Source organism: Eucalyptus grandis, chromosome 1, assembly GCF_016545825.1.
Source record: "Eucalyptus grandis isolate ANBG69807.140 chromosome 1, ASM1654582v1, whole genome shotgun sequence".
Lineage (NCBI taxonomy): Eukaryota > Viridiplantae > Streptophyta > Magnoliopsida > Myrtales > Myrtaceae > Eucalyptus > Eucalyptus grandis.
In genome coordinates this window covers 30,573,571-30,645,659 of record NC_052612.1, presented here as the reverse complement: position 1 = coordinate 30,645,659, position 72,089 = coordinate 30,573,571, and the positions used below count along the sequence as shown (strand labels likewise).

At 37.4% G+C, this 72,089-nt stretch overlaps 2 protein-coding genes, 1 non-coding gene and 1 pseudogene across 3 annotated transcripts; 2 read left to right on the top strand and 2 right to left on the bottom strand.

Moving 5' to 3' along the window:
- Nucleotides 1–26,832: 26,832 nt before the first annotated feature.
- Nucleotides 26,833–34,689, bottom strand: LOC104438487 (delta(14)-sterol reductase). The gene is made up of 13 exons (XM_010051649.3): nucleotides 34,560–34,689; nucleotides 34,362–34,479; nucleotides 34,162–34,232; nucleotides 33,791–33,847; nucleotides 31,821–31,912; nucleotides 31,166–31,213; nucleotides 30,691–30,811; nucleotides 30,558–30,604; nucleotides 29,018–29,099; nucleotides 28,330–28,406; nucleotides 28,120–28,239; nucleotides 27,419–27,493; nucleotides 26,833–27,325 (listed from the first exon to the last, which is right to left on the bottom strand). Exons 1-13 carry the CDS (start codon nucleotides 34,605–34,607, stop codon nucleotides 27,172–27,174), a joined length of 1,110 nt encoding a protein of 369 aa, XP_010049951.2. The 5' UTR covers nucleotides 34,608–34,689; the 3' UTR covers nucleotides 26,833–27,171.
- Nucleotides 34,690–44,058: 9,369 nt separating this feature from the next.
- Nucleotides 44,059–50,114, bottom strand: LOC104455991 (annotated as a pseudogene).
- A 15,294-nt stretch (nucleotides 50,115–65,408) lies between these two features.
- Nucleotides 65,409–69,616, top strand: LOC104438504 (histone deacetylase HDT1). The gene is made up of 10 exons (XM_010051671.3): nucleotides 65,409–65,550; nucleotides 66,551–66,621; nucleotides 66,717–66,928; nucleotides 67,135–67,154; nucleotides 67,248–67,292; nucleotides 67,422–67,612; nucleotides 68,306–68,392; nucleotides 68,510–68,600; nucleotides 69,013–69,145; nucleotides 69,248–69,616. The coding sequence occupies exons 1-10, from the start codon at nucleotides 65,538–65,540 to the stop codon at nucleotides 69,306–69,308; spliced, it is 924 nt and encodes a 307-aa protein (XP_010049973.2). The 5' UTR covers nucleotides 65,409–65,537; the 3' UTR covers nucleotides 69,309–69,616.
- Nucleotides 69,617–70,205: 589 nt separating this feature from the next.
- TRNAL-UAA lies at nucleotides 70,206–70,288 on the top strand. Its single transcript has one exon. It is a non-coding gene; the product is annotated as a tRNA-Leu (tRNA).
- Nucleotides 70,289–72,089: the final 1,801 nt, after the last annotated feature.

Sequence of the window (72,089 nt, the reverse complement as noted above, 5' to 3'; positions counted from 1 at the left end):
TTTGACAATTTGTTAATTCAGTCAATTCATCCAAATTTAGCAAGAAATCACTAACGTGGATGTCAGTCATCCAACATGATACTATTGGAAATGACATGGGCAGTTTTTGTAATTTTAAAAAATTGAATTTATATTTTTTTTAATTTCTACTTTTCTTTTCCTTTTTTCTTTGTTTTTTATTTCTTTTATTTTTTTTAGTCACAAAGGCCTTACCCAAACTATTGGCAGCACCACAAAGGCCTTGGGCGAGGCTATTGCAACTTTGCTGGCCGTGAGCAAGGGTGTGAAGGACCTCACCATATTTGGGAGAGGGCCTTCGTGGCCCTGCTGACCGCAAGTCAGGTAGTCCTCGCTTGTCGCTGGCGACGCTGTGATGGCCTTGGGCAAGGCCTTTGTAGCCTCGCCGATTGCGAATGGGGCCTTCGTAGCCCTATCAACCATAGAGAAGGTGGTCTTGCCTAGTCTAGGTAAAGTCATCACTACCAACGAGGGCCGCCACTGAATCTTGTTGGGATAGGAAAAAAATAAGGCAAAGAAAAATAAAAAATAATAATAAAATTCAAAAAAATTACAAGAATTGTCCATGTCATTGCCAATAGTGCCACGTAGGACGACTAACTTTCTCGTTAGGGATTTTCAGCTAAAATTGGCTGAATTGACTTAATTTACAAATTGTCAAAAGTTTAGAATTGAATTAGCCAAAGTGTAGTAGGTTTATGAATTTTTTGACAATTATTCCCTCTATGAAACAACTCATCATCTTTAATTATCCCTGTTCCCTTTTTCGGATAACCCAAGATACGAGCATAGAGGCCCAATTATATCAAGTCCTACAAATCCCATAAATTGGTTGAGTGTTGGTTTTTTACTTGTGCTAATGAACCTACTCAAGAGCAATTTACACGTAATTAGTAAAACTTCACCATGCGGGTTCTCCGAATTCCATTTTTCCATATATCCAAACCGTTATTTTATCATCAATAACCAGACCTGTTTAATAAGTTTCTGAAGTAATCGATAGGTTTCAGCGACGGGCTGATTATTTTGCTTGCGTTTTAGTGGAAGCACATGCTTGTTCATGCTCAAGAAAAGCTTTGGCTTTGTTGACTATGGTGGATCTAGACAACCACGTGCAGAAAGATGGGGTTAATATATGACAAATTTCCGGTCAGCAATGGTCCCAACTTGAATGTCGAAGTCATTGTAATGCATTTGGCTGCAAGCAAAAATCACCAAGAGGGAGTTCATGTCCAAGTCTATTAATATATCTAGTTGAATTCACCTCTACTTAAAAGATTAAGCCAATGACTTATGGATCAACTAGGATATATTAATTGTTTAATACTATAATAATTATCCGATATGGGACTTCTCTCCAATACTAACTTATATGTGTATCATAACAGAGAGAGACATAGTTGTAATTGTAGTTTGTGAAAATTGATGAGATCTCATGCAAGTGCATGAATGAAATGAGAATGCATGCAATTAAAGTTGGTTCTCACAAATTTATGATGAAGAGAACCCTTACTGCTCAACCTAAGAGCGGATAGCTAATGCATTCCACTTATTGAACATGATTCTATGGTCGGTCCGCGACCCCTGGATGCCGCCAAATCTCCATTGCAAAGCTATTTTCTGATGTCTAAAGTTATCCAAGTTAAGATTCTCAGGCTTTATGGGACTTCCGAGATGTTACCTCTCGGATGTCCGGGAAGGGACCAATACAATGCTTGGTAGCCTCCCAGTAACGAGAGTTTTGACTTTTGATTCCATAATTGCAAACACACACAATCATCATTACTCATCTCCCCTTATTCGAACCTTCCACGAAATTCAAGAGAAGTTCAGAAAGGAATCCATGACTGGATTACTTATACCACCATTTGGTGGCATTGTTGTATCCCAGAAGCCCGGTTGTCCTAATTTGGAAGCTAAGTAGTGGGGCAAATATTGCTTTAAGGAAAGTGATTACATGTTCCAAGATTATTGATTTTCATTCACCCTTAAATTTTGTTCGTGATTTATAACAGCATTTGAATATTCCTGGGGTACTTTTTCATGTGCCAGATATCGAGGGCTAATTTCCTAAAAAAACCCTCAATTTTAGATCCAGTCCCGATTATGTCTCGAACTTTTTTCATCTCATAAAAAATCTCTCACTTTCACTCTATTTCAAAATCTGTTCGTTCATTCAAAATTTGCCACCAATTTCTTCAATATTAATAGGGAGGTTGCTATTATTCCTTATAAGGTGATGGTGCTGTTAAAAACACACATTCCTAATGATGAATTTCTAAATGATTCTGTTATCGATAATTTTGAGTAAATTAGTGAGTTTTTGGGATGTATGACAAATTTGGGATTAGAGAAGATTTTTATGAGATAAAAAAAAAAAGAGTACGGAACAGAAATGAGATTGGACTTAAAATTGAGAATTTTTTTAGGAAGCTAGCCTGATAAATTAATGAAGCGTTTTAATTCAAGCCTTTGCGTCATCTTTGTAGAAGGGGTTAAGTCACGGCGGAGACAGACGCGAAGGGAATTTGATGTTTTCTGAGCATGTCAAGTGCCGTGGATAAACTGAAATTAACGCTCGATTGGGTTCAAAACAAGTTGATGCGAGGCCAAGGACCATTGACCATTGATTTCCCAAGTGTTCTTCTTGGGTTCATAACAGATAATGTAGTATAAACATTCTGAAATTATTTAATAAAATGTCGTCGTCATAATTGCGTAGATGCGTGAATTTGCGTCGGCTTGTCTTTGTTTTTTGCAGACACGACACGCTTTGAGCCGCACAGGAAATCACAGGTAATTGCGAATTTGTGTGTTCTCTCCTCATCGGAAGGAGACAAATACGTCAATGATGAACGAACAAGAGAGATCAAAAGGATCTTGCGTGATTTAAAGAAGGTGGTAAATATGCCACTAGAGAAGCTAGATTGGCTTGAACCTGTTGAATTATACTTTCATTTCTAAAGCTATCATGTCAAATTATACTTTATATATATATATATATATATATATATATATATATATATATGTATGTATGTATGTATGTATGTATGTATGTATGTATGTATGTATGTATGTATAAGTTATTGTGTTTATGGAGAAATTCCACATATGCATGTTAGATATTTGTGGAAAACCAAGAGCCTGATTATCAGGATCAAATGTAGAAATGTGTAAAATTCTATACTAACCTCTAGGCATTGATGAAGTTGCAAACAGATACAACTATCTAAAATAGGCACATTTAGCCAATTGCCCTATCGCCATTGATGGTGTATTCTCCAATTATTAGATAATCAAAATAATGAGAATAATGAGAGGGTTTGACTTATGGCCTATTTATATGCCCATTCAAAACCTTATAGATAATATCTCCCATCAAGATTGTTATCCTTAAATTAGGCAATGTCAATGAAGCCTAATGTAGCTAGTATTAAACTAAACGTGGGATTATATTAAAATTATTATAACATTCCCCTACTTGATTTCAACATTTCATCCTCAAAATATTAAACCAAATTCACAAAACTTCATGCTGAAAGTAAAACACATGAATCATGGCGATAAGTCATCTTAGAATGAGTATAATCTTCAATGTATCATAATGTGTCTCATTAGCCCATATGTAATAACATAACTTAATGAATAAACTTTATGTTTATTCTAGGTCAAAGCTTATTGTTATTCTAAATAAACAACGTAATCTGTTATATCAAAAATTGAGAACTAAAGAAGAGTTTCAAATTCGTCCATATGGCGAAAATTTACATGAAAGGATTGATTCCCAATATAACTACATGATCCTTATAACTTATTGATTGCACGCCTTTAGATAAAGAATCAACTAACATCAATTCAGTGCTAATGTGTTCAATGACCACTATATTCTCTTTAACACGTTCCCATATGGTTAAATACTTAATGTCGATGTGTTTACTTCTATTACCACCTTTTTGGTTTTTAGTCAAGAAAACCGCATCTGAATTATCACAAAATATCCTTAATGGCTTAGTAATAAAATCCACAACCCTAAGCCCTCATAAGAAACTCTTCAATCACACACCATACGAGATGGCCTCTAAATAAGAAATGAACTCAGTTCACTTTATACAAAACCATATAACTTTTGGTACCTTAAAGGTACTTTAACGACTTCTTTGTAATTTTCAGTGGTCCAAACCCTGGATTCCCAACATTCCCATAGAAAAGATAATGTTAGATCTAGCGCAAACCTAAGCATACATTAAACTTCCAACAACAGAAATATTAAATGTTTTTCATTTGTTCCCTTTTAGATTGTTCTTTAGGCATTGGTGCAAATTGAACTTGTCACCCCTCACAATAGGTGCTACATTTGATGAATAATCTTTAATCTAAAATCTCTCTAAAACTTTATTGATATAGGTTTCTTGAGATAGTCCTAATATGCCTCAAGATCTATCTCTATAGATCTTTATACCAATCACATAAGATGCCTTACTCGTAACTTTCATGTCAAAATTCTTAGGGAGAAATTATTTCACTTTATGTAATAGCCCTTTATCATTAGTTGTAAGTAAAATGTCTTCTATATATAAAATAAGAAAACAAATTTTACTACTACTAACCTTCTAGTATATAGATTTATCCATAATATTCTCTATAAAACCGAATGAAGAGATGACATTATGGAACTTTACATACCATTGGTAGGATATTTCTTCCAAGCCATATAATAGATCTCTTATACTTGCACACCAAATGTTCACTATTACTAGAGGAGAATCCTTTAGGTCGTTTTATGTAAACCTCTTCATGTAGTTTTTCATTGAGGAACATTGTTTTCACATCCACTCGATGTAATTTCTTATCAAAATGGACAATCAATGTCAAAACAATACAAAAGGATCTTGCTTAGATACAAGAGAAAATGTCTTCATATAATCAATTCCCTCCATTTGAGTGAATCATTTAGCAATAAGTCTGGCTTTATATCTCTCAATGTTGCCAAATGAGTTTTTTTTAGTGTTATACCATGGTACTATCCACCTCTATCAGATCTCACGATTTTAAAATGCTTATCACATTATTTTTTTACTTTGGTTTTAAATACCTTAAAGACATATAATGCTCCATATTTATTATGAAGCAAGTATAGATATATAAAACGCGATCTATGACAAAGATGGAGTACATTTGACCATATGAGTCCATATCTGAACTATAAATATCTATATTTATGATTTTTGATGTTTTCATAATCCTCTTGGCACCTTATTTTGTCTTGTTGGTATGCTTTCTTTTTATACAGTTCACACAAGTGTCATTATCAATAAAATCCAAAGTACTAAATACTCCATAGTTTACTAATCGTTTAATTATGGATATATGTCTCAATATTCGGTGCCATAATATAGAGGAATAATCATTCATAACACATCGTTTGACACCATCGTTATCACAAACATGCATTGCATTATAAATGAATGATTTTGTAAATTGATTTGAAAAGGACCATCAAACGAATTACCATTGCCAACTATTTCAGATTAAACGACAAACTAAATATTGAATCTAAAAAGTCAAAGGAATAACTTAAAGGTAGTAGTCTTGAAATTGAAATGAAAGTTCCTAGAGAAACTAGGGGCATAGAAGGTCCTTTTCAAATTCAAAACAAAACCACTATTGGGAATTAATCTACATGTTTTGATAGCTTTCACATGTGAACGCATCTTGTTTCTACAATAAATGCATTGTTCACTTCCTACTGGTTTCCAATGGTTTTAAAAACCCTACAAATAAATCTAAAATTAGATTGTGGATCTATAATCAATCCATTAATATTGTGACTCACATCAACCATATTAAATTTATAACAAACACATGAAATTGGATTACATTTTTTCTTGAGCCAATCCTTGAATTTGACACAATCCATTTTTATATGCCCTTTTTTATATAGAAAAAGTATTTCAATTCTTTCTTAATGTCAATTTGAGGAGGTATTTTACTATTGCCTTTTTGCCTACCTTGCTCCTTTATATTTTCCTTATGTTGACAAATGAACTCTCTCGCCTGATTACATAAGTAGCCCTTCTTCCTTTTGAACACACATGGTCATGAGTTCATTAATTGATCATTTACTCTTATGTATGCTATAAGGGATCTTAAAGGTTACCTATTGTTATGGAAGAGTGTTCAAAATGAAATACATAAGGAAATATTCAGATTTCTCAACCTCAAGGTGATATTGCTAGTATGAGTACCTAGAGGGGGGTGAATAGGTATATAAAGAATTTTTCTCAAGCAATTGCACAATACTAGACAGTTGGATGAAACGATAATCAAAGTAAGACTGAGAGAAGAGAAAATTAAACACGCGGTTTATAGTGGTTCGGCTTATATCAAGCCTACGTCCACTCTTCTTCACTGACAGTCTATTGGCTGGATTCCACTATGAACAAGAGAGAGGTTACAAAGACAGCTTTGCCTTGATTCCACAAAGTGTAGATGTTCTACCACACCTCCTCAAGATTTCTCACAAATATAGACTCTCTCTTTCGTATACAAGTATTCGCTCAAAGGATTTGTCTAAACAAAAAGGAGCTTCAGACTTTTGAATTCTTCTATCGCGCACGCCTTGAACAACTAAGACAAATCTTCCTTATATACTCCTTTATGCCATCATACCCGTTGGCACTTACCAAAGGAATTCCTCCAATCTACCCGTTGGACGGAATCAATTAGGAAGATTGTCCAAGCTATAAATGGAACGTGTTGATAGCCCATCAATCATGTTCGCCCATACAATCAGGATCTCGGTTTCCATAAGCGTAACCTTCCAATAATATTTAGGCAATCACCGGATCTTCAATTATCGAATCAATCTTCGATCAATCAAAGGACTCCGTTTATGTCTTCTCCGCCATGAGATCTTCTCCAGTTGATAAGGTTAAATCATCAACGAAACATACAGTTCTGGATAACCTTTCTTCAACGGATTAGAGACTATCAATGAAGATAGACTTTGAGTCTTGAGTCTGGCTGTCCCAAGGTCTTCAGACTTTAAATAGCAAAGTCTGCAAGCCTTCAGACTAGATTGATTGAAACGATTTGTCAACTTCAAAACACTTCAAGAAGATTTCTCCAACACAAGGTTCCTTAGTTGAGTCACAACGTCCCTCATCTTTATGATGTGCTCACAGACACCTTTGACATTAGTGAGCTTCAACGGTGAAATTTTCATAATTAGGGTCATGACATACACCTTTTCAAAAGTTTCAAATTGCGCATCAATAGCCTCTAACAATGCTTTGGCATTATTATGCCAAGTGACTAAACCACAAATATTAGTAAAAAGTTTAGTCCTTATGAACATTACCTTAAGGCGGTTGGACCATTCCCATTGTTCATAAAGAGCAATTTCAGCCAGAGTGCTAGCATCAGCAGGGCAAGTGGTTCATCTTTCCAATTAATATAATCAATGTCCATGCACCCCAATTGAAGAATGATTAATTCCTTTAAAACCTTATAATTGTCACAATTCCACTTGAGAACGTTGAAATAAGAAAAAATTCATAGGTTGTGAAACTGCATAATATATGAACATGCCTACGTTACAAAATTTGAGACAAAATTTACATATATCATGTTTCACCGATGCAAAACACGTCACAATTATGAATCACATAGCATAAAAACTGCATGTGGGCTAAGTTTGTAATTAAAATAGATTCATAATTAACTTATGAAGAAACTTTCACATTATATTCCTTTTCTTAATACCTATGGATAAATTAAGAGACATAAAAATTCTCGTCGGAAAGAAAATTATTATATTGATATGATTAATTGCAATCAATGTCTTTTTCAATGTGATTCGAAACATCTTAATGTATATAATTTAAGATAATTAGAGATGTTGTGGCTAATCTCTAATTAAGTAAAATTATATACGGATAACTAGACATTTAATTTCCACACAAAATATCCACAAATTGCTTGCAAGGGCAAAATAGGAAATTAACAAGACCAAAGGCAAAACTATGAAAATTAGTGAAGTGGGAGCAAAATCGGGAATTCATGTAGCAACAGGGGGCAAAATTAGCAAAAGCACGTAGGCAAGGGGGTAGAATAGTAAAAATCAGGCAAACAAGGGCAAAATTGTAATTAAAAAAGAGAGGCCCCGCATCGGCGAGTGCCATGCACGCACTTGCCTCTGCGCAGTGTGTCCGGTGTGTGTTGCACACCCACCAAGGTGTAAATTGGTGCGTGCCGTGCATGCGCCATCCACGTGTTTTTAATGTTCCAATCATGGACATGTCTCTCAACTGACAAAACTCTAAACGCAAAGTTTGAAGGTTCAGCAAGAATTGAAGAGATGAAGGTGCTCGTTGGATTGATAATCCCAGCAAAGTAAGAACTTTGAGTTCTTTCGTTCCTCTAAAGAGATTATCAAGAAGTGTCTGAGAAGTATTTGTGCATGTCATTTGCAAAAGCTTTAACTTCGGATGGTTCCATTCACATGAATGGTTAGGCAAATGATCAAAAAGGAGGGAAATCGCATGCCAATCTTGGCCTGTATCTTCTGTTGGCCATTGTTCCATATCAGAATCACAACTAACCAAGAAAGCTTTTTCTTTGGAAGCAACGGAGATGGCTGTAGTCCGCACAATATCATGCATCTTCACACAATCACCTTGATCACTCGTTAGTAACAAACATGAAGATATCGACTTATCCACTAATGCCAAAACCCTACTCCTCGTCTCTATTAGTGTATAAACACCTTTGTAGACCCTTAAGCTTCTTCCATAATTAACCAAATACGTGATCGGTATATCAAAATCTTCCGGAAACACAGCAAAAAGCATGACTTAGCTTCTTCACTTGATAGATACTTGTAATTCAGTTCCATGCGTGAAAAGACAAACTCTTGCATTTCCGTGAATGAGCTGATGGTAGACTTTCTAAGTTGCTTCAGCACGTCCTCCCATATTGGCTTCTCTTTATGTCCTAGAGCCTTTCCTATAGTTGCAATTGCAAAAGGCAAACCCCCACATTCCTCCAGCACTGCTCTTGCTATGTCACGTAGATCTGGAGAGACAACAACATCCCCTGCCATCTTCTGGAAAAGATCCCAGGATTTTGTTTCTGATAAAACCGAGATTATGAAGATCCTCTAACTTCTCATGTTCTTGCACACATCTTCACTTTGTGAAATCATTAGAATCTTGCAAGAAATACCAGAAGGAATACCTATTGCCTCAAGATCAAGCATCCCCTAGACATCATCCAGTACTACTAGTGTACTCTTACTCTCCAGCAGTCTTGCACGTAGCCGACCTGCTCTTCCAATTTCTCCTCTCTTATCCAGATCAAGACCTAGCATACCTGCCATCTCATCTTGTATCATTGTAAAGTTCAGGTTCTAGGACACAACTGCCATCACCACTTCATCGAAAAAGGTTGTCATTCTCCACTGTCTTGATCACTTCCTTCATCATGGTTGTTTTACCAACACCACGCATCCTGTAAACTCCAACTATACGAATTTCTTCTTCCCTGATTGCATCCACTATCTCGTTCATAACTATTGTCCTTAATTCAAGGCCCTGCATGGTGTGTCGGGTGTGTGTCGCGCACCCACCAGGGTGTAAATGGGCGCGTGCCATGCACATGCCGTCCATGTGTTTTTAATGTTCCAATCATGGACATGTCTCTCAACTAACAAAACTCTAAACGCAAAGTTTGAAGGTTCAGCAATAATTGAAGAGATGAAGGTGCTCGTTGGATTGATAATCCTAGCAAAGCAAGAACTTTGAGTTATTTCGTTCCTCTAAAGAGATTATCAGGAAGTGTCTGAGAAGTATTTGTGCATGCCATTTGCAAAAGCTTTAACTTCAGATGGTTCCATTCACATGAATGGTTAGGCAAATGATCAAAAAGGAGAAAAATTGCATGCCAATCTTGGCCTGTATCTTCTGCTGGCCATTGTTCCATATCAGAATCACAACTAACCAGGAAAGCTTTTTCTTTGGAAGCAACGGAGATGGCTGTAGCCCGCATAATATCATGCATCTTCACACAATCACCTTGATCACTCGTCAGTAACAAACATGAAGATATCAATTTATCCACTAACGCCAAGACCCTACTCCTCGTCTCTATTAGTGTATAAACACCTTTGTAGAACCTTAAGCTTCTTCCATAATTAACCAAATACGTGATCAGTATATCAAAATCTTCCAGAAATAGACAACACGGCAAAAAGCATGACTTAGCTTCTTCACTTACTAAATACTTGTAACTCAGTTCCACTCGTGAAAACACAAACTCTTGCATTTCCGTAAATGAGCTGATGGTTGACTTTCTAAGTTGCTTTAGCACGTCCTCCCATATGTGCTTCTCTTTATGTCCTAGAGCCTTTCCTATAGTTGCAATTGCGAAAGGCAAACCCCCACATTCCTCCAGCACTGCTCTTGCTATGTCACGTAAATATGGAGAGACAACTGCATCTCCTGCCATCTTCTGGAAAAGATTCCAGGATTCTGTCTCTGATAAAACCGAGATTAGGAAGATCCTCTAACTTTTCATGTCCTTGCACACATCTTCACTTCGTGAAGTCATTAGAATCTTGCAAGAAATACCATAAGGAATACCTATTGCCTCAAGATCAAGCACCCCCCAGACATCATCCAATACTACTAGTGTACTCTTACTCTCCAGCAGTCTTGCACGTAGCCGACCTGCTCTTCCAATTTCTCCTCTCCTATCCAGGTCAAGACCTAGCATACCTGCCATCTCATCTCGTATCTTTGTAAAGTTCAGGTTCTAGGACACAACTGCCATCACCACTTCATCGAAAAGGTTCTCTTTCTCCACTGTCTTGATCACTTCCTTCATCATGGTTGTTTTACCAACACCACCCATCCCGTAAACTCCAACTATACTAATTTCTTCTTCCCTGATTGCATCCACTATCTCGTTCATAACCATTGTCATTGATTCAAGGCCCTACACAGTGTGTTGGGTGTGTGTTGCGCACCCACCAGGGTGTAAATGGGCGCATGCCGTGCACGTGCCGTCCACGTGTTTTTAATGTTCCAATCATGGACATGTCTCTCAACTGACAAAACTCTAAACGCAAAGTTTGAAGGTTCAGCAATAATTGAAGAGATGAAGGTGCTTGTTGGATTGATAATCCCAGCAAAGTAAGAACTTTGAGTTCTTTCGTTCCTCTAAAGAGATTATCAGGAAGTGTCTGAGAAGTATTTGTGCATGCCATATGCAAAAGCTTTAACTTCGGATGGTTCCCTTCACATGAATGGTTAGGCAAATGATCAAAAAGGAGGGAAATTGCATGCCAATCTTGGCCTGTATCTTCTGCTGGCCATTGTTCCATATCAGAATCACAACTAACCAGGAAAGCTTTTTCTTTGGAAGCAACGGAGATGGCTGTAGCCCGCATAATATCATGCATCTTCACACAATCACCTTGATCACTTGTCAGTAACAAACATGAAGATATCAATTTATCCACTAACGCCAAGACCCTACTCCTCATCTCTATTAGTGTATAAACACCTTTGTAGAACCTTAAGCTTCTTCCATAATTAACCAAATATGTGATCGGTATATCAAAATCTTTTGGAAATGGACAACATGGCAGAAAGTATTACTTAGCTTCTTCACTTGATAAATACTTGTAACTCAATTCCACGCATGAAAACAGAAACTATTGCATTTCCATGAATGAGCCGATGGTAGACTTTCTAAGTTGCTTTAGCATGTCCTCCCATATGTGCTTCTCTTTATATCCTAGAGCCTTTCCTATAGTTGCAATTGCGAAAGGCAAAACCCCACATTCCTCCAGCATTGCTCTTGCTATGTCATGTATATTTGAAGAGACAATAGCATCCCTTGCCATCTTCTGGAAAAGATCCCAAGATTTGTCTCTGATAAAACCGAGATTAGGAAGATCTTCTGACTTCTCATGTTCTTGCATAGTTGTGTAATTTTGTTTGACAAACTCAAAAGAGCCAGAAGTTACTTTTAGGCCATTACCAGTAATATTGTCCATGCTTCATAGGGGTTTATTATCCTTTAAATATTACATATTTATAGGAAAAAAAAAGAAACAAACATTTATTTGATAATTATTTAGATAGAACATCGATAGGAAAGTGCCAAGTAAGGTTTAGAAATTAATTTATCGTCTTTAGAATGGAAAGCAAATAATTTCCAAAAGTGCTTGGTTTTATTTGCTAAATTACAAAGAGAACACTCAATTCGGATTAAAGTAGAGAAGACGACAAAAATATAAAGAGAAAACCCAACCCCCTCCCCCCCCCAACACACACACACACACACACACACACACATGTAAACAGATTTCAAGATAAGGGATCGATAATAATAATAAGGTAGATTGAAAATGCCATTCATATGAACGAAACTCACCTTTGGTCCACTGTGGATATATTCGATGCTCAAGCACCAAAGGATAACGCTAAGAAAATAATAAAGTGCACCCAATCGACACTTGTTAATAACTCATAAGTATGATATGTAACATTTTCCCGACGTATGATAGATTAATCCAAGAGAAGGGGAATTTAGAATGAACAACTTCTATTATCACTTCGTTAGCTTTTTTTGCATGACAAACCAAAGATTTCAATGATGTTTATCAATAGCTTATTATTCCGAAAGGGCATGCTTGAGTTTGATGCGTGTAGAGAGAGCTAATGATGGCTTAATTAGTGTATGCTCTCTAATATGAAGCTTAAAATAGGTAGTCATTCTCCTCACGAACCAACTCCTCATCTTTAATTATCTTCATTCTATTCTTTTTCCCATGGCACAAGCGGACATGCTCAACTATCTGAAGGCTCAAGAAGTATCCTACAAATCCCATAAACTGGTCGAGCATTGACTTTTGGTTTGTGCTGACGACGCTACTCAAGAGTATTACACGCAGTTGGTGAAGTTTCAACAAATGAGTTCCACTTCCTAAGTTGAAAACCCCCTAACACCCTAATTAGTGACACCAATTAGTTCTATGACATGCGAAAGCTACAAATCACCAAAGAAATCAGATGAGGAACAATAAAAAAAATATGAGCGATTTACGCGGTTCAAATGAAGCGTCGATACCTACTTTGCACATCGAGACAGGCGTAAATAATTCACTAACCAATTGGAAAATTAAAGAATTGTTTTTTCATATATCCTAACCTCTCGTACGTAACGCTGGAGTAATCGATAGGTCAATTTCAATAATTAATTGCAGCGACAGGCTCTGATTTGTGTAGGGTTTCGCTTCCCTGGATTATGGCGGGGCAAGACTTAGACGTGCTTATAAAATTCTCGGGTTAATGTGACGACGGACACATTTTTTCGTGATTCTCAACTGCAGTTGAATATTCCTAGGCTACTCTGTAATATGCGGCATAAATTGATGAAGGCTTTCAACTCCAGCCATTACGTCTTAAAAGGGCGGTTGAAGTCAAGATAGGAAATTTCCTTGGACATATTAATTATTGTGGCTCCTTCAAGATGTTTCCAATGCAAGATGTGTACTAGGTACGAAATCCGCAATAGTTAAACAGCTCAATCCCCGTCAGTATCCCATCCGCATCACCTAATGCATCCATGACATCGACCACTCTAAAGAAACGGACTTTCGTCCCGACGTCTTTTGTCGGCACTAAATTGGGGTTGTCAGAAGGGAGGAAAAAAGAAGGATAAAACCACGGGCGCGAACTAAAATTGATGTCTTTTGATTACGCTGGCTGACATGCATAAATTGAAATTAACGCTTGATTGGGTTCGAAACATGTTGATGTGAGACCAACGACCACTTAACATTGATTTGTACCTCATGTACATTGTAAAAGCGGTGGCTCTAGTGTTAAAAGTATGAAATGGCTTGGAGTGCGACGGGTGCATTTCATGTCGTTCGGAGCTTGTGACGCTGCAAGCGTGATAAGGTGTTTTGGTAATCTTTACCTAACTTCTTTAGAAAACAAATTAAAGTTGAATAAGCGCTCTCGCAAATGTCGTGAAGAGCCAAAGCACTAAATCATTTAGTGTGCACGAAAATGTTCTTGGATCCACAGTAAGTACATATATTCTGAAATTATTTGATGGCAAGAACGAAAAGAGAAGAGAAAAATAAAAGAAAAAAATAAAATAATAAAAAAGTTGAAAATTATTAAAAATTATAAATAAAAAATGTCAATATAAGTGCTAGTCATGCCATGTAAGTCAGTCGATATTCATGTTAGCGATTTTTCCATCAAAATTGGCCAAATTGACTTAATTAGCACAAACGCAAAAGAGCTAAATTGATCTAATTGAAAATTTTAGTACTTAATTGATATCAATACAATATGTTCAAGACTTTTTTATACTTTTCCCCCAAAGATCTCAATGATGTTTATCTATAGCTCGTTAGTTATTCCGAAAGGGCATGCTTGAGCATGATGCGTGTAGAGAGATGGCTTAATTAGCGTGTGCTCTGTATTATGAACCTTAAAATAGGTTGGTCATTCTCCTAAAAATGAACTCCTCATCTTTAATTATCCCTATTCTATGTTTTTTTATTAACCATGGCACGAGCATAGAAGCCCAACTATTCAAAGGCTCATGAAGTATCCTACGGATCCCATGTACTGATTTAGCGTTGATCTTTAGCGTTGGTTCTAGGTATCCTTGTAAAATAAAATCCCAAAGTTATCACACTTTGCAATGAAAACTCAACACAAGAGAATAAAATCATCAGAGAGATATACAAGGAATAATAAAGAACATGATAGATTTACGCGATTCCGTCGGAGTGTCACTACTTACTCTACACAAAGAGATGGTTGTAAATAATTTACTAATCAATCGGAGAATTAAAGAATTGATTTTTCGTATATCCTTACCTCCCGTACTTTATCACCACTCATTGGATCTGTTTAGTTCCGAAGTAATCGATGCGACCCGCACAGATTTTTATGCCTGGGTTTAGGTGGAAGAATATATTCAATACAGAATAGCCAAATGAATAGGGTTTCGCTTTCTTGGAATATGGCGGATGAAGATGAGACAACTAACCACGTATTAAAAAAAAAAATATCTGGGGTAATGTGCCGACGACGGACACATCTCTAGTGATTCTCTCTACTCCACTTGAATATTGCTAGCGACTGGTCAAAATGCCTATGGAAATTTCCTGAGACATGTTTATTATTGGCTTCTTCATTAGGTGCACTCACGCAAGATCTGGACAGACGTACGAGATTCACCAAAAGTCAAAGCAGTTCGAAACCCTGAAGACACTTTTTTAAGACTGCATCCGATGAGCATCACCTAATGCATCCAAAGAGTTCCACCCCCACACAAAGAAAACGACTTTCGTACCGATGTCTTTTCGTCGCCCCTAAATGGGGTTTTACCAAGAGGTGGAAAAGAGAAGGATAAAAGCCACGGGCACCAACTAAAGTTGATGTTCTTCTGACTATGCCCAAGGCTGGTCTCCACCAGCCTTGAGCTTTCAGCATTTTCGGAATGCTGAAGGCTTCAATTAATGAAAAAATTAAAGTTGTCGATTTTGCCCTAAAAAATTTGTTGAAAACCCACTTTTGTCCATTTTGAAAACAGAAAAAAAAAAAAAAAAAAAAAAAAAAACCCTAGCTCATCCGCACTCCTCTCCTCCCCTTCCCGTCGCTTCGCTCTCTCTCTCGTCGCTCGCTCTCCTCCCCTTCTCCCTTCCGTCACTCTCTCCTCCCTCGTGATACCGCTTCTTGCTCGAGCGACAGAGAGTCCAAGGGAAAGCGGCAACCTAGAGCGCAGCTTGAGTCGACACCTCGCCCGCGTGCCAACTCCACCCGACGACTCCTTCCGACTCTCTCCTCCCCTTCTCCCCTTCCGTCGCTCTCTCCTCCCTCGTGATACCGCTTGCTCGAGCGACGAGAGTCCAAGGGAAAGCGGCGACCTAGAGCGGCGAGCTTGAGTCGACACCTCGCCCGCGCGCCGCTCCACCGACGACTCCTTCCGACTCTCTCCTCCCCTTCTCCCCTTCCGTCGCTCTCCCTCCCTCGTGATACCAGTTCTTGCTCGAGCGACGAGAGTCCAAGGGAAAGCGGCGACCTAGAGCGGCAGAGCTTGAGTCGACACCTCGCCCGCGCGCTAGCTCCACCGACGACTCCTTCCAATCGGCACCATCGAGCCGGCCGAACCGGCTAAGCTCTATGTTTTCTTATAGACATTTAGTTAGCACTCTATTAATACTGCTAGCTCATGGCAGGATTCTTGGCTGTTTGTGGTGTTTTGATACACGGTCACGCTGCTTTCATGTCATATGACATGACCGTAGTCTTAAAAATGCTGAAAAGTCCTTTTGGCTTCAAGAAGCTATTCCTTTATGCAATTAACTCTGTAAAATCCTGTCTCACGTTCCCTCAAGCTAACCTCTCTGGGCGTCCTACATTGCTGATTTATAAGTTTTGGTGGCTTTTGGGACTGATATGACTCTGGTGGGACTAATTGGGTCATTTAAAAGGTCCAAACTTTCAATGCCATATGGAAGAAATAGTGAGTACAGGGAAAAGGAGAAACCAGATTTTTGTACATTGTTAGGGATTCTCAAGGAAAAAGAACAAAGACAGATTTTTCTATCCATGACTTGGACCAAGCACCGGGCACCAAGTATATATGTTTTCCTGATTGGATATTTAAAACATGTGATGTTCATGAGAAAAAAAAGTAGTTCTTATTTCGTTTCTGTGGTATGTATTTCTATGTCTTATTAGTTCTAATATCATTTTTTGCCTTGGCAGTCTATGCTTGTTTTCTTCCATCCAATCAAATTTGGTATCACATTCACTTTGGCACCGCTGCTTGCTCTTGGGAGGTTTGTAATTTGACTAAATACTGCCTTTTGTTTTCTTACCTAGATAACTTAATTCTGCTTTTGGTTCTTAGTCATTTGCTGTGCATGCTTTGTACATTTCTGCAATTTGATCCCCATTGGTTGTGTCAGTATCTTATAATTGTTTGATTTCCTAGAAGTTAATGATGATGTTTTCACAATTGAGTTTGCTGCTCTTCTGATCTTCCTTATCACCTTTATTGCTTTTCTTCTTTTGGTTATTTATATTCTTCTTCCCATGGATCCTTATCATCTTTATTACTTTTATGTAGTTATTGCTAGCCCGAATACTTGTAATTTGAACTCAATTGCTTACTTTTCAAAAAAAAAAGATACACCGCTCAAGAGGTGGAAATAAGCTCATCCAGGATTCGACCAGCAATCTCTTCTTCTAGAGCCAAAAAGGTTAGTCCCAATTCTATCTTTTCTTCTAGAGTTTCAAAAACATATATATGCTGTGTATTCATGTTCCTTGATGTTTGGTGTCGGTTTTACTTGCTGTTTGGTGATTGAAAGCTATCTTAAATGGTGAACTAAGTATGAAGTCCACACCACATGTCTCACCTGCATTTGTTTATATTGCATTTATTAGTAGATGGCAAGTTCATCAAAAGAAAAGGCATTTTGGAGCCCTGAAGATGTTGAAACATTTTGTAAGTTATGCGTTGAACAAATTGACAATGGCAATCGTCCTGCAAACAACAAAAGGGATGGATGGACGGTTATAATTAAGAAGTTTGAGGACCTAAGGGGCAAAAAGTATGATAAAAGGTCAAATGAAAAGTAAGTGGGATAATCTGAAGGAAGATTGGAAAAGATGGAGGACATTGGTTCATATGAAACTGGATTAGGATGGGATCCAAGAAAGAATACCATTGATGCAAGTGATGAATGGTGGGAGATGAAAATTCAGGTTTTTTCCATTCTTTTATTAAATTTTTTAAGTTCATTTTTTTACTATAAAACTCATGAAAATGTTTATTACAACAGGAAAATCCTAAGGTTAGACTTTTTAGGATGAAAGGCATACATCCAGATCTTCAAGCTTTATTGGATAGAATGTTTGGAGATACTGTTGTTGCTGGAGCATCACATGGAATCCTGCACAAGGCTTACATATTGATGAGGATGTTGTCGCCACACAATTTGACATTGGTGGTTCAGCAGGAGTAGGATTTACTGATGATAATATAGAGGACGATATAGGTGGAAAGAGCAGTGACCAACATCGAAGTGATAAAAGAACGTCGCAGAGTTCGGTGAGACAATCTCAAGGAAAGAAACAAAAGAAAAGTACGGCTGATAAGCTAGCATCGCAAATGGAGAGGATTTGTTCAGCTATTGAAAGTAGAAGTTATGCCAAAGAGGTTGATCCTTACAAGGAACTCATGGAGACGTTGAAAGCTATACCTGAGATAAAGCAAAATCAAGAGTTATATTTTTTTGCACTAGATTATCTTTCAGAAAGGAAAGATAATAGGCAAATCTTTATGAACTTAGATGATGATCAAGAAAAAGTCATGTGGCTCAAGTATAAGTTCGCACAACGTAGGGCTCACTAGGATATTTGCTATTTATATTTTTCACGTGTAATGTTATTGTAATTTAATATATATTTGCACTACTTATTTGTATTAGTTGGTGAGACATATTTATGCTACGTTATCAGACTTGTTTTTAATTGGTGTTTTTTTATCGAATGGAGTTTGCATACATATATATGATGAGTGTTTTGTGTTGATGAATGATTTAAATAATTCATTATATATCTTATTCTAATTCTATTTTGTTACTTTGATCAGTTATGGATGACTCTTCTGAAAGGGAAAACCATAAAAAAGAGGAAGAAGAATATTGGCAACTTTGTGTAGCTGCACATACTTGCGGTGTTAATGTTTATCAGGCAATATATGGTGAAAAAATACCGTGCATGACCTCATCATATACTGGAAATGTATGGTTGAGAGAGTTGATGGATGTAGATGTTAATCCATAAAGGTTTTATCAAATGTTTAGAATTGATAGAATTGTGTTTAATAATTTAATGAATGATTTAGTGACACAATATGGTTTGAAAGGAACTAGAAATATTGATATTGTAGAAATGTTAGGATTATTTCTTCATATTTTAGGACATAATATAGGTAATAGATTAGCACAAGAGCGCTTTCAGCATTCTGGGGAAACCATATCCAGGCTATTTAGCTTAGTTTTGGATAAAGTATGTGAAATGGGAGCAAATTTGATCCAACCATCCGATCGACAATTCAAGGAAGTTCCAAAGAAGATCAGGAATAATACAAGATTTTTTCCACAATTTAAGGTAAGTTATGATTATACAATACAAAATATGAATTAAATATAAATCAAATAATATTCTTCTTCTTGTTTTAGGATTGTATTGGAGCTATAGATGGTACTTATATTCCAGCGGTGGTACCTACGAGTGAGCAGCTTCGTTTTTATTGGTCGAAAAGGAACACCGACGCAAATGTGATGGTCGTGTGTAATTTTAACATGGAATTTACTTACGTGTGGGCCGGTTGGGAGGGAACAGCTCATGACACTCGTATCTTTTATGAAGCCATCAGGAGACATGATTTACAATTTCCTCATCCTCCAAAAGGTTAGTTAATTAATAATTTTTATGCATTAATATACGTATGTGTTATATGTTGATTAAATTTACAAATTTTTTTGTGTAGGTAAATATTATTTGGTTGATGCTGGATATCCAAATCCCACAGGTTATTTGGGGCCATATAAAGAAGTTAGATATCATTTACCTGAGTTTCAACAAGGTCCTCAACCGACAGGTTATAAAGAAGTGTTCAATCGTGCTCACTCCTCATTACGATCAGAAATTGAGCGAGCTTTTGGCATATTGAAGAAGAAGTGGAAAATTTTAAAGGGCATGCCAAGTTATCCATATACAAAGCAAGTGAAAATTGTGATAGCAACGATGGCTTTGCACAATTATATACGAAGAAATGCCCTGAATGATACACATTTTGTTAGAGTAGATTTGGATTCCAATTTATATACAATTGATCCTGATAATGTTAATGGGGAGGGTAATGCTTCAAATGATGATGTAGCATCTGATATGGCATGTTTACGTGATCAAATAGCTATGCATTTATGAAGTAATTAAGGATATTTGTAATTTTTAAGGATAATAAACTCTTTCCTCAAAGCATATGTTATCATGTTTTTATTGTAATTAAAGTATTTTTATTTTAATTGAGAAAGAGCGCACGTAAATTTTTCTATTTGATGTCTACGTGATCAAATAGCTATGCATTTATGAAGTAATTAAGGATATTTGTAATTTTTAAGGATAATGAACTCTTTCCTCAAAGCATATATTATCATGTTTTTATTGTAATTAAAGTATTTTTATTTTAATTGAGAAAGAGCGCACGTAAATTTTTTTCTATTTGATGTCTACGTGATCAAATAGCTATGCATTTATGAAATAATTAAGGATATTTGTAATTTTTAAGGATAATGAACTCTTTCCTCAAAGCATATGTTATCATGTTTTTATTGTAATTAAAGTATTTTTATTTTAATTGAGAAAGAGCGCACGTAAATTTTTTCTATTTGATGTCTTTTACTAAAAAAAAATGAATTTTAATTTTAATAAAATTGTTTACACAACATCTTTAAAATTGTTATAAAATATCAATTAAAAAGGTTACAAACATTATTTTCTTAATTTTAAACAAATCAAAATAAAAATATTTACATTAATCACCAAATGGGCTTTCTAAATGTGTTTTTTTACTAAACAGCATTTATCTCAAAGTTGCTTTTCAAAGTAGAATTTACCAAACAGTCTTTGCATTCCCTCCAAAGCCCTTTAGGCTTAACTGCTTTGCATTTTTCCAATGGGCTTTCCAAATGCCGAACCAAACGCACCCTATGCCTATCGACATGCACAAACTGGAATTAACGCTCGAGTGGATTCCAAAAATGTCGATGCGACGCCAGTGACCAACGATCATCGGACATTGATTTTTTACCTTATAGAACATTACGAAAGCTTGAGACGCATATATATTCCAAACTCCGACTCGAACAATGAGTAGAATTTCTTAATAGAGAATGCCAAATCCAATTCAAACAATGAGTAGGGTTTCTTAATAGAGAATTCCAAATACAATTCAATTTAAAAACAGGGAATCTAGTACACGGATGGCCTGAACCCGTCATCATGTTATTCCTTTCTCTCTTTTTTTTTTTTTTTTAATAAAACCGTCGTGTTTTTGGAGGAATCCCACATTACATAATAGATATCTAAACCATCACATCACCACCAGCATTAGCCAGTCCAGTCTTCCCCAAAGAAGCCAACTGATCAAAGGAGTTCAAAATGGTTAATACAATGAAAACCTCAAAATAATATGCTTGTAATAAATTTATTATCTAATTTTCATTAAATTTTACCAAGTGTATCAATTTAGAATTTTACTCTCCATTTGTCATAAGTGTATCAAATTTATATTCATAATATAAATTCAATTTAACAAAACTAACGGAAGATAAATTTGTTACTAATGAAATAAATTTGCAACATTAGTTTATAATAAATTTATCACAAATGTATTAGTTTTTGAGTTTTTTAGGTCAAAAAATTAATTTTTGGTGAACTTATTATAAACATATCGGTTTGGAGTTTTTCAAATTTTACTTGAGAAGAAAAGGAAATCTCTTAGTTGCCTTCAAGAACTTGACCAGGATATTCTTTGGATCAGATGGTTGGGTTTGAGTTTGACAGTATCTGCCAATCATGTCTTTTAAATCATATCGAACGCTATCTGAAAGTTCGTTGCATGATTGGACCCGAAATCCTCTCCATAACTCGAAATTTGATTGTGACGAGCTGATTAGGAACCTAATTAATCTCGACCTGTTACCATTTGGTAAGTTATCCGTTAGCAATGGTCACAAACATGTGATATTATCTCGGTGAAAAGGGACATATGTTGGATTGAAAATGCCGAAAAAGAGCCAGCCTTGCGCAACTTAGATGGTGACAATTCTAGGACAAGATCTAAATGTGATAATCTTCAAGGCAGAAGTACAGTGCAACAAAACTTAACAGAAGAAACTTAAATGCTAAAAGTTACAAAATATATAAATAAGTGCCACTTTTTTTGTAAATTGGAACATTTTAGTGCTAACTTTGGTGAAGAGTTCCAGAAATCTTATGTGACATTCTTTTAATAATTTAATTGGCCTATGTGGCTCTTTGAAAGCTGACTTAACAAAGAATAGTGAAAATAAGGTCATTTTGCCTCTTATTTAAATTTTAATATAAGTATTAATTAATTTAAATTTAAAACTAAATTTAAAAAGAAGAAGAACATGAAAAAGAAAAAGAAGATTGCAGACCAGCTCTCGCCACCGTCGCCTCCCCTCCGTCGCTGGGAAGGGCCAGCGATGATAGGGGGAGGGTTGGCCGGGTCCCCAGTGATGGTTGGGAGGTGGTGGCAAGGGCTTGCACATCCCTCGCCGAACAAGCCTTTTGCAATCTTCTTCTTCTTCTTTCATTTATTTATTTATTTAGCTTTTAATTTAATTTAATTAATATTTATATTAAAACTCAAATTGGAGATAAAATGACGTCGTTTTCAACTTATCTAACCACGTCGCATGTAGAACGATTTAGCTACATTAGTGTGCAAAACAATTGTCATTTTACACTTTTCTCACCAAAAAACACCGCATTAATATTTTCACTAAAATTTCTCGCCGTTGGCACTTAACTAATTCATTTTGCTCCGATTTTGACACTTAAATATACCTTTCCAAACTTTTAGTATTTAAATGTCATACCATGCCAAGTTTTAACACTCAGATATTTGCATCTCAATCTTCGGTGCTTACTTAATAAGGACCTCAAATCTCAGCATTTTATTTATTTATTTATTATTGTTGATAAAATTTGAATTTTTTAACTTTGAGTCCGGGAAAAAAGAAAATTTGAATTAATTAAATAATTCAAATTCAAATAGAATTTATAGTTTCACTTCCGAACAAGTAAGAAATTAATGAAATACTTTATATATTGAAGTTGGATTCCTAGTTTGAATAGATTTAATAATTTTAATCAGCAAGTCAAATAAGAACATATACAAAGGAAATTCCACTTGTTTGTTTGTCCGCTAGAGCAAGCAAGAGGATTTTTTAGGGCTTTTTCTTTATAAATTTTCTGAGCGAATTCTTTATGAGAGATCGTGTTAAAAGAACCTGTAAGTTTTGCTTTGGGTGTAATTTAGTGTTAGGAAGCACTTTAACAATTGAGCAATTGTGAATGTTATATTCTTCAAATTCATAGTGGATTTATATGCTACTAGCTCTCTCCATAAAATAGGTACCAAACTCAAACTAAACCACATAAGTTCTTAGTGCTTTGATGATTCTTCCTTGATTTCTTTAGTAATTTTCTCTTCTCACGCAAGACGCGAATTGTAAGATCACTTCTGTGTTATTTCATGACAATCAATATCAGAACTGGGGTTAAGGTTTCTAGAGTTAACTTGGGACTTTTGTTTGTCTAAAAACAGTTTGGAAATTATGTTGTTGCAAACATGTCCGAAGCTAAAGTTGAAATTGAGAAATTCAATAGGAGGAACAACTTTCTATTGTGCAATATAAAGATTTGTGTCCTATTAACAATTCAGGTTTTGACGAAAGCATTGGATGGCAAAGATATATTACCATAAACACTAAAAGAGGCTCATAGGGTGAAGTTGATGGAGAAGGCAAAAAGCATAATTCTCTTAGATCTATCGGATGAGTGGTTGATTGAAGTGGTCAAAAAGATGCAGCATTGAGAAGCTAAACTCCTATAAATATTATGATATGGGTAGCTAGCGAAGAGTAAACTTCATAAAGGCAATTCAGTAGACCTTAGAGATCGCAGGCCGCATACACTCAGATATATAAGGACCTCTCAAGTTCTCGCCAAGGTTGGTGCCTGGTATGTGTTGTTCATTGTTGATCACATTTCGAGGGAAGTCTGGACCTATCTTCTTAAACATAAGAGGGATGGACTTGGTTGGTTCAAATTGTCGAAGGCGATGATCGAAAGCATATCAGAAGAAAGGTCATGTATCTGAAAACTGACAAAAGGTTAGGATTATGTTATGGTGAGCTTGGACAGATTCGAATGGAGGTGTCCATTTGTCTGCTTTCAGGATTTATGTGTCATTTTCAAAACATGAACGTAGGCTCCCGACAAAAGCATCGAGTTGAGGCTTTTTATGACGGTCGAGAGTTTTAAGAAAAAAGTAGCAATAGAAGGGAACCGAAGACAAGCTTAATAAGCAGAGACAATTAATAATGGCATCCATAGATTTACGAAAGTAGAACGAACCCTTGGCAGTGGTCGATAAAATGTTCACGATTATAGATATAGGTAATCCCAATGCTAAAGTTGATAATTCGTCGATATGATCGAGAAAAATAAAGCTCACACATTCTCGTACACTATATGCTCAATTCTTGTTTGATTTTGGTCTCACATTATTCATGATTGGCAACTTCGTTTACTCTAAGCCTGGCGGTATTGAGAGATTTCTCTCAAACACAATGTCGATAGGTCTGAAAGTGTATAAAACTCATTATCTGATCCTAGCTTTGCACTTTGGAGTACTAGTTAATAGGGGTGAGCATCGGTGCTGATCGACCCTGGACTAACCCTCGACCGGCCCAACCTTGCCGGACCTGGTCCCGTTCCCAGGGAGACTGGGTCGGTCTTTGATCCTAATATTCCTAGACCAGCACTGTGCGGGTCGATTCTCGATCCTGAGAATTTCGGATTGGTTTAACTCTGACATATATATATATTATTTATAATATATATAATTTTTTTATATAGATAAAACATTAAAATAAACAACGCCAACAACATTAAACAATTCTTTAGAGAGGAGTTCAAGCAATTTTATGTTGTTCTTTAATAACTTAGGTTTTTAATGTCTTTTACAGTGTCAATAGTCATAATTTACGAATGAGGAAAATGTTTTTGTGAGAAATCCTCACGGCGTCCAAAAAGGCACCTTATGGCATTATCCTCTAATATCCGTTCTCTTATGTCTTATTTGTCCTTTTAGTCTTCAATTTGCTAAAATAAAATAAAAAAATAAAAATAAAAATAAAATACAACTTCTCCGCTCGTCACTCGACACTCGCCTCACTCGCTTTGGGTCACTCATGCCGTTCACCGCTCCATGCTCACTTGGCTTATTGGTCCTCGCTTGACATTCGATGCTCATTCTGTTCGACACTCATCCCACTCGACCCTCATTACTTGCCTTTTTTTAGCCGACCTTGCTCATTATCGAACCTATTGGGTAAGTACGGTCCTCTGTTGCCCTTTCAAAGAGTACAAAAATGAAATAAAAATTATTGGTTAGTCCTGGGTTGACTTTGAAACACGATCGAACTCATTAGGTCAGTCCAGTTCTCAATTGTTTTTTTAAGGAGTACAAAAAATGAAATAAAAAATTAATTCTTACCCTTTACAAAAAAAAAAAATGAAATAAAAATTATCGTTGGTCTTAGGTTGACTTGGTCGGTCCGTCATCGTCGGTCCCAAGCTCAATAGAGTCGGGCCCTCGGTCCCAAAAATCAAAGACCAACACCGCGGCTGATCCCAGGGTTGGTGGGGTGGACCGGCCCAACCCGGACCATGCTCACCCCTACTAGTTAATGCCCATAAATCCCCCCAAAAAAAAAAAAATAATGCCCCTTTGACATGCTTAAATCCAATATTTGATGGGTCGGTCCCTGGAAAAACCAAAGGAAGGCTAAATTCTTAAAGTGGTAGTCGTTACAATTTGAACGGAGATTTGCTTCCCCAAAATCAAGCACTCGACCTCTTAGCTAACCCTTCGATGATGTCATAAGCGTGAACTTGTAAAATATCGATCGCACATTAATGAATGAGCACTAATGAGTGGGAGACGTGATTATTTACTGAAGGAGGCCTGGACTAATTGCTAACCGCATGATTAAGGGTTTTGATCTTCTTCTTTTCCTTAAGTTTGTGGGAGTAAAAAACAATTTCCAACTATCTCTTCTTGTCGATTAAGGCTTGGATTAGTGTTTGAAGGTTCGAAAGTCCATCTTGTCGATTCAAGCAAGCTATACATAGACTCTGGACACAAGAAGTCACCGCTGCAAAAGGCAAGTGGATAGTGCAAATAGTTTATGCTAATCCTAAGTCAGATTTTATTAATAAAGATCCCACGATCTATTAAGGAAAATCGACGATTTTTTAACACGTTATTTTTCTCGTGTTATGTATTACTATAATCGACTTCTTATAAATCAGAAGTATTTTCATTAACATACACTGGATGAGCATTTTGAAGACACTCGTCAAGATCTATCTAAAGCTGGAGAATGAAAACTATGGCATTGAGTTTTGATATGTTATCTTTTCCCCATAACCCTCTTTAGCTGGCACATATATCTCCCTCGGTAAAAATTGTACAAGCAATAATTTGAAACGTCGCGAAAAATGTAAGCATTCGAAACACTTCAAAAAATTTCCGCATCTTACTCTTTGTAGCTTGTAAGTATGAATGCTCCTTAGCAAAATCTAGTCAACAGTTATTTGGCTAATGCTCAACCTTCAGAAAATACTATAAAGAAAAAAAAACGAAGATTTTTACTCGCGATTGGTCCTTCCATCTATTGCATATCCTTCTTATAACAAGCCTATGCTTCAACATCCTTCTGTCTACACTGCAAAGTGAATGATGCACCCCAATAGTATAGCCCATACAGAAGGCAAGCATGCCGATCCTCTTTTTTTGGGAATGATGGGGACGAGGCACCATAAAACAAAGTAAAAGAACAAGATTGGACGAGGTTACTAATAGTAATGGCAAGCGATGAAAGGACTTCATCATACACTGGGGAAGCAAGAGTACTCAATATCGCATAACTGGGAAAAGATCGAATCGCAAAAGCAACAGAAAGACCATATGTGGGCTTTTCCCCAGAAAGTTCATCACGGTAAAGAGAACACCACCCTACCAGGGTCTCCCAAAATTTCTCTTTTTCAAATAAGAAAAGAACCAAGGAAAAAGTAATACCACCCTCCCAAGAAATTACAACTTCCAAGATTAAGAAAACAAGTACAGAAAACAAATGACCCCTCAATCTCCCACTCTGATTTTTTTCTTATGAAAGTAGGACGATCTAACATTACTAGATGAACTACTGTACATCTAATAGATATAGGGGAATATCCTCCAAGGTACTAGTCTGCGGTATTCTGCCCAAATCTCTCTGTACTTTTCTGCACAACGAGCTTCGTCTCTTCTCTCTCTCCATATCAGCAGAATCAGGAGATAAATTGGGTAGAAATAAGGTACTGGCGATCTGCAAAAGAGAAGTAGCTCTTCAAAACTGTGATCTACTTAATTTTGGCATGCATGGCAAATCATAATAGAGTTGGGTGAAGTCAAAAATCACCTTAGTCCACAAGGCCAGCTGAAGGACAGTGCCAGCAGCAAGTCACCAAGGTAGTTACAGTGCCTCGCAATTCCCCTTCAACCACAGGATACGTGAAGTCAAAATTGCACGAGTAGCAGGAGAAGCAAAGCGAACTTTTTGGGAAACAGAATCAGAGAAACATAAGATTCATCGTTTACCACACTTTTAGCCTTCTCCATTTAAATTCTACCAAAATTACATTCACATTCACAAAGCATATTGATGGAGACGATCAAACTACCTTTTCCTTTTCTATATGAATATGCCTTATTTGAAAAATTGTGCATCTTCACAGAGATAAATGGAAGTGGGTATAAGGAGAAACAAATTATATGTATACCAAGTGTCAAAGAAACAGAAAGAATTGACTATCAGTGAGTTCTGTCACAGCAGTCTCACAATCGTTTAAGTACAGACAATAGAGAAGTTTTGATATGTATAGGATGTGAAAGCCAGGCTAACAGCATTTTTATTGACATTAAACTGCAAAGGAGCAAGCTGATTAATCCAACAATACAAGTGGAAGCTATTGAAGTAGGTGTGCAAGGCTCCAAGCACATTACATTACTCATACTTGGTGGTTTTATCCATTCATCTTAGACTTGGATTCCATTTATGACCTTCATAACACTAACATGACCATAAGTCACAGCAAGAGTAGGAGGAGACTGTTATATTACCAATAACCAGAAGCAAGCAACTTCCCCCCCACAACTTTTGGAGGATGAGCCCATATAAGTGCTTTGGGATTCCTTTTGAACACATGCTTTTGCTTGTTAGCGCCTCGGAACACCATATATCTACGTAGTTTTTAGGCAAAGGAAATGAATTCTTAGTAAAGGTGGCAGGCAATATTAGGTTCATCAGCAAAAGGACAACGTAAAGCCTACCCAATCAGAAATACAAAGCAATTAGCAATGGCAGCAATTGTTGTTAACTCTACGTTATTCCTCAAAAGCCACCAACCCTGTATCAGAGATGACAATTACTCATGTAGGCATATAAACATGCCTCAAATAATCTTCCAAACTGCATATTTATCTGATAAATGGTTTCAAGTAGATGCAATCTTGAATTCAGAGTGTACAACTACTAACATAGTGAGATGTGGATACTTAGGGTTGCAATGCTTCAAAGGCAATCAATTTTGTATAGTAAGGCAACTTTTCTAGTCCTAAGAGAAAGTGAACAACGATAAAGCAGAGAGATGTTGTATGAACTGTCAATAATTCACTGAACACCAAAAGAACAAAAGAACAGTAATCACAACATCCAGAGATTTAGAATATGTATGTTTGCTACGCATGAATGGAGCTTATCATAAACTTAATTGGCTTGCCCATCATGTTGATAAGCAATGCGCATTAACCATCAATCTAAGCATCAGATTGAGAAAGAAAAAACTCAGTAGTGACCTGTCCCCAAATAAAACACAAACAAGGTCCCTCCCCCTCCATGTGCAAGTATAGAGAAAAATAGGGGTACAGATGGTGTGATAATGTGATGATTGATAGCTAAGGAAAAAAACAGTTCTGATGACCAAACGTACTGTCTGTTCATCTTCTCTAGATGGCATACCTGAATGCTAAATGTGAAGGGAATCCACACTAGATCTCCAAATACCAACATGAAGCCCAATCTCTCTGCAATAATGTCCCATCTAGAAAAGAGACCAAATGACAAAATAGAGTACACATATATGGGATTCTACAGGAATAGGTAAGTGATATTCACCAAAGCAACTCATCCTAAATGAGATTGTTGAAGAGTCTATACATGTATCAATCAATTCAGGTACAAGGAAGCTAATATTTAAATGAGACACAAGCTTATGATCTATCAAAGGCACAGATACACTAGAAGACAAAGTTTTAAAGTAGAATCTCTAAGTAGAGTTTAAAATGAATCTTCTTCAGTAGAACACATAAAATGACAGGTACTGTATCAAAGACTCTAGAGAAGCTCGTATTATATGGCCATGAGACATTCTCCCTCCCTTACTCAGAAAAGAAGGATGAATTTTTTCATTGTTCTTTTCAGTGGTTCAGGTCTTACTTGTCTTGGCTCAAATGTGGAAAAGTGGATCATGAAATTGTTTTGAATGTACTGCAGACTTTACTACGTTAGATGTTTCACTTGTACAGTAGATCACTCAAGTTTAAATTTTAAATACCAGGCAGCAAACATTTGCCTGGCATCCTCCCAAGGAAAAGCACTTAGTTGACTGGTTGCAATAAAACATGAGATTCCCAATTAGTTGAACCACATTTCCTTCTATTATAGCTTCTACTGTTGTGAGGAGTCTGGCCTCCTGTGCAGCAGTGAATAGCATATGATGCATACAATTAATGGCAAACACTCCTGTAATTAAGTCTGAAAATCAACAAACAGAAGACTTTTTGTTTCAAAGCTGAAGAAGAACACTCTTGTATTACTAGCAAAACCAGCCATAGAGTGCTCCAATTACATATGATAATTCCACAGAGCAGCATCCTTTCTTTCTTTTCTCTTTGTTGGCTAGTGTTTAGAGGTTGTGGGAGAGAGGTACTGGAGGGCAGGGCATGACTACCACATTACTGCAGTATTATTGGTCACTACAAAAAGGAATCTAAATCTTTGAACACCCATATTGCTCAGCTAATATTTTATTTTAAAAGTATTATAATAAGATTCATTCATTGATCTCAGCACAATAAACACTAGCAATGTAGGACAAATAAAGACCACGGTTACAATTTCCAATCAGTCCATTAGGTGTCACCTAATTTGGGTCAAAGTTCCAAGTTAACAGGTTCCATGGCCCAAGCCCAGTACACTAAAGGTTGGAAGAATACATGGCCACAATGAAGAGAGTTTAGCAGCATAACTGTTTGCTAAACTAAAGCAGCCCATATAGCGGGCCAGTTCATACATAAGCATAGTAGCATTTCCTAAATGCTCTAAAGAGACGCAGTATTAGCCTATAGTACGGTTGAGCAGAGTCATAAGTGAAGATAAAAGTTCCTACTTTTTAGCAGCAATGCGGTTTCTTAAAAAAGAAAAAACCAGGTTTAATGACCCGTAGACAACTTCAGTGTGCAGTTGAAGGATTGCACAGACAGACAAGTTATGCACTCACGTGGAAGTCATATACTCCTCGTGCACAAAGTAGTCCAGGATATATAACTGTAAAAAAGACAAGAATTCTTAGACAAAGGAACTCATATAACTGACTTTGTCAAAAGATGCTAAAAAAATCATCATAAAATTACCACACAGAATAGTTGATAAAGGACCATTGATAGGCTCAAGTTGCCATCTGGGACACTTCTAGCTAGAACTGACAAATTGATAAGAAGCCATCCCATCATACCTGCTCGAACAAAGAAAAACCTACAGAAGACATTTTACAAATTAAAGCTAAAACATCCAATACCAGCAACGGAAAGATCAACAACTGTATATATGATGTTAAAGTGAGATTAAATTCACAGTAAGATCCACATAAGCACCCATGCAGTTAATGTTATGAAAAAGGATATACTGGTGCTATTAGCAGCCTCTGACAGTCAAGTGACAGAACAGAGGAATGCTGAACCTCACAGACTTTTGAAAGGTGACACATAGTCTGGAAAACACTAATGATGTGATCATAAGTCAGTCCACACAAGAGGTTATGTGCATGGACATATATAAGTATTTTAAATATCAGAATAACGATGAAAATGACTGGAAAAGTTTGCATACTTGAGGTCTATCCCAATAAATTGAGGATTCAGCTGTATTCCAAACCACCTGTAAATTATATCATTAGCAACATCAGATGGTGACCAGTATGCTGTTCAAGAAAACAAATATGGAAACAGCCACACATTTCACAGAAGACCAATAAACATGATATTTATTCATCAAGAATAGTTTTCAGGTGAAGCTATAATGGAAACCTGAGCAATTTACCAAGTCATTCAAATACATGACCATGGACATGAACAAAAGATGAATTTTGTTTTTGTTCATGCAAGATACAAACAGAAAATGGCACCTCAACATCATACTTTAATCTCATAAGGTGGCAATTTTCGTACATACAGAATAAAGAAATCAACAGTCATGAAAATTGTGATAAAAAAAATTTAGAGAACTAAGCTAGATCACTGGTTTTTAATCCCCGTACTTGTAGAGTATAATTACTAGAATATGACGACAACTGTTGCATCTTAGGTGCAAAGAAAGGAGGAATACTTCCTAGAGTTTATCTATCCCTTGTGTCCTTACAACTTACAAGTGGCAATCGTGTTTTTTAGAAGATAAGAATATCATAGTGATAGACTTGAAATTAGTAGCATAGATGGCAAATCAAATTAATTATCAGGCCACGATTTCTGAACTGAAAAACACATACAAGTCCTGAATGAGGTTTCCTGCAAGATGAGGCTTTAGGGAGCAACTGTTACTCCCCGAATTGCACCCAGCAGCATAGAGTACTAACGTAACCTGGCAACAGGAATCACAAAACATTGTGCGTAGCAAAATGATTAGGAGACAAAAACAGCTATTCCCTCTTTCATGTCCGGATAAATAGAACAATTTTCTAAGTGGAAATGGGAAGAGAGATTTAAACTGCTAAAACTGCCTTTCAGAAGCAGCAAAAGCAAGAAGAAATGCAGACAATTTCTGTATTGCCATGGTTTAACATCTAAAAGAGCAAGACAAGGAAATTCTTGAGTGTAGCTTGAACAATCAATTAATTGACAAACTCAACAAACTTAATGGAAGCTCAAATATCTTCTGGCATTGGAGCACTTCCACAGACTAATTAAATCAGCTAGCTTTTGTGCTTTGGTAATTAACAGAGGCCCACACATATGCAGACATCATTACGCAATTTTGGTATACTATTTATCATTTTCAAATACAAATTCCATCCAAATCCTTTCATTTGCTTTTAACCTAAAACACGCGTACATGTGTTAATATAACTCCATTAAATTTTACAATCAATGGAAACTTATTTTTACTCTAGCTAAATTGTACCCTATGCATATTTCAGAGAACATCAGAAAAGGTAATTTCCTAGCTTTCTTTCTTTCTTTTCCTAGCATATATCAGAGATCAGAAAAGGTTATTTCCTAGTTTCCATTTCTACTGACAATATAAGCATTACTAGAAACAATTATCCATACAAAAACTCATGGTTGATTATGCACCTTATTTTACATGATGAACATGATGTTGTACAAAATTACTTTGCTTAAATGGAGGTTCAGCACATACTGATTCATTTCTGGCTCAAACCAACGGTATTGTTGTGTTACTGAGTGTCTTCCTTCCCCATATATATCACTTGATAAGGTGCTGTGTTGATGCACCCACCAATCTATGAACTTTTGGTGCACAATGGCAAGTGCACCACTTAAAAAAGGTGCTCCTCATTATTTAGGATGCAACTTCAAGGAAGAATGCAATTCCTAATCACAAACATATGCGAGTAAATCCAATGTTCTGACTCTGAAATCCTTCCTATGGTCTTTCTTTTGTACAGCTCTCTTCCCATGCTTTCTCAACTGAAGCTACCTGATTGGCAGTAGTGATAATGAACAGCCAAGAAGCCTACTTTATGTAACTTAACATGTGTTCATGAGATGGGGGGAACCAGCTTCCCCACATAATGTCTCTCTCACATTCTCCAAAAGAAACTTGATGATTTGGCTCAATCGGTCTTTGAATTGCAAAGAAATTAAAACTATGCAAATGTGCTTAATCTCATTTTGTACTGTGGTTCAGTCTTTCAATTATTTTATCTAGCAAGCCCAGACAACGTCTGCCTGATTTCATTTTATACTTGAAGTTAAATGCTAACAAATTGAAACTATGCAAATGTGCTTGCATCACTGTGATGAACGAGAGGTGAACAATGAAGAAGACTGAGGGCAAAGGGACTTTTTGATATTCAGGATCATTATAAATTCCACAGAAGAAACAGCCAACGGTCTTGTTGCAGAAAGTTCAACAAAAAAAAGTATTCTGTAAGCCTTTTATTTTCATTAAAACGAACTGAAAATTAATTGATGAGCGGGAGCATAAGCATTCTCATTCTAAGTTTCGCATCCGCAAAGTGTTCACGCATATTTACCCTTATCTCCACATAGTATGTTCATGCACATGCTCTTTATGGGAGAAGAACTGTATCAGAGAGGGGCATCAGAACGAAAGCTGGTCCAGAGCTCACCATCATGAAGAACTTTAGGCCTAGAGGAAAGAGTCAGAGAGGGCAGCAGAGATGCACTGAAGATGTAACTAACTACATTCACAACGACATCAATATAATTATGCTATTAACAGACAAAAGCAACTGAAATTTCTGCAACTTACAAGAGTGCTGAATATGAAAGTCGTGGACAGCAGCTCAAGTCCCCTTTCTGCTATTATCTGCAAACATTCAATTATACACACGTAAATGCACAAGCACCCCCTGCATCTACCATCATCCATGCCAATGCAATACAATGCCCTTCCCGCATATAAATCAGAACTACTAGGTGTCCGAGATTTCTCGTAAAATGGCACAGATAGATCCATATTTCAGGCGCTTCAACATCTACTTCTCTGTTTCATCTGATCTCCATACACTTAACCACTAACAATCTTTCAAAAGCATACGCCAAAAAGGACAAAGCGATAGCGAACACCTAAATCCAAGTTCTAAAGCAACACCAAAGAATGCACAAGCAATCAGGACATACAGTGGGTCGGAGGAAGTCCATCCAAGCACCGAGCCCGAGCAAAGCGACCAGGAGAAGAAGAGACACCAGACCTGCAGAAACAAACGAGGCAATGGAGCATCACGAATCTAAGAGAGCACGAGAACCGCGCCTCAGCAGCAAGCAAAGGAAAAGCTCGACGAAAGAATAAGAAGAAGAAGAAGAGGAGGAAGAGGACAGACCATTGCAGCGATAGCGGAGCCTCGAGCCGTCCGGCAGCGCCGCGCCGGGGACGACCTTCCCGGGGAGGATCGAGCCGGCGGCAGCCAAGTAAGCGAAGAACGTCCCCAGCAGGACGACCTGCAAAATGGAGGATGAGAAGACGGGATCGGAGGCGGAGGAAAATGCGAGTGCGGAGGAGAGGGAGAAGGTTTGCTCACGGAGCTCCAGGAAGGGATCAGTGCGGGAAGGAGAGCCGCGAGATCCATGGCGACGTCGTCTCTCTCTCTCTCGCTCTCTCTAGCTCTATCGTCGGAGAAGTGTTCGAGGAAATGAATCGGCGAAGCTCTCGCGCTCGTTCTCGCTACGGGACACGACTCCTCTCATTGGACCGGACTTTGACGGTGACTGACGGGAGTCTATTTTTTTAAGAAAGACGGATCTTTGCGCTTTTCATCGGTTGCTCGCTAGATAAAAGTAACACCCCCGAACTTTGATATAATTTACAACTAATACCGTTGAAAAATTCCAAATTGCTACACTTAATTTAAGTCTAGCAATTTGACTATCAAAAATTTTAATTACCCTCCATTAATTTTTGTTAAATTAAATTAATATCACAAAAAATGGCAAAGTGGCACATTTGTGACAAACTTAAACTTGTAGACTCGTAATCATCACGTTTCAATAAAATTTTAAAAATTATTAAAAGTAAATTTGTCACAAATATACTAGTTTAGAGTTTTTGACAATCAAAAAATCAATTTTTGGTAAATTTATTACGAGTGCACCAATCTAAAGTTTTTCGTACTCTATAATTTTCAAAAGGCTTATTTACTAAAAATCATTCCTTCTTTTTAATATAAAAAAAAAGGAATAGATTCTTGAAATTTCTTTTTTATAATTTTGAACTTTTTTCATATAATTGAACTAGGTTCAGTTCTGGATTAAGATAATGGCATGTAATTTGATTCGTCATCCACCCCGTAATCCATTAAGGATTTATGTAAAGTGATTATTAACCTCCATTTACAAATTCCTTAAATGGTTAGCTAGGTTAGCTCTTAGTCAATATTTCATGAAATTTGTGAAATTCTTTGCTCCAAACTTTTCAAGTACCAATATACACATTGTTTTGTCAAAACTATCCTAAGTACCAGTAGACACGACTTTTAGTCCAACATCACACATTTAGAGATATATCCAATATATATATATTATATGGATAACTCGACCTGATTTATTAAATTATGACTTTTCAATTTACAAAAGAACCAACTAGATCACTTGAAAGAAAAGATATCACTTGTTCTTGTTTTAGAATTGTTTATTTCTTTCAAATTATCCATTTTGTCAAGTGAATAAATGAAAATGATGACCTACCAAACCACGTCAGCGCTACATCAACATGCTCTTTCAACTCATTTTTATACAGAGTAAGAACTAAAAGCTAAATAAATAAATAAACCCCTTAGTAATAGATGACGGAAGGAGAAGGATAGATGGTGGTGACAATATCACCCGGCCACCAACAAGGGTCCGACAACCCTGGCCAGCGTTTCCAAACATGGAGCGCATAATTTTTATTTTTTTTTAGCAACTCGGGAATCGCTGTATAGCCGGCAGCCGGCGACATAAACCCGGTAAAGTACTAGCACGGGAACCCACCACCCACGACACCCCACTTAAGTCGCACAATGTGACAAGTAGGGGAATCAAACCCTGGCCTTTCGTGTGGTCAATGTGCGCCCTAACCAACTCGCCCACCAGGGGGTGGGTTAAGCGCATGATTTTATTTAACATTAAATGTTACAGTACTTCTGTCAAGTGTAGTAATTAACTTAACATATGAGTGTGTGTTCTTCGTATGTCCGAGATAGAATACATGAAAACAAATGGAGCTCCCAATACATAGATAAGAGTCAATGCGACTATTAACGTGATTATTCTAAACATATTTAGTAGTATGACACATGGAATGATCATAGGGTGTATTGTCATTCTTCGATCCATTCTTCATATAAGCATAATTCCAATAACAAAGTAATGGGGAAGAGAACTGAAACATGCCACTAAAAGACTATTGAGATAAATACTACATAAGAATGTAGAGGAGGTAAGAAGGGCAGTTAGTCAAATCTAATATGAATCGTATATGGACTGTAGTTAGAACTGGTGACTCCCTTAGAGTTCCCTCATAAAGGATCCTTGAGAAAGAGGATCGAGTTGGCCCTTGTGAACGACTTGATGTACTAGCTCCACTCAACCCTTTGAGCAAAATGCGACAAAAGGATAGAAAATTCAAGGGCCAACCCTATGATATCCATCTTGAATCCAAACCTTAAATGAGAAGCTCAATTACCTCATTCAAATCATCCGTTCAAACGCAAACTTTTATGACGATTAATGACAATTATTTCTCTAATGCCATGTCCATTTCGTATCAATTCCGCTTCCAATCATCCCGCCAATAAACTACTTACGACAGGGAAAATTCAGACCATCTTTCTAATTTTCAGCGGATTAGTCTACTCAATTTACACACCCGATATCAAGGGCGTAGAAGGGACTTTAACGATATAAAGAAACGACTAAAGAGTACAGCCCGTGCATTTCATCTCAGTCATCCATATTCACGATCACAGGAATGAACACGTCGCGCACCGCACTACATCGTTGCTCTGGCGAGGGCGAAAGTCCATCAATATTATTCGCCCGCCCGCACATATAAATAGGCATCTTTTGGATGCCCTAAGTACCTCGCCAGCTTCTCGCCATCGGCAAATGAGTTTTGGGGTGTGGGTGTCTCTCTCTCTCTCTCATTTGGTTGAAATCAGAGGAGAAATGAATCACTAAAGTAATTGGGTCTAACTAGCTGGTTGTTGGACAGTTACAATCGGATACCCATTTCGCTCGGAACCCAATGAAACATAAACGGGTAGTGGCAGTGGGATGGGTTTGGTATCAACTGCGAAAAACTCTTTACATGCTTTGGGCTGGGTTTGTGATTTCATAGTAGAGAAATCTGATACCAGAAGCCAATAACTATTAATAACTAAAATGCCCTTATTTCTTTTATAGTACGTTGGTTATTTAGTTACGTACATATAATAAAAATTTATCTAAAAAGTCAAAAATTTATTGTATAACTATCAATTCAATCCTAAATTTTTTAAATTGACCAACTAGCAAAGAGGGACTATGCCAAAAATAAGAATGAATCCATGCAGGAACTCCATTCTCAAGGTATCTTTCTTAGGCCTTACCCAAACAGGATTGACTTGTAGCATTCGGTTCACACCTATTTAGGGTATAAGGCTCTTTGGCCTCAGGTTTCTAATGCACAAGATCCTCGTAGGGACTAGTGCAAAGCATACTATTAAGAAGTAACGAAGACTATGCTATCGTGCCATTCTAAGGTCCCTTATATCTATTGGCTTTAAGGGAGGAATTTGCTTTCAGTATTATGTTCACATGTAACACTGTTTGCTTTATTTTTTGTAAGGCATCTACTCATGCTAAGGGTGTTTGTCTATTCTTCTCTTATTTGCATATATAAATGATCACCTGTAATTACTTAGAGACAAAGAAGTTCTATGAAGAACTCAGTAAATAAAATCAGATCAGAGTGTTCAGTATACAAAATCTAGAGCCGTGAACATGTTAATTAAAGCAAACAATTTCAATGTAGTCCATCGGGAATATTTTGACTAGGAATCGTTAATGCGGCAAGCCATTTAGAGTTAGCATCCTACAAGACACGGCCAATAATCTATGGTGTACAACTCTACTCAAAACGACTTCATTATGAGTAATTCTATAAATTTTTTGACTTTTTCTTTTCCTTTTTTGTTTATTTTTTTTTTCCTTTTCCTCACTCTTCATCATCTTGAAAAGAGTGACCCTTGCCCAAGACTAGGCAAGTTGTGGCCACCAAGGGTCGCAACCATCGTGAAGACCCCACCACCCTTGCTAGCTCTTCCTAGGAAGATGAACAATGGGGAAAAGGGAAAAATTGAAGAAGAAAAGAAAAAAAAAATTCTACAATTATAAAATTTCTCAAAACAATAAAAAAAATCATAAAATTTGTAAAATTTCTCAAAATGACATTCTTTTGAGAGAAGTCAGATTATTGACTCATGACCCATAAGACGGACAGCATTAACATGCTACATTAGCGACTTTCAACTAAAATTAATCAGATGAACTATATTAAAAATCATAATAAGGGTTAGGATTATATGGGTCTAATTAAAAAGTTTGAAACTACATTGATGACCATACAATAGATTTAAGATTTTTTAATAATTTTTCTGATTTACAATTATCACCAACCCCAAAATAAAGTCAATTATAATCTAACGGCTATCGTAATCGGTGCCTCTTCAAGCCTAACTGCTCATAGGATGTTTCAGATTTCTATGGACACATCTTTAAAAAAAATCAACCTTATATGATGCTATTTTATAGGTTTTAAATTGAAAATCTATAATGCATAGATTTTGAATAAGTAATTATTTTTTTGTAAATTTAGTATGATTTACTATGTATCAAGCAAGAGATATTCTAGGAAGCATCGACACTGTCCAAAAGTCTTCATGTTGTGTCGGAGTGTCAGACACTCTCAAACACTTTTCGACACTTGGTCAACACGTTATTATTATTGGTGAGAGCGGTTCCATGGATCTACCTTCATGTTGTGTCGGAGTGTCGACACTCTCAAACCGACTAAACACGTTATTATTATCGGTGAGAGCGGCTCCGGACTAAACCAGTGGTCTAGTTCTCGAGTGGATCCATGCAACTAATAGGTGGTTTTCGATTCCAATTTTTTGGAACCAGTCCTCAGCGGTTCCCGATTCTAGGTCGGGAATTGCCCATCTGGACTATGTACATCCCTAGTATTAACTCATTTCTATTTATCTTTTTCTTTCTTATTAAAGACTATTACGAGAAAGGGCCTTGCCTCAATTACCACTACTTACAAGAGAATTAGATAGCCAGTTGTTTGTGAATTTACCATTGACCTAGTTGTGTATTTTTTTTTGACAAATTCAAATGGGTTAGAAGTGATTTTTTAGGCCATTACCAGTTATATGGTCCATACGTCCCACGGTTTATTATCTTTTTTTATTTTACATTTTCAAAGGAAAAATTAACGAACATTTATTTAATAATTATTTAGATAAAACATTGATAGGAAAGTGCCAAGTTAGGTTTAGAAATTATTTTATCGTCTTCAGAATTGAAAGCAAAAAATTTTCAGAAAGTGCTTGGTTTTATTTGCTAAGTTACAAAGAGAACACTCATTCCGGGTTATAGTAGAGAAGGTGACAAAAATATAAAGAGAATCACACACATATATATACAAATATATGTAAATAGTGTTGAGAATAAGCGATTGATAATAATATATTAAAAAGGCCATTCATATGAATGAACCTCACCTTTGGTCCACTGTTGATATATTCGCTGCTCAATCACCAAAAGAAATGCAAAGAAAATAATAAAATGCCCCCAGTCGACACATGTTAATAAGTATGATACGTTACCATTTTCCCGACGTATGATATTTTAATCCAAGAGAAGGGGCGTAAGGATGAACAGCTTACATTATCATTTCTTTAGCTTTTCTCCAAAGAGAAACCAAAGATTTCAATGGTGTTGATCTACGGCTTGTTATTCCGAAATGGCATGCTTGAGTATGATGCGTGTAGAGAGAGCTAATGATGGTTTAATCAGTGTATGCATGCTCTCTATTATGAAGCTTAAAATAGGTGGTCATTCTCCTCATAAGCCAACTTCTTCATGTTTAATTATCCTCGTTCTATTTTTTTCCCCATGGCAGGAGCATAGAGGCTCAATTATTTGAAGGCTCGTGAAGTATCCTACAAATTTCATGAACTAGTTGACTGTTAGTTTTTGAATTGTGCCAATGACTCTATGCAAGAGTAGATTACACGTAGTTGATGAAGTTTAAATAAGTGATTTCTAAGTCCTAAGCTACAAAACCCCTAATCCACAATCGGTTACACCAATTAAGTTTTGGATTATCCTTGTAAAATGAAATGCAAAAGCTTGCAATGAAATCAACGGAAGAGAACAAAATCACCAAAAAAAATTAGACAAAGAACAATAAAAAACACAAGAGATTTACATTATTAAATCGGAGTGTTTGTACATACTCCATAGAAAGATAGAAAGATAACAGCAGATAACTTACTCATCAGTCATAGAATTAAAGCATTCATTTGTCATATCTCCTAATATCTCGTACTTTATCACCTATTTATTGTGTTTCTAAAGTGATCGATAGGTCAATTTCAATAAGTGACAGGCTCTGAATGATTAAGGTTTCGGTTTCTTTGATTATGGCAGATCAAGATAAGGCAACCACATATTAATGTGACAAACACTTATCATTGTGATTCTCGATGGGGGTTGGAACTTCCGAGGTTAATTTTAGAATAAGAACAATATAAGTGTCAATACTTTCGTACAATACTTATTTGAGTGTAAAAATTTATTTCACTCATTTGAGTGCCACAAATTTAAAAAATCAATCACTTAAGTGCTACTTCCAATTTGCCCAGTGAAAAGTTGACATAGCTGCCGGTCATCCGACGTGGGCACAAGAAAATATTATTTTAATAATATATTATTTTATTATTCTTTGAATTTTTATTTTTATTTTTTATTTTATTTTTGCTTTCTCTCTTTAGGGCGGCAAGGGTTGTCGGGCAAGATTCACCGACAACCCTCGCTAGCCACGAAATCCTCACCCAATTTGGGTGAGGGCTGCCTCTCCCTTGGCCACGAAGGCCTTGGGCGAGGCCCGACAGCCTCACAAGTGGCTGGCGAGGGCCCTCATTACCTCGCTCTCCCTAAAGGCCTTCACGAATATGGGCGAGGATTTCATGGCCGGCAAGGGTCACTGGCAACCCTCGCCATCCCTAAAGAAAAAAAGGAAAAAGAAAACAAAAAAAATCACAAAAAATCCACATAGGACGTTTGGCTAGAAGTGACATTTAAGTGAGTGATTTTACTCCGATGTGGCAGTTAAGTGAGCACTATACAAAAGTTTTAGCACTCCTACTATTCTTATCCCGCTAATTTTTAATAAGCCAAATAAATTGATGAATCCTTTCAATCCTTGCCATTAAGTCATCGAGGATAATGTTTTTAAATTTTTATAAATTAATTGCATTTTTTAAATAAGTTTTAAGATTTTTAATGTACTTACCTATTGCACATCATAGCTTGGCAGAAATTTTGAGTGAGGGGATGGCCTAATTGAGCTCATTTTAATCAATTTTAAGTTCAAATAGACTTAGGCCAGGCGATTAAAGTCCATCATTGAATTATGGCCTAAATTACGAGCACGTGGAAGACCTAAGAACATCATTATATAAAGACATTAGGTCTTCACAAATGGGAGGGGGACATTCATTATTCAGAAAAACACACAAGATACACCTGAGAGAGAGAGAGAGAGAGAGAGAGAGTTCAGCCCGCGCCCGTCGGCCAAACTACTCCATGGCCGAGCTCCCTTGGCTGCGCGTCCCTTCGAGGCCAGGTCCTTGGCCGTGCCTCTGGGCCACTGCATCTATTGCCTCAACAAGCCACCGCCCCCGCCAACCGTAGCAACTTTGTCCTCCAGCTAGCGACACCACTATGACGAGCCTGCTGCTTTGCCTTGCCATGCCTCTAGCCGCAAGTCCCGACGATGCAGCTACGTCCTGCTCTAGCCTAAGACGATGACAGCCGAGTCACGCCCTTGCCCTACTTCGGCTCCCTGGCCCAGCACCCCCATCGCGACTTGGCCACAGCCCTGATCGTGTCCATGCTGTCGTGCCACCTTGATGAGGCCGCCGTGCCACCCGTGATCACTGCGTCTCGTGATCCATTGCTGACGATGCTGTCTTGCTCGTTGAACTGACCCGAGCTAGCTGCACTTCTGCCAACATCATTGTTGCTGCTTTCTCTACTGACCAACGATCGACGGTGCTGCCCTTCTCGCCCAACGTCGAACTACTGTCGCAACCATTCCGCAAGGTGCTCCATCTCGGATTGCTTTATAAAATTACTAAGCCTAAATTTAACTTAGGCTCTCTCAAGCCAATACTAATTCGTAACTTAAGTTCAAATTATTAATATATAAATTAATTTTATCTAGAAGTCGCCACTAATCAATTTTTGATGGATTAATTAGATACCCAAGCAAAGTGTTGGGAGACTTACTTTAATTTTATGGACAAGAGATTCAAAGAGTTCGGAGACTCGATTGCGCTTAATTACTTTGATGATCATCTAGTAGCATTTCATTCTATTTGAAAAATATTTATGCAAACAGCTTACATTGATTTTAACCTAGACACAAACATGCATAGAATGATCATTTGGGCGTACAACCATTAAAAATAACACTCAAGAATGAAATTTCAAGCCAAACTGCTCATATGATATTTTAGATTTCTATGGACATTTATCTTAAATATTTTCAACCTTATTGAGCCGATTCTATGAATTTCCTAATTGAAGATTTATAATGCATGAGTTTTGAGTAAGTAATCTTGTTTGTTAATTTGATGTGATTTATTATATATATTTAGCGAAAGCTATTTATATTTACTAAAAGAGTAATATGAGGAGTTGCGGCTACCCGATTACGTCAGCTAGTCGAATTGGACATTTTATGGTAAATTCCATAATGGAGTAGGGAAGGATTTGGAATATCACAAAAAATTGCGGCACAAATTTGAGGTTATAAATATAGACAAAAGCAGAGATAGAAATGGATATGATGAGATACATCCGAACAGGTTTTGACAACGAAGAAAATTTGCTATGCACAGATGTTTTTGGGAGGACGTCATGGGCCCCAAAGAGGATCCATCAGCTGGAACACCCTACATAGTTTCAAAGGGAAAATGGGGGTGACATTTTGGATTGCAAGACGGAGTTCCAAGCGCATAAAATGAACGGTCCATCTAATCTTAGTGACAGCGGACAAGGATCCTGTTGGAAATTGGTGATCCATTTTCAACAAAATCTAGAAGCTACTAGCTTAATGAAGAATAAACTCGAAGACTCTCAAATGTTGAAGAAGCTTCTGGTACTACGTGAAGAAGCCCAAGTTGATCAAGAAAAGAGGGGCACACAATAAAATAATATTATAGTAGTTGCTGGAGTTTTCAAGAGAACAAGCTCTACGTGCATGGGAAATTTGTGCATGGGAAATCTCGAAAGAAAAGTCAACAAAAGCTACTGAAATTAGAAAAATGAAGAAAAATGGAGAAGTCACCAGAAGATCCGAAGAAGCCGCACGAGCAGGAGATAAAGAAGCAAAGTTGTAATTTTATATTAATTTTTGTACTAGATGTCGGTGGAGTATGGTGGGGAATTCACGCCTATAAATAGGCTTGGAAGTTGATCATTTGTGGGTGAGAGGTTACCTCCACCTTGTATGTGGGGGTGAACTCTTCAAGGTCTTAGACCTTCATTGTACTTTCATCAAACTAGTTTGTTTAACTAACAAAACTATTTCCTCCATATCTCATGTCCTATATTTTTCAAATTATCCTACCTTGTCCCTTGTTCATCCTCCACAAAATATACCATACACTTGCACATATCACAAACCAAAAATTATAACTACTACCAAAACCATGCTTTCGTAACGCACACATCCAAAATATTTTTTTTTAATAGATCCCTAGATTTAGTAAACACGAGTTCAAATTAGAAAAGTAGATCAAAATGAACAAACATAAAAGACCAACCGCTACGATCTGACATCATAAGAGAGGGAAAGGAGAACAAGTTGATCTCGCAACCGACGGGTATTATCAAAAAAACCGACGGGTATTAGAATCCCGCCACACACAGATGGTTCCTCATTACTATATCGTTCGACCTTAACGAAGGCAACGAAAGTTCAGGGCTTTTACTTTAAAGCGGCATCAACGACGAATGCTCAAGAGCAAAAATAGGAAGCCAAACACCTCGAACCGCACTAATAAAGATGTCCGTTGTACTCTAGTAGGGATTAACGGGCCTGCGGAAGTCTGCTCCAGCATAAACAGCGTCTGCGCCAAGCTCCTTCTCTATTTGCAAGAGCTGTGAATTTACAAACACGAGTCATAACTAACCTAACTACAAGAAATGATCCAAGTACAGGCAGAGCTACTAAATTTAATCAAGTAAACAAAAACAGAACAATACTGACCCGGTTATATTTGGCCTGCCGCTCTGACCTGCGTGGAGCTCCAGTCTTAATCTGACCCTGATCCCAAGAATAATGCCAAAAGAATTGGTCGGTTAAAGGTTAAATAAAGTTGATATAAGATCAAAGTGATGCTGTGTTTTTACCATGGCCAAACCCACAGAAAGGTCCGCGATAAAAGCGTCTTCTGTTTCTCCGCAGCGAAGTTTGGTACAATCGCCAAAGCAAAACATCTGAGGTAAGAATGCATTGGCTATGCTTCGTTGCTGTCCCAGACTGCCGCAGCTAGCCATCACTCCCCACCCAGCCACCTTTGACATCTTTACAGCCTTAATGCTCTCAGTAACAGATCCGATTTGATCAACCTGTTGTACGATCATTCCAGTCAGTTGATTGTAGATGTAGTCAGCTATGGATTGCATGTTCAAAAGTGATGATCTGTGATGTACCTTGAGAAGGAGAGCATTGCAAGTTTTCTCATTAATCGCCTTCTCAATCCTCTGCGGAGTACAATATGATTATGAGAGAGAGAGAGAGAGAGAGAGAGATAGAGAGAGAGTGTTGTAGATTAAGTTCCCAAGCTCACCGCGAGGTTGGTGCCCAACTGATCACCTCCCACAATTTGGACGTGTTCACCAATTTCATCGGTCATCTTTTCGTAGTTCTCCAAGTCATCCTGGTCAAAGGGACCCTCAATCGACACGATAGCGTAGTCGCACACAAATGACTTGTACACATTGCCGAGAGCATCTCCGCAATCTTCTGAGATCCATCATTGTTCTGCATAAACCAATGGAAGAGGATGAGCACTTTAAATCCTGTTTATGGACGACTACAAGAAGCACATATTTAAGCTATCAACGTTCATGGAAATTGATTTCTTGAGGGAGCATTATCACTTATTAACTCTTCAGAAAATGCATTCGACTGCATAAACAATGAAAGAAAGTAACCTCTTCCTTGACGTTCATATCATAGGTTCTATGTTGTCCATATAACTCAGATGCAGCAGCATCCATTCCAATAAAGACCTGAATAGGAAAGATATATTACAAGAAACTCCCCGTAAGTCCCCCTCTCCATGGATGAAAAAGTAATAAGTCAACCCCATCACCCCCCCCAAAAAAAAAAAAAAAAAGAAAGAAAATCCAAAAACATTAAACGTAAAAATAAAAGAGAAAAAGAACAATGGCAACGCATCCGACGCATCAGTTGGTTGGTCCAAGAACTCACTTTGTCAGTGTAATCTGCATTTTCAATGGCTTGTTTGAGCAATTCTAGAATCTCTTCGTTCTCCTGAATTACCAAAAAGCAACAATAATGTAAGTGAAAAGTCTAACAACGACATTCTGGGAAAAGAAAAGTAGCTCCCATTTCATTATAGTTCGTAAACCAATATATTTCACCTTAATAAATCCACCTGGGTCACGGACATTAGTTGCAGCCTGACCATATTTCTTCTTGATTATAGCCTTGAGCAAAGTACAAAAATTGTCAATCAAATAAAGACTCATCATTATAAAAATAATAGCTAAAAATGTGGACGAAACCACATTAACCAACTTTCACCGTAGATGTTTGATCCTCCTTTTTGTTCGCGCTATATTGAAAGACGATGTGAACAAATGCTCAATAACAGAGAAGTCTCAATTGTCCTGTCCTCTAAGTCTATGTTTGGCTATGACCCAAAAAAAAGTCTACGTTTGGCGGTCGAAACAAAATTCAGGAATAGAAAAAACTTTATCTTACTCTATGTTTAGTACTTGCTTAAGACATGATAAAGTCGTATATAAGATGAATATTACAAATATAAAATTATCCCACAGGGAAAGTTAGAAAAAAATGGATAGGATTTTTGTTATTTTTCTCGAATAACATACTTTTTAAATTAATAGATTAAAATAATGTGAATATAAATAATATTTTAATTCCAATATAAAATTTTAGATTCATTTACACTAATACATGTTTATACCTACTAATGGACATAATAAGATGTAAAAATATCTGATCTTATTACTGGGATTTACCAAACAGTGGATAGGATCTAAACTAGAAATCCAGTTTTGGAAAAATAATTTTCAAGATAATTTGACAAATATAGGTTTTAGCACCTTCAAATGGTCACACACTTCCACACCAATCTTCATGGCCTCCCTAAATGATGAAGCTCCAACTGGAAGAATCATGAACTCCTGCAGCATAGGTGCATAAGAGTAGGAAATCCTAGAAAAGACATATTAGCAAAATGTAGTTAAGAAGCAGACTACAGACTTGCATGGCAAGTTTGTTTCCAGCAAGTGAGCTTCCATTAATAACTTTAAAAGCAGGAACAGGCAATACCAATCTGCTGTTACCGGCAAGATTAGCAATATGCTGCAACCATGAAAAGAGGGAAACGAAGTTAGCATATTTTGATTTAAATGGACAGTGGAATAAACGGTGGAAATGATGTTGACTCACTGTTAGAATAAATATAAAATCGATTATCAAAAATTTGAGCACGTCGGTTGGTTGCTAGGTTCTAGATTTGGTTGTTAGTATTTTCAAAGAATGCCTTGATTTATGGTGAGCGTAAGAAGAAAAATGAAAATGAATTGGTGAAGCATGATTCTTGAAGAAGAAGATTGAAGACGGAAAAGCTACAAGCATTTAATGAAGAAAAGCTTCTGCAGCAAGAAGACAAAGAAGGCTAGAAGAGCTCATGGACGAGTTGTCCACACCTATATTCAAGTTCATTTATTGTGTCTTCCATCTCATTTTGTTTGTGTGCATTTCTTTATTTTTTATTTTTTTTAATGTTTGTCATGGTATGGACAAGTCCAATCACTACAAAGGTCGTGGACTTCAGATTTGTAGTTACACCGAAGCAAAAGGCATTTGAATTTCAGTATGCTCTCCCTGCTATCTATATTTGTGCCTTGTTCCAAATTTCCAAATTATATTTTTCTTTTGGTTCCAACACCTGCTACTATCTCATTGTGTTATAACTTCACTTATAGCAAGAAAAAAGTTTCATATAGTCAGTTGTAAATATCAATATACCTGGTATAAGATGTTGCAGGATACTTTTTGCATGTCAACAATATGAACAAACAACATCCAGAATTTTGAAAGTGTCAATTGAAGGCAAGTCTAGCAAGTTGGAAAAATGAAGAATTTAAGTGCTCGGAAAAGATGCAGACAAAAGCAAACACAGTGAAAAATGGCATTGCTGAAAGTACCTGATAGAGCGGAATTCTTCTTGAAGCAGCCCCGGCTTTGCAGACCGCAAGGGACACAACAAGTATAGCATCAACTCCAAGCTTCGCGAAAAAAATGTACATTTGTCGACAAAAAAAAGAAAGAAAAAAAAGGTCGCCACAACATGGCTGACAAACAAAACCATTAAAATAGTACCTTTTGCTTACACCAACCCCACTCGTTTTCAGTTCCATCAAGCTGCTGAACCATGATATTGTCTATAGCAGCCTGCTCTGTTGGATCCTACAACATGCAAGAACAAAGAAAACTACAGATCAAATGACGTAGTCACCTTGGGCGAGAAATTAAAAATCAGGCAAATTTACAACCTTCAATTGCATGAAATAATCATCTCAATTATCTTGCAGTTGGGGATTAAGTTAGCAACTAAATCCTAAAGAGGTAAGACTGCTAAAGAACAACTGTTATGAAACGGAAAGACATAACGAGCAGATTACAAATTGAACCAACCATTCCAACTAGGGCTGGGGCGATGATCTTGTTGACATTCTCGACAGCCTAAATACACATTAACACGATGATGCTTGTTAGCACAATAGGTAAAAACACAGCAATAGACATAACAGAAGACAATAAAAATAAATGAAAAAACGAATTGGTTTACAACCTTGGAAACGACCTTTTCAAGATAATCAGACCCACCATCACTCAGTTTGAGCACCTCATAGATCTCTGAAATCAAGAGGTAAATAGAGGTAAACAACGATGCAATTTCTAAAAGCTATTTACACATCTTCTCGACATCATTTTCACCAGCAAAACTATATGAACTACCGAGATGATAGCAGATCCGTGGAACTACACATGATATATCCAAAATGTGTTAAAATGAGGAATGTCGGAGCATAAAACTTTACCGGTGGATGCACAACTAGGAACAGCCGCTCTAGCAAACGTCCCGTCGTCAAGAGCCACATCAGCCTTTAATAGATCCCATCGATTCTTTAAGTCAGTGAAGCAATCAAGAATAGCAACAACTAAGAAACACACAAGCTGGATAACTGGCCTTCCAATCGGATAGGAGGCAATCGCCATATAAGCCAAAAGGGGCCAATGGATAGTTCGCCATAGGAGGCAATTGCTCGCCATATAAGCCTTTAAGATAATTCGCCATATAAGCCAAAAGGGGCCAATGGATAGTTCGCCATAGGAGGCAATTGCTCGCCATATAAGCCTTTAAGATAATTCGCCATATAAGCCAAAAGGGGCCAATGGATAGTTCGCCATAGGAGGCAATTGCTCGCCATATAAGCCAAAAGGGGCCAATGGATAGTTCGCCATAGGAGGCAATCGCTCGCCATATAAGCCTTTAAGATAATTCGCCATATAAGCCAAAAGGGGCCAATGGATAGTTCGCCATAGGAGGCAATCGCTCGCCATATAAACCTTTAAGATAATTCCCATATAAGCCATAGGGGGCAATGGATAGTTCGCCATAGGAGGCAATCGCCATATAAGCCAAAAGGGGCCAATGGATAGTTCGCCATAGGAGGCAATTGCTCGCCATATAAGCCTTTAAGATAATTCACCATATAAGCCAAAGGAAAAGGAAGCCATACGGGGTAATGGATAGTTCGGAGGCAATCCGCTCGCCATATAAGCCTATAAGATAATTCGCCATATATAAGCCACGGGGGCAATAAATAGTTCGCCATAAAAGGCAATCGGATAATCGCAGGGCCGCCCTCCTCAGACTCTCATTCTCAGGTGGCATCTCGTCAGTACCCTTAAAAGCCCCAGGTAACGCCACCGACAGGCCTACCGGCAACTCTCGCCTACTTTTTTAATTTTTATTTTGATCGAAAGCTCTCGCCTATTTGTTGACTTCAATTATGACCGGAGGCTTTCTCTTGCTTTTTTTAACCCTGCTTCTATCTCCTGGGCCGCTCGATGTGGGACTTTGCCCGCATCGCGTAAACTGTCTCTGGATTTAGTTTCATGGTCCTTCACCATGTCTTTAATTTTAGTAGAAGATGATTAGGACAAATTCCCAAAATCCACCGCATGCCTGGCTCTGTTAGGAACCTGGGCACACCTGGCTTTGATTTTACTGCTTAATTCCAACAAACGCCCAGAACTAAACAATCATGTCTAGCTCTGATACTATGTCGGAATTTTTCTTTATGCGGAATCGTGTAAAGAACATTCATAAGGAACTAACCTCAATCATGGAGTTGCCACGGTAGTCGAGGATCTGCCTTGCCTTTATCTGCTTGATCCTGGCCATGAGTGGAGCTCGAGCTCGGAGGACAGGGAACGAAGAAGACGATCGACAAGAGAGAGAGAGGTGAGATATTATTTTGACGATTGACGCGTTTTATGCTCCTTTTCCACCTTTATATCAGCTACGGACAAAGCACGCACTGTGCATGTAAGCTTGTATTCTGTGTCTTTACCATAAATTTTTCTACGGCTGTTTCATCAATTTTGAATCTCGCGACAAAATACCTTTCACCAAGTATTATATTTTGATTTTTATTTGAGGGGACTTAGGTTCTGTGTTAATATTGGACAGAGAGGGTCAAATGCAACAATATGAGTCCAACAAAATCATCCAACACAAACTCGGGACTAGTGATAACAAGTGCGGAATCTAATCAACGGCTTAATTCAAATACACTTCAATACGCTAATGAGAAGTAGCTAAGATTAAGTGAGTGACAACCTCATAATCTAATCAATAGCACTACATAGTAAAAACAACACTAGATGGTACTGCTCCTGGATGGATATAAGGATGCAATTTTGGAATTTAATCTATGACGATGGACAGTAGAGACAATACTAAGAAGGCACTATTCCTAGATGGATATGAGAACATAAGGTACCGTTCCTAGATGGATATGAGAATATTATATTGGAACCTAATCGACAACGATGAACGATAGAAACAACACCGGAAAGGAAATGCTCCTAGATGGGTACGAGAATACAACATTAGAATCTAATCGACAATGCTAGACAATAGAAATAACACCAAGAAGGCACTACTCTTAGATTGGTATGAGGACACAATGCCGGAGCCGAACAATTGGACAACACTAGAATTTAATCAACAACGCTACTTAAGATATAAACACTCACTGAAATTGAATCAATGATGGAAATCCAAAACTACCACTCAATCAGGCTAGGTTAAGATAACTAAAGGATAAAATAAAGAATTTTGATGTGTTGTTTGGGGGCTCTTTGTTGGGTGACCTGTGGCATTTATAGGTAACCTAGTAACCGTCAGTCGGTTAATCCTTCCTCAAAAGTCACTCCTAATTTCTCCCACATTCGTTGCTCCTTCCTTGATCGCCTTATCCACATTTTGTTGTTTCTTGACCTATCGACGGTTGCAAGACTTGACCAGCAAGCAATAATCGCTCCTTGAATCTTGCTCGCCCTTTTATGATTCAAATGCTTCCGCTTCAATCTTGACACCAATTCTACTTGAATTTTACGTCCACAGTAGTATATCTAGGCCTAAACACATGGCAATCAACTGCCTTACCATACAACTATGCATCTCCACTTATAGGCCCATTAAAACTCGAAACCTTGGTCATCCTTCTTCGAATTGCTACTATTTTTATTCCTGTGACAAGCATGTGATAGTGAGGATAATTTCAAATGTTAACAACTCTCGTAACCAGCACATGATGATAAGGGTAATTTTGGGTATCAACAACGATCTCCCTCTCGTCAAGTAGATGCCTCATTTTTTTTTATTGATTTTTCTTATAATTTTTCTTTTTGCATTTAATATGAACTAAAATCCGTTAACTATTTTACAAAAATTATCAGCAAAACTTTCATGTGTGTTTTAATCGGTTTTGGAACTCTTTCATGATTGGCTTTCAAATATTCATGTGTCACGATGGTGGGTAGGAAGCCCCTGTCAACCTAACCCCACCTATTCGAAAATAACTAAATTAAAGAAAAGATTGTTAGTACAAACTGGAAATTTAAGACCAAGTGATCCACCCACACATGAGTACCATGAAAGTGACTTGATCACTGGGATAAGGATGACCGATTCTTCTTTTGGTATCAACAATTTGCGTTATGATAAAAAATCTTGTGCGCGTTGTTTTAACTCAACTTTCTTCCAAATCCTTTTTTTTTTTTTTGGTAAAGAACTTTCTTCCAAATCCTTTCGTTTACTTTTAACCTAAAAAACTTGTGCACATTGATTTAACTCCCTTAAAAGTTACAAATAATAGAAATTTAGACTCCATTTATTTCACAAAAAATAAAAATTTTAAAAAATATGTTTAAAAAAAATGATCGATGGTACCGTCAGTATCTTTAGTGCATGTTCGTCCATACCGATCTTGCGTGTGTTACAGACCAATACACCTTCAAAAGTGTAAACGTCCTTGTGTATACTAGTTTGATTAGTATACTCCTTCGTCCGACCACTTTCTTTATCCTTTTCTTTTCTATTTTCTTGTTCTTTCTCATTGAAGATTAGTCCGAGAAAGGGATAAAAGTTGCCTCTCGGATGTCCTGGAAAGGACCAATAGAATGCGCGGTAGCAGCAATAATGAGCACTAACACGTGGGAGAGGTAATTATTTATATGAAGGGCGATTGGACTAATGCTGACCGTACGACTGGTGTTCTGAATTTTGTTTTATTTTGTGGGTTTAGAAAACGATGGGTTCAGCTACCTTTCCTTGTTGACTAAAGCTTGGAGTGAGGTTCGAAAGTCCGTCTTGTCGATTAAAGCAAGTTCCACTAAATCGGGACACAAAAAATGTCACGATTGAAAAATGCAAGTGGATCATCGAAATAGTTGACGCTGATACTAGGTTGCTTTTTATTAACAAAGATCCTACTATCTTGTGAGCAAAATTCTTTAATACTTCTTTTTGGCCGTATTATGTATTATTATAATCGATTTCCAAGAAAACGAAAAGAATTTTTATGAGATAGGCTGAGTAAGTTATTGAAGGCACTTGTCAAATCTTTCTTGGTTGGAGCATAAAAACTATGAGTATTGAATTCTAATGAGTTATCTTTTCCCAATAACTCTGTGGAAATTGCTGAGATGTATGGTTCCCTCTGGAACCCTTGTACGAGCTATATGATCAAACACCGTGAAAATAAAAGTATACCAATTGCTTGCTTTACCCTTTTCTTTTTCGTATTCTTGTTCTTTCTTATTGAATATTATTCCGAGAAAGGGACAAAAATTACATAGCCAATTAGTTGCGGATTCCATGAATTTACTATTGACTTATTTGTGTAATTTTTTTGACAAATTTAATGGGCAAAAATGAGAAGTAAGGTTTAGAATTTAATTTATTATCCTCATAATGGAAAGCAAATAATTTCCAAAAACTGATTGGTTTCATTTGCTGAAATAACAAAGAAACCGCTACTCACTATAGTAGGGAATTTAATAAGAGAGAGAAAGAGAATCACGCACGCACGCATGCGCGCACATGTTAATATATGAAAATAATGTTAAAAATAAGCAATCGATTATAATATAGATAAAAAAAATGCCATTCATATAAATGAGCCTCACTTTCGGTCTGCTGTTGATACACTCAATGCTCAAGCACCATAGGAAAATGCTAAGAAAATAATAAAATGCACCTAATCGACACATGTTAGTAACGAAACCAAGTATGATGTGTTACCATCTTCCCGACGTCCGATAGATTAATCCAAGAGAAGGGGAGTAAGAATGAACAACTTATATTATCATTTCTTTAGCTTGTTTCCCATGAAATACTAAAGATTTCAATGATGTTGATCTAGAGCTTGTCATTCCAAAAGGGCATGCTCGAGTATATTGCGCATAGAGAGAGCTAATCATGACTTAATTAGTGTATGCTCTCTGTTATGAAGCTTAAAATGGGTGGTAATTCCCCTCATAAGCCAACTCATTACCTTTAATTATCCCCGTTCATTGTTTCCTTTTTGAATAATCTATCGCACAAGCGAAGAGGCCCCCAATTATGTGGGAGTTCAAGAATTATTTTATAAATTCCATAAATTGATTGGTTTTTGACTCATGTCGATGACCCTACTTAAGAACAATTTGCACGTAATTAGCAAAACTTATGCATGCAGGTTGCCCTCGTTCCATTTTTCATGTATCCAAATCATTATTTTATCTCCAATAAACAGACCTGCTTAATAAGTTTTCCTGAAGTAAATGATAGGTCGACAATTAAATTCAGCGACGGGCTGATTGTTTTGCCTGCATTTTAGTGCAAACACATGCTCTCGTTCATGTGCCAGAAGAGCTTTTGCTTTCTTTGACTACAGCGGATCAAGACAACCGCGTACAGAAAAAGAATTCCCCCGCCATAAAAAGGAGACGGCTTTAATTGGGCATCCCATGTGCACCGAAAGAATTCCCCCACCGCAAAGAGAAGACGACTTTTGTCACGACGTATTTGTCGCAACTAAGGGTCCGTTCGTTTCGCAAAAATGGACCATCTCCGGAAAACATTTTTTCGAAGTCATTTTCCAGGAAAATGGTATATTTTCCTAATATTCTGCTAAAACTTGAATTTTAAATAAAAACATTTTCCACCGTTCATTAACTAATTTAATTGTTGATGAAAAATTATCAAAAAAATTGAATTTTAATATTTTTAATTGACCAAAAATATTTGTATTTTTAAAAATACAATTTTTTATTATTTTCCACCGTTCATTAGTTTTATTTTTTTATATTTTTAAAAATGAATTTTTAATTATTTATATTTTAAAAAATCGAAATTTTTATTATTTATTATTTTTCTTTCTTTCTTTTTCCTTTTCTTTTCCTTCTCCTTCCTCCTTCCTCCTTCCTCCTCCTTCTTCCTCCTCCTTCCTCCTTCCTCCACCGCCGCACGCCTGACGATGGCTGACTGCCCGGCGGCCGACTAAGATCCGGTCGCCAGATCCGGCTAGCTTGAGGCTCGATTGATCTCGCCCGAGCTCGGGAGGTTCGTCGGGCTCTAGCGAGCCGCAAGCTCGCCGGATCCGCGGCGGAGCTCGGCTCCGATCCAGGGCGAGCCCGAGCTCCGCCGCCAAATCCCAGCAAGCTCGCGGCTCGCCGGACCTCTAGCAAGCTCGGCAAGGCCGAGCCCCGCCCGGCTCGCCGGATCTGCAAGGCCAAAGCTTCGCCCCAAGCCGGCAAGGCCCGAGCTCGTCGGGCTTGGGCGAGCTTGGCTTCCACAGATTGGGCTAGGCGAAGCTTCGCCGGCCTAGGGCGGAGCTCAAGCTGGCTCGCGGCCGGTCGCCGGTCGCCGTCGTGGCCGGCCACCGGCCAAGCTAAGGAAGAAAGATGAAAAGAAAAGGAAAAAAAGCATAAAAATAAAACAAAAATGTGTTTGTAAAAAGATATAAGGTAAAAGAAGTCATGGAAGTGGAAAACATTTTTCTCATCTTTGAAGGTAGTTACATTTTCCTTGAGTAGTTGATTTTCCGCGAAATGAATACCAGAAAATCCAGAAAATGTTTTCCTGTAAGTCATTTTCCGTGAAACGAACTGGGCCTAAATGGCCTGACTAAAAGAGGGGGAAAAGAAGGACAAAATCACGGATGCCAATGGAAATTGATGTACTCTGTACGTCAACTGACATGCATAAACTGAAATTAACGCTTGATTGGGTTCAAAACATGTTGATGAGAGATCAACGACCAGGGAACATTGAATTGTACCTTATGCATTCCAAAAGCAGTGATAAAGTCCAGTAAGGTAAATGCCCTGGAGAGCGGCTGGTGCATTTCTTATCATTTGGAGCTTTGTGAAGTGCGATAAGATGTTTTGGTCCGCCATATCATAAGTTGGGATCTTTTCCCAACTTTGATGCAATTACAGAGTAGGTACCTTCATAAAAAAAAAAAAAAAAAGGAAAAATTTCAAAAAAGGATTCGATTATTTTCTTAAATAAGGGTCCGAAGTAAATTTTGTTTCAAATAAGGATCTAAAGTGGCCTTAATTGTTTCAAATAAAGATCTGAAGTGGCCTTAGTTGTTTCAAATAAGGATCCGACCTCGCCAATCACCGACCAACTAAATTTTCCGACTAATCAACGTTATTTTTGTCATTTGACACTTCACCTTCTTCTTTTTTTCCTTTATTTATTTCTTTTTTTTTTTTTGGTTCTTCTTCTTCCTCTTCGCTGGTGGTTAGCCAGCCACCAATGATGCCCATAGAGGGCTAAGTGAGGGTTGCCCCCGTCGGCGTGGGCGACCCACGCTGGCCACAAGTGAGGGATGGCTTTGTTTGAGCGTGGTGATCCTCGCCCAGGGGCCATCTGCGAGGTCGGCCCTTATCGGTCCCAAGCGAGGGCAGCCGATGAGGTCGTCTAGCCCTCGTCAACCTCGCTCGAGGCCAGCACAGGCCAACCTTGCACATGTTCCCTGGGCGAGGATTGTCATACCTGGGTGAGGCCATCTCTCACCCAGCCCTTTGTGGGCATTGCCGGTGGTCGGCCGGCCACCGGCAAAGAGGAAGAAGAAGAACCAACAAAATAAATGAAAAGAAAAAAAGGGGAAAATGATGAAAATGCTCTTGATCGCTAGAAAGACAGGTCCTTATTTGAAACGAATATAGCCACTTCAGGCCCTTATTTGAAACGGATATAGCCACTTCAAGTCCTTATTTGAAATAAACATAACCACTTCAAGTTATTATTTGAAACAACATCCACTTTAGGCCCTTATTTGAGAAAATGATAGCACTTCAGGTCCTTATTTGAAACAATATCCACTTCGGATCCTTATTTGAGAAAAATATGGCACTTTGGATCTTATTTTGGAATTTTCTCTAAAAAAAAATGAAATTGAATAGGTACTTTTGTAATGTTGCGTAGAGCAAAGCACCGAATCTGTTTCTGCGTCCGGCGCGTGAATTTGTGTCGGCCAATCTTTATCTTGCAGACAAGACGCGCTTTGACCCGAACAGGAAGTCGTCGGATAGACTATAGAGACAAATACGTGAATGATGAACGTGAGATAAAGCTGATCTTGCGTAATTTTCCCAAGTGGTCACGGCAGTTTTGGACTAGATTTTAACCCAACTACGTGGACCATATCCCAAACTCCACTCAAAACACGAGTAGGGTTTTTTAATCGAGAACTTCAAATCCAACTCAGTTAAATTCAAGGAATCTCGGACATGTATGAACCGAAGACTTTGGATTATACTTCGTCCGAAAGCTATCGTGTTTTCGGAGAAATTCCACATGTATAGATATCTAAACCATCGTCTCACCAGAATTTGCAGTCCGTTCTTCAATTGGAGGCCCTGTCGCCTTTCCCGAGAGAAATAAGAGAGACAAGGGGGAGAGGATGTTGTAGACTGGGGGGAGAAAGAGAATATTATATTGCATTGATGAATAATTAATGTGGTTGAAAGATGAAAATATTTTTTAGGGTACTTTACCTTTGTGAGTAATAGTATTGTAGTTCAAAGAAATTAACTATGATATTTTTTGAATTAGTTAGTCGGGTTTGAGTTTCACTGTATGACCTAAAACATATCTTTGACTCATATGGAACCTTGTAGCCGAGTTTTTTCACATGCATGGGACCTCAAATGCTTTCCACAACTCGAAATTCGATTTCGACCTATTGAAGTGCAAGCTAGTTAGAAAACTAATTAATCTCGACCTGTTAGCATCCCTAGAAAGTAATAAGTCAGCTCTACGTGGCCAGCGTGTCATATTTATCTTGGTGAAAAGGGAATATGTCCGATCAAAAACGGGAAAAAAATCTCACCTTACACGAGTTAGGTGGTGACATTCCAAGGACGAGATGTAGACGTGAGAATCTTTGATGCCAGCTTAATTAGGATTTGGGACGAAGTCTTTATCAGATATTATCGTTTTTCTGATGACTAAAATATTTGATTAAAAATATGTTTTTTTTTTTTTTGGTAAAGGATTAAAAATATGTTTCGAGTTTGAGTCAAACAATAAAATTAATTTAAGTGAAAATATCAAATTCATGTAAAAATATGGTTTCAGTCCGAACAATAAGAAATTATCAAGATACTTTCACATTGGAATTGGATTTTAAGTTTGAGTAGATTTCTTATTTTGAATTAGCAAGTCAGATAAGGAGATATAAAACTGGAATTCTACTCAGTTAACACGAAAGCATGCAAGAGAAATGTTAGAATTTTCTCTCTATGAATTTTTCGAGTGAGTTGTATGTGAGAGACTTTGTTAAAAAAAAAAAAAAAACAAACTTGTCGGTATTACTTTGGGTTAACATAGCGTTGGAAAAATGCTTGTACTATTAGGCTATTGTAAACGTTCTAATTCTTCTAATTTGTTGTGGATTTCTTTACAAATTTTGTTCTATATGGATTCGAATTTCTTAATATTTTATTATTTTAATATTAGTCTACTCAAGAATTATCTAATGAATCACTTGATTCGAAATTAAGGGATAGGTAGACATTACAAATGATTAATTGATCTCTTTTTCTACCTCCCTTACTCTATGTTTTTGTTAATCCCGTCTATAATGATTGATGAATTAACAACTATCAATTGAACTTATTCTTTCATTTGAATTGGTATTTTTGCTTATCTTCGTATATTGAAACTTAGGGAAGTGCTTTCTAAACATATGTATAAAAAGAACACATTTCATTTAGCTCCTTCATCTTCATGCTTACTATAACTAGTTATTTCGGTTTTCTACTAGCAGCTTTAACTATAACCTCAGCTCTCTTTATTGGTCTGACCAAGCTACGACTTATTTGAAATTAATTGAATGAACACAACGCATAAAAAGAAATCTTTCTGTGGTATTGATAGACTCTATATTTCCTTAGAGAGTCAATTTCCAATTAGTGGTCATTGACTCTTTTCGTAGAGTATAACCAAAACACGTAAATCTCTATTGTCTTTATTGTTCTTCGCGGGTTTCCTTGGCACTTTCTTCTTTTTGCATTGAGCTTGAATTGTAAAATCTAATAGCTTCGACGTTATTCACAACAATTTGTATCAAAGCTAATGTTAAGGTTTCTAAAGTTAATTTGGGACTTTTGTTTGATCATTGTCTAGAAATTCTATTGTTGCATTTATGACTAGAGCGAAAATAGAAATTAATAATTTAAACAAAACAACTTTGCATTGTGTAGCATTAAGATGCATGCCTTATTACCAACCTAAGGTTTGGCGAAGGGATTAGATGACAAAGATAAATTACTAGAAACAATAAAAGATGCTGATAAGATAGAGTCGATGGAGAATGCAAAAAGCATGATGCTGCTGATTCTATCGAATGAGTGTTGATTGAAGTGGTAAAAAAGAACGATGCCGCGTGGATATCTCGAGCTGAAATTTTAAGTACTACCAGGCAGCAAACATTTGCCTGGCAACCTCCCAAGGAAGAGCACTTATCTCTTAGGAATTTGACTGGTTGTGATACAACATAATATTGCCAATTAGCTGAACCTCATCTCCTTTTATTATAGCTTTTGGTGTTGTGAGGAGTCTCACCTGCTGTGCACAGTGAATAGCAACTGATGCATACAGTTATTAGCAAACAAGGTTGTAATTAAGTCTGAAAGTTCATAAGCAGAAGATTTTTGTTTCAAAGCTGAAGAAGCACTCTTGTATACTAGCAAAATCAGCTGTAGAGTGCTTCCTCACATATGAAATTTCCACAGAGAAGCACCCTCCCTTTCTTTTCTTTTTCTGGGCTAGCGTTTAGAGGTTTTGGAAGAGAGGGACAGGAGGGGAGGGCACAATCTCCAATAGTAATGCAGTATTATTTGGCACTATAGAAGTGAACATTAATTTTTCCATCGCCCACATTGCTCAGTTAATATTTTTATCCTTCTTAAAAGCATTATAATCAGAACCATATATTGTTCTCTGTATAATATACACTAGCAATGTAGGACGAATGAAAATTATGGTTGAGATTTCCAGTCAGTCCATTTAGGTGTCACCTTAAAAATTTGGATTGAAGTTTCAAGTTAACAGGTTCCCAAGCCCAGCGAACTAAAGGTTGAAAGAACACATGACCACAGTAAAAGGATTTTAGCAGCAGAACTGTCTGCTAAACAACAGCAGTGCATATGGGAGGCCAGCTTATACATGTGCATTGCAGCGTTTGTTAAATGATCTAAAGATACTCATTATTAGCCTGAAGTATGGTCCAGTAGAGCTGTAAGTGGAGATAAAAGCTCCCAGATTTTAGCAGCAAAGTAGTTGCTTAAAATAGAAAGAACCAGGTTTAAAAACCTAGAGAAAACTTTAGTGTGCAAGATTAAGGACTGCAGAGACAGACAAGTTAGGCACTTAAGTGGAAGTCATATACTCATCGTGGACAAAATAGTCGAGGATATATAACAGGAAAAAGAGAAAAACGAATTGTTAGACAAGGGAATTTGTAAATCTGACTTTATAAAAACTGCTAAAGAGGTTATCATAAAATTACTGCGCAGAATGATTGATAAAGGATCACTTATAGGTTTAAGTTGCCATCTTGGACACTTCTACCTAGAACTGACAGATTGATAGGAAGCCAGCCCCTCATACCTGCTCGTACTAAGAAAAACCTACAGAAGACAAATTTTATAACTTAAAGCTAAAACATTCGGTAGAAGTTAGGTCTATCCCAATAAATTAAGGATTCAGCTGTACTCCAAACCACCTGTAAATTAACAAGAAAGCTATCATTAGCAACATTAGATGATGATCAGTATGTTGTGCAAGACAACATTATACAGTAACAGCCACAAATTTCACAGAAGACCAATACAAAACAAGATATTTTCTTCATTCGAAAATAACTAGGCGAAGCGATAATGCAAACCTGTGCAGTTTACCATGTAATGCTAGTACATGACCATAGATGGGGACAGAAGATGAATTGTCAGTTTTGATCATGGAAGATACCAGCCAAAAATGGCACCTTTTCATCTCACAATATGGCAATTATCTTGCATGCACAGTAAAGAAATGAAGAGTCCTGAACAAATCATGATACAAAATAGAATTCGGCTAGATCATTGGTTTTTAAACCTTGTACAGTTACTAAAAAATGACAACAAGTGTAGCGTATTTGGTGCAAACAGAGGAGGAGTACTTCTGAGTATCTACCTATTCCTCAAATCCTTGCAACTTACGAGTGGCGACTAGTTTTTAGGGGCAAAAATATTGTAGTGATACACTCAAAATGAGTATCATAGATGGAAAATCCAATCAATTATCAGCCCAAAGTTTCTGAATTGAGAAAACACATGCAAGTTGTGAGTGAGGTTTCCTTAGAGGTGAGGCTTCAGGGAGGAACCGTTACTCAATGACTTGCACTCAGAAGCATAGAGTACTATGGTAACCTGGCAATAGAGCAACCTTCTTAGGGTAAACAGGAAGAGAGATTTCAATTGCTAAAATTGCCTTTCAGAAGCAGCATAGGCAAGAAGAAATGAAGAAGATTTCTGCATTGCCATTGTTTTGCCATCTAGAAGAGCAAGACAAGGAAATTGCAATTCTTGACTGTAGTTTGGACAAAACCAATTAATTGGCAAAACTCGATGGAAATTCAATTATCTTCTGGCGTTGGGGCTCTTCTAGAGTACTAATAAATCTAGCTTTTGTGCTTTGGTGATTTATGGGGGCCATAAATACGCAGACATCATTGGGCAGATTTGGTATTCTATTTGTTGTTTTCAAATACAACTTTCATCCAAATATTTCGTTTTCTTTTAACCTAAAACGTGCATGCGTCGATCAAACTACCTCACAATCAGTGGAAACTTATATTAGCTCTAGCTGGATTGTACCCCATGCATATGTCAGAGAACAGACGAGGTTGTTCCTTACTTTTTTGTTTCTTTTTCCAGTGCGCATTTCTAGTTTTCATTTGTGCTGATGATGTAAACATTGCTAGTAATGATTATCCATACATAAACTTGTGATTGATTATGCAGCTTATTTCTTTCCATGATGAACATGATATGCTACCAAATTACTTCGCTTAAACTGAGGTTCATCTTATTTTGATTAACTTCTGGCTCAAACCAAGTGTACTGTTGCATTACCAAGTTTAGTGTCTCCCTTCTTCAAATATATAGCTTGAATTAGGTATTGTATAGAGGCACCCACCAATCCTATAAAATTTTGGTGCACAATGGCATTTGAACCACTGAAAAAGGAGATTCACCATTGTTTAGGACGCCACTTCATGGAAGAATGCATTTACCAATCACAAACATATGCCAGCAAGTCCAATGTTTTGACAGTATGATTCTTCTGATAGTCTTTATTTGTACAGCTTTCTTCCTCTACTTTCTGAACTGAAGCTACCTGATCGGCAACATGAATGGCCAAGAAGCCAACTTAATATAACTTAACACATATTCGTGAGATGTGGAGAACCAGCTTCCCCACATAAAGTTTCTCTCCTGTTCTCACAAAGAAACTTGACGACTTGGCCCAGTTGATGTTTGATTGGTCTAACAAGCCCAGCTAACCTCTGCTTAATTTCATTGTTGTACTTCACATAAGTTGCTAACAAATTGAGACAATGTCTGCAAATGTCTTGCATTGTTGTGATAAATAAGAGGTGAAGCATGAAGAAGATTGAGGGGCAATAGGAGTTTTGATATTCAGGATCCTTATTAATTCAAGGAAGAAATGTCAATGAAAAAAAAGTGACTATCTTTGTCAGACCTTTATTTTCATTAAATTGAATCGACAAATTATTTAATGAGCAAGAGCATAAGTATTCTTGTTCTAGGTTTGGCATCTGCAAAGTGTGCACTCATATTACCCTTATCTCGATTGATAATGTGCTTATGCACTTGCACCCTGTCTGAGAAAAACTGTATCAGAGAAGAGCATCAGCAGCAATGCTAGTCCAGAGCTCACTATCATGAAGAAACTCTCGGCCCAGATGAAAGAGGCAGAGATGCAATGAAGAGATAACTACATATATAACGAAAACGACATACTTATGCTATAACAGACAAAAGCAATCAAAATTTCCGCACTTACAAGTGTACTGAAGATAAATGTCGTGGATAGCAGCTCGAGTTCTCTTTCTGCTATTATCTGCAAACATTCAATTAGATACGTGTAAATGCACAAGATCCCCCTGTTTCAACAATCATCCATGCAAGTAACAACACAAAGTCATTCCTGCATACAAATCAGATGTGCTAGTTGTCCAGAATCTTATTTTAGAAAATGGCAAGGATTGATCCATATTTTGGGCGCTACATCATCTCGTCTGATTCATCTGATCTTTATAGACTTAACCACTACAAATCTAATGCAACTCCAAAAAGACAGAGCAAAATAACGTTTACATCCTAGTTCTACACAAACACCATTGAATTAACCATAAGTATAAAGTAAACATAAGACGAATACATTGCTTCTTCAAGACAAGCAAGAATGCACGAGATATTAAGAAATACAGTATTTGAGATTTTTTTTTTTATCACCGCCTACGACTTTAAAAGCTTAAGAAGGCGTGATTTACTATATAATTATTCTAATAATTCCTCTCATAGTTAGTTTGGTTTTTTCGCCTGGTACTAAAATATTAAATTGAAAATGCCTGAAAAAATTTAAACTCGGGACTTTCTACTCCATTATTATACGAGATTTGGAGGGATTCCAGTCAATTGTATCATTTAATTATTTTAATACATTGGGTCAAGGGAAGTCCATCCACGCACCAAGTCCAAGCAAAGCAACCAGAAGAAGAAGAGACAAAACGAGTCAATGAAGGATCGCAAATCTAAGAGCACGAGAACCCCTTCACAGCAACAAGCAAGAGAAGGCTCGATGAAGGAAGAGGAAGAAGAAGACAGACCAATGCAGCCATAGTGGAGTCAGGCAGCTTCGCGCCGGGAACGACCTTCCCGGGCAGAATCGAACCGGCGACGGCCAAGTAAGCGAAGAACGTCCCCAGCAAGACGACCTGCAACGACTCGTCTCGTCGGGCGGGCTGGACTTGACTGGACTGATGCTATTAAGTCTCTTTCAAACGGATCTTTGCGTCTCTCGTCGCTTGCTCTCTCTCGATAAAAGTTGCATCAGTGGATTATAGTATAACTTTTCGTGGGTTCATCTACTAAAAATTGTTCCTTCATTTTAGAAAAAAGAGGAAGAGATTCTTGAAATTTTTTTTATAATTTTAAACTTTTTCAGTATAATTGAACTGGGTTTGGTTCGGGATTGAGACGAGGACATGTAAATCAATTACTCATCCACCTCGTAATTCTTGAGGGATTGATCAATTGATTTCAAGTATTCACCAACCTCTATTTACAAAATTCTCATATAGCGGGTTAGATCAATTTTTAGTCAACATTTCATGAAAATGTGAAAAGTTTTGCTCCAAATTTTCCCAAGTATCACCAAAACGCAAAGCTGTCCATTATCATACTACCTGAAGACATATCCAATGTATATATATTGGTAAGAAGGGCTTGACTTGATTTATTAAATTATAACTTTTCAATTTACAGAAAAACCGATCAGATCACTTAAAAGAAAATATAAATTACTCGCTTTTTCTCTTTCTACCGAAATTGCTGCAATCCATTTTTTCTTTCAAACTATCCATTTTGTAAAATGAATAAATGAAAATGATGACACGGCAAACCGCATCAGCACTACATCAATATACTCTTCTAACTCTTTTTTTTTTTTTATATGGAATAAGAATTAAAAGCTTAAAAAAAAGCGAAATAAACCTTTTTAAATAATGAATGACGAAAGACAAATGATAGACTGTGACAGCTATGCCACCCAACCACCAATGAGGGTTCGACGGTCTTGCCAACATCTCCTAAATGATGGAGCACATGGGGGTTCTTTAGCATTGAATGTTTCAATAATTTTACTGAGTCTAGTGATTAACATAACATCTAAGTTCGCGTTCTTCTTATGTCCAAGAAAGAACAACCAAAAGTAAATGGAACTCTTTATACATCCGAAAATCGAGATAAAAGTCAATACAATTATTAATGTGATTATTTATATCGTATTCAATATGATACATGGAACGGTATTATCATTTTGAGATCTACTTTTCAAATAAACATAAGTATGAAAGATGGTTGAAATATGCCATTGAAAACCTACTAAAATTAATATAATCTATCAAGAACATAGAGAATGTAAGACATACACTTAGTTAAATCTAGTAAAAATTGTGCATGAAATGGTGATTTGAGTTAGCTACTCTTTTAGTATCCACCCATATGGGATTTCTAGGAAGAGGATTAAGATGGTCATTGCCATCACTCGATGTAAACATTTCTTTTCAATCCTCATAAACCTATCCTATCGTCTTCACCTGTCAACCCAAATTCAAACCTTAAATGAGACTGTCTCAGCCATCGATTCAAACACAAACCTGTCATGACCATGAAAATTCAACCCACCTTTCTAATTTCAACAATCAGTCTACTCAATTTACACACGACACGAGATCAAACAGGATGAAGAAGGGACTTCGACACTAATGAAGAAAGGACGAAAGAATCTTGACCCGCGCATTTCATCCCGGCCGTCCAAATTAACGATCGCAACAACTCACGCGTCGCGCGTGGCACCACATCGCAGCTCCGGCGAGAGGGAGAAATCCCTCATCATCGATGATCGCACGTATAAATACGCAGCACCTTTCGAACGCCCTAAAATATTTTCTTTTTCGCTCTGCAAAAATTCATCGTCTTCCAGAAAATTCACCGCACAGTCCCCTCTCGAGCTTCTCCGCCGTCAGCAATGGAGTTCTGGGGTGAATCTCTCTCTCTCTCTCTGTAATTTGTTGTGATCGTCGTTTCGTGATCGCGCTTGCCGTGAAGCCTGAATTCTCGCGCTTCGCCTTTCGATGCGCGATCGTCTCGCGCCAGTCCCGGCCTCGCCGCCGGGCGTGCCGCGATCGTCTTCGTTCGCGCTCTGGACCGGCACGGCGTAGGCGCCGCTTCGCTCGGCTGAGGTTTTCGTGTCGAGCCGCGAGGGGACTGTTTCCGCGGCTCTCTCTGTCGGTTCGTCGGATGACTAGGGTTTTGAGGGATGCGTTTCTCCGTGTTTTTAACTCGTGTGGTGTTCGTGTTGTTCTGCTGTTCGTCGGATGGCTAGGGTTTGTGTGGAATTTCTTGCGAGTAACCGCCGGTGCACTGTTGAATTTTCTTCCCCGTTCTTCTGTTGGTGTGTCATCATGGTTCTTGTTAGCTAACTGCTTGATTGTTGCCCTCATGGGAAATTCCCGACGTGGACCGTGTGTTTGGCAAACTAAAATAGCGCATGAGGTCTATATTCTTTTTTAGCCACAGGATAACCTTGCCATTTAGAGTAAAATTATGTAGACTTTGGTTTCATGTTTTCTCTGTTTCGCGCAAACTCGTCTGGTCTGTATGGCAATTCTACGTCAGGAACAGATGCCGTATTTATGACTATTCAAGTTTGGTATTTCTTTGTCTGAGCTGTCTCTTCTTCTTATTTGCCTTGTCACCGATATTTTCTGCAGGCTTGCATTAACCCATAATTAATTTGTCGAGACATCTCTATTGTTCAAATAATTCAGTTTCAATTTCATGGTTGAGATCAAGAATAGCTTAAGCTTGCTGGATTCTTTGACATCATTATCGGTGTGTGCACTGCATTATAGCTCTGGGATCCAATTATTACCATTGTGTGTCACAGTGCATCTTTGCTCTGGCACCTGAGCAGATGAAGCACAGTTCTCCTTTTGGTTCCTAATGAGAATTTTGGTGTTATGTGTGGCCCTTGAACAGGTGTGGAAGTCAAAAGTGGGGAACCCCTCAATGTCGAACCTGGGGCTGAAACAGTTGTGCATTTGTCACAGGTGATGATCATGCTATCAAGTTTGTTGCAATATTTTTTTTCCCTACTTCTTGGAGCTTGTGTTGTACTTTTGCTTACATTGGTTTGGTGACATAGGCCTGTCTCGGAGAAACCAAGGAAAAAACAAAGGAATCTGTACTTCTGTATGTCCATATTGGGGTTCAGAAACTCGTCCTCGGAACTCTCTCTGCTGATAAGTTTCCCCAGATACCTTTTGATCTGGTGTTTGAGAAAAGTTTTAAGCTTTCTCACAATTGGAAAAATGGAAGCGTCTTCTTCAGTGGATATAAGACACTACTTCCATGTGGATATCCTTTTTCTTGATCTTGAACTCTTAAAAGTATGTTTGTGTGACTCTCAAAATGGCCCTAGTCACAACAAATGCTTTTCGTCCTTTATGTTTGAATATTGCATTCATCAAGCATTTTCTTGGAAGTGAGCAGCAAGTAGTAAGTTATGTCTGCTTGTCATTTACTTCTGTTCTTTCCTTGACCCCTGCTTTGTGGGCCATCACATCCGACGCTGACAGTCCATGTGAGTATTTTTACAAATGTAAGGTTAATTTATTCTTTTTTCTTGTGGTGTGCTGTTTTGATTTAACAATCTATGCTTGTTCTATTTCTTCAGATTCTGACTCCGACACTGATGAGGGTCTTCCAATTAATGTTACTGGTGAGTGTTCGAATGGGAGATGATTCAGAGATTTGTACTTGTTGTTAAGCTTGACAAAATGGTTTTCTTGCTCATTCCAAGATAGTCATTCTGTAGAAAACTTAGCTTGGTTTACTCATGCTTGTTCAGCCCAAGCTGATGTACCTGCGAAAAAAGCACCAGTGACTGCTAATGCCAATGCAGCAAAGCCCAACCTGGCTTCTGCTAAGCAAAAGGTAAAGATTGTTGAATCAAACGAGGATGGGAAAAATGAAGGGGACGATGATGAAGATGCTGATGTATCTTCAGATGATGATGCTGAGGATGATTCTGGTGATGAGGTACTTTATGAATGACATTTTCGATCAGTTCATCTTTTTGTGAAGGACATCTTTAAGGCTATTGACTGCTGCAGATTCATTGAGCTTCTGCTGAGTTGGGTGTGTTCTGAGAAGATTTGCTACTGGTTTTGGAGACTTAGTTTTCCTTTTGGTGATAAAATACTGAAATGATTTAATGGAAAAAGAAAAGAAAAGAAGATAAAAGAACTGAAATGGGGGTCAACTAGATCAGAGAAACAGAATAATGCTGGCCTTAAAATTTTTAGATTATTCTCTATATGGTGGCTGTTGAAATACTTGACCCATCTTTAGATGGTGGTGACAGAACATTGCTTATAGTAGAGATGTGGAGACTTATCAATGATTAACTGGAGATCATCATAATCTTCTAATTTGAGAGGTTATTCCTGCAAATCATGGAGATATATGTGGGCGTGATAGGTTTTTCTTTGTCATAACTGTATTTATGATATTTAACATATGTATAAAATTTATGAGGGTGCTAGTCTGCCATGTTAATGCTGGTCTTTTTTTGTTGCAGATGAACCTAGAAATCCTTAGTAAGAGTTTTAATAAATGTGTATTTGATACGTTTCCATTTCATGGATTTCCAACGGAAATAGTTTCTCAGAGAGCCTTGGACTTTTAAGTGCTTGATTTATACCTTGATTATATTTGCCTTTTTTATTTCAGGACATGGTCGATGGAGGTGATGAAAGTAGCGATGAAGATGATGATGACAGTGAGGAAGGGGAAAGTTCTGAAGAGGAAGAGCCTAAGGTTATAGGAAGCATATGCTCTGCATTATATTTGAGTCATGAAAGATCTATGTTTGCTCATTTCTTTTGGGAAGATTTCTGACTCACTGATAGCTTTTTCTTTTTTGGATTCTTAAAGGCTCAACCAAGTAAGAAGAGACCTGCTGATTCTGTACTGAAAACCCCTGCGTCAGATAAGAAATCAAAACTGGAAACTCCTCAAAAGACTGGTATGTTGTTTAAACTCTAAAGCATAACTCCTGCCACTCGAGGGAAAAAGAATTGCTGGAGAATAGGGAAAATAAGAGTAGAAGGATTAGTGCAGACTAATTTTGATGTCATCTGTACCACAATAAAGTTTCTTGGTTGAAGTATTCTCAAAGTTTAGTTTCTGAGGACCTGTTCATGTTGGAGTTTGATTGTATTATAGTCTGTTTCATGGATGAAGAAAGTCGAGGTCTTTTTGCCATTCTTGCTTCAAGTTGCAATTTCTATGGGTGTTTTATTCCTGATGCTACTTTTATCTATAGTTGGCATGCAATGACTTATGAGCAAACTATACTCTTACTCATTAAAAATAAAGCCACAAGCATATTGTGTTGCCATTGAGATTTACAGTCGCGGTATGTGATATCGGTGCAGATGGCAAGAAGGCCAGTGAGCATGTAGCAACTCCATACCCTTCTAAGCAAGCTGGGAAGGTGATTGCCAGTAAAGGTCAAGCTAAGCAACAAACACCAAACTCCAACGAGTTCTCGTGCAAACCTTGCAACCGGTAGATGCTTGTCATCTCAAACAGCATCCATAGGAGTTATACAGTGTCAAAATTTTGATGTTTTTGGAGTCATATTCACCAGGCCGTTGTCATCTGTTGCAGGTCATTTAAGTCGGATCAGGCTCTTCAATCTCACAACAAAGCGAAGCATGGTGGAAGCTAAAACTTTGGGAAGTCCAAAGACACTGGCGATTTTGTCCGACGGAGGTGGGTGATGCCAATCGAAGAGGCTCTGCAACCAGGATGTTCTTTTATTGTTAGTTGTGGCTTTTCATGACTCCATTCTGGAACGAACTATGGGTCTTAACGATCTGTAACGGCTTAAAACGTTTGAAGTTGAAATACTCGTGTCCTTCAGTTAGCTGTTCGCATTTTGAGCCCATTCGAAACTTTGCATTTGGGATTTTTCATTATGGTTGCTGATACCGGTGGTTTGGTTGATAAATCCAAGTAAATTTTAGCATGGTTGATGTAAGGCGATTGTGCAAAGTATATCGAAACTTGAGCATTGAGAGATCGGAGACTATGATTTCAGTTAATAATACTGGAAGAGTTAATGGGATAAGAGGGAGGGGAAGTGAATTTTGTGTTAGTGTTGTGAGTCAATAATGAAATGAGGGAAGATGTAGCTAACGTCGATGAAATTTTCATTTCTGATGGTGGTTAGCAGTGGTGAGTCTGGTGACTACGGAAACGCTCTATCAGGAATCGTTCCTCCTAAAAGAGCAGAGAGATGGGCATTCTGACGAGAGTGAGATGCGGGCACCACTTATGATGGGAAAAAGATGGGGATTTTCTTGAAAATTGAAGGGCTCAGAAACCATCGGAAGGGACATCAAAACAGCGACGTTGTAATAGCGCCGAAGCGTGGGGTGCTATAATTCTAAACCATGAATGCTCCGTGTTATCTATATAAGCAATGAATTCAGTGCCGAACATTTTTAGTGCCTTCGTAATGGTGGAATCTATGAAGCAGGCTGTTCTAGTTTGGAACTCGATTAGTGTTTAAAAAAAAGACAAGTACGATGTAACAAATTTTTGGATAATACTGACACGAACAGCAGGTTTGCCCGAGAGGTTAAGGGGGAAGACTTAAGATCTTCTGCACATAAGTGCGCGTGGGTTCGAACCCCACAGCCTGCATTTTTCAGCTTTTCATTCATTCCCTTTTTACTCCCATTGTTTATGGTCTCTGAAAATGTAAGTACGTCAAAACCAAATTTTCTTTTAATATAAAAACTCCTTGATAGAAGGAACATAAAATTAATTTTGAACTCTAATAGAATAGAGAACCAAAAAAAAAAAGCAAAACTTTGAATAGACAATAGTAAGAGCTAAATGAGCTGTGGTGTCTGTCGAAACTATGTCATTATACATCTTCATTTTTGTTCCACGTTGCAAGATAACTTTGACAATGTCTACACTGATGAAAGAAAATGAACTTTTAAGTCTCTAAGGAACTTCTTTAATGGGTTAAACTGACTTGACAAATTGATGGAGATTTCATTCGTCCTCTTCTTGGCCATCCCAAAAGTAAAACATGTAATTGGAGATTAATGGGGAAAACATTTAAAGTAATTATCAATGTGAAATAGAAGTGGTGAATAAAATATTGGAATTTGGATTTTTCGAAGGTGAAGGAGAAATAAAAATTGCAAGAGAAAGGGGATGGTGTTAAGACAAAATTTGAAGGAAGAAATTTAACTTGTTGGAAGATATGCTCGAGATTCCGTTTCTATCCTGCACTAAATCAATTAGGAATTAGATTGAAATTGAGATTGATTTGTTGAGATTAGATCTGATTTGTAGAATATATCATTGCCATTTATGGTGTACATCTTGTACTATATTTGTAGAGTATTGTACATTCAGGAGAATTGAAGAAAATACAAGATTTTTCCCTAAACTCCTCCTTCCAGTCACGGTCTTCATTATTCTTTTGCTCCTCCTTGCTTCCTTTCACAACTTTGGAGGAAAAGCAAAGCACAATTAATGTGGATAAGGCTGCTTATTCATTTCTAAACTTTTTTTTATATAGTGAGAAATTGCCAATGTGACTATGAGCCGTCTTATGTGACCTAGTCGTACAGCTAGTATCGAGGTGAATAATTTTTACAATTTTCTTTTAAAATTTTAAATTTTTGTATAAACTTTTTATCTAATTTTCTTTTCTTTCATATTCTTTCTTTTCTTGTTCTTTTTCCACCGTCAATAATAGGGGTGATCAGATCCAGGGTGGATAGGGTCTAGACCTGGACCTTGTACCCGACCCTATTATAACTGATTTTCCTTTTTTGGATCATATACTCGATCTTGTTTGTATTGGATCTTATACTTGACCCATCCTATTTTTCCGGTCCGGTTCTAGGGTCAACCTATTTCCATTGAAACTTGTTTTGTAATCTCCTGATATCTTATACGACTTCGAATTTTATATTAATACGTGAAAAAATAATGTAGTCCTCCGAAACATTAAGCACTTGTAATAAATAAATATATTAACTTTTTGACTAAATAAAAAATTAAGGATCCACAAGCTAATTATAATAAATAAATCATAAGGCAAAGAATTAGCAATAAACATGGGTATAATATTAGTCTTATTTCCACAACTAGTGCATGAAGTTACTCATTTATGCAAGCATAAATCCTTCTATAAAAAAGAAATTAGGCGAGTCAATTCACGTGGTATACAAGAATTTGACGCCGATGAACATCGTCCGACGAATGGACGGTGCGAGAAGGAGCCAATGAGGGAGGGAAGCAAGTGAGAAAGAGGAACGATAAAAGAGGAGTGTCGTACGTGTTTGAGAGAGCCAAGAGAAATAGGGTTTTTAACCTATACTTACAAAATCGGTTCCAAAACCAATCCGGAAACCAGTTCTTGAGTGGGTAATCAATCGGAGCCGGTTCCCGGACTCATTTAAACCAGTTCCGAATTTTG

What these genes read in the sequence shown, in the direction of transcription:
- LOC104438487 (XM_010051649.3), bottom strand. Translation starts at nt 34,607, where the DNA reads ATGGATCTCGCGGCTCTCCTTCCCGCACTGATCCCTTCCTGGAGCTCC. An exon ending in GGAAACCTCATTCAGGACTT is followed by an intron (nt 31,214 to 31,820) that starts GTATGTGTTTTT and finishes TATAATTTACAG; the next exon opens with GTGGTTTGGAATACAGCTGA. An exon ending in TTTATTGGGATAGACCTCAA is followed by an intron (nt 30,812 to 31,165) that starts GTATGCAAACTT and finishes TGTCTTCTGTAG; the next exon opens with GTTTTTCTTTGTTCGAGCAG.
- LOC104438504 (XM_010051671.3), top strand. An exon ending in CAGTTGTGCATTTGTCACAG is followed by an intron (nt 66,622 to 66,716) that starts GTGATGATCATG and finishes TTGGTGACATAG; the next exon opens with GCCTGTCTCGGAGAAACCAA. An exon ending in CTGAAGAGGAAGAGCCTAAG is followed by an intron (nt 68,393 to 68,509) that starts GTTATAGGAAGC and finishes GGATTCTTAAAG; the next exon opens with GCTCAACCAAGTAAGAAGAG.